A 52,076-nucleotide genomic window follows, 5' to 3' on the forward strand; every position below is an offset into this window, starting at 1 on the left:
AACATCTACTATCAATCCTGTGATAGATGTTTTGTTTTGCATGGCTACACGTCAAACTCAGACTTCTGAGTTCGCAATTTAAACAGTCACAATACACTGATCTGCTGACAATCCTAACAAATGGGATAAACAGGCCTCGCCATCTTGGATACCAGGGATTATATACATTAAATATACTGTACAAAGTGAAGATCCTCCAGATCCGCTCCATGAGCCACCAGCAGGTTCTGTCCCATGAGCCTGCGGTGCTAGCACCTTTATTTGAAGTAGTTGAGCCCCGCCACCAAGAAGAACTTCTCCAGGAAAAGCTCAGAGTCCAAGACGGCGATGTGGGCGGCGCGGCCAATCAGGGTGTTGGCGGTGTTGGGCAGAGCGTGGAACACATTCTGGCGGATCAGCCGGCACTCTTTAGCCTCAACAAGTGGCTGCAGGAGGTTGTTGATCATCTCAGTGTACACGGGCCCTTCGGTGCAAAAAAGAGGAAAGTTCTTGTGAGTCCTAGTATGCACACGATACATCTTTTACAGTTGTGCAGTTTTGTTGTACCAGTTAACAAAACAAGTTATTATGTCCCAATTAGAGAGCTTTGAGGTGATAGCACAAGCATAATACTACTTTAGGGAAATTATGAACTCATTGTCACATACAGTTTATTTAGAAGATCCTCTACTGGTCACAAGCTCTGACCTGGAGATTGAGCAATTTAGAAACATTGAAAAACACTGCTCACACTCCAAAATGGAAAAACTAGATGCATGAACACATGTGCTATATGGATGACTTGCTCTGTGTTCTCTTGACTCAACAGATGAGTTGATCAAGAGGACAGACTGAACCACAAATACCCACTCCAGTCAAAGCAACAAAATGTTTTGGCTGTCAGTGCCGGGGTTTAGTGTCATACCATGTCGTGTTTTTTGGAAAACACTGACTCATTTAAAACAGTCAAGAAAACAGTCAAAAAGCTAATGAGATTTGTTATTAGTGATGCACTGATATGACCAGTGATTAGTATCTGAGCAGAATTCTCATGTAGCGGACTAGGTATTGGCCAATCTAGATTAAATACAGTTGCTTTGTCACTGTTGTTACAAAAACACATTTCTATACCTGGGAACTGTGTTAGACCATTATTTTACCTCACAGATCATGTGGAATACAAATTCAAAAAAGGAAAGACTCCTGCTGCTGCGTGGATTAAGGAATTTTGAGGTCAGCCCATGACGTGCAGCATATACTATTACTTGAAAGTATTCTCATTTTTCACTTTGTGTCCTGGTTGGAGCACCTGACAAGTCAAAGCTTTCCAGAGAGGTTAAACTGGGCGGTACAATTACAAACCCAACTGTCGCGCCATCGCTGCAAAGCAGTCCAACGCTTTAGTGGCAATGTCTTAGAGGACCGCAGCCATCCTGTGAATCACTCAACACTTTCAGCTGCTGTCCTCGGGACAAAGGTACAGAGTTCCCTGTGCTGAAAAGGACGTCTATAGAAAAACATTTGTCCCTGTTGCTGTAAAATATCTTCATCGTAAGGACAGACACTTTCTGAAGAGAGCCTGCTTCCTCAGCTTATATCTCTTTTTCTGACTCAGTCCTTATAATAAAATACCTGGTGCTCTTTTAAATGTAGCTCCTATTGTGTTTCTATGTCAATGTGTTTTCATGTGTCCTGTTGCGGCTGTCGTACGTTGTGTTTTTCATATATGTTTTAACTTCTGCATGCTAAATGTAGACAACAAAGTGTTTTCTAATCTATTTCTATTACTATAAGCCTTGAAAAATTACATACTTCAATGTTTTCAGAATGTCTGAGTATCCACTCGTGCTGTAGTGCTGTCAGAAGTGGCACGTAGGTGTAAGGAGCCTCCTGTTATGTTACACTTAAAGTGAACCTACGTAACTTCTATTGAACAGCGGCCACTATGGCAACATGTGGCAATAACAGGATGATGGTACATGTTAAAACTAGCCGACCTGTGTTTACAGCACTGTGTCAGCTCTGGAGAAAGGTCTGGCTGCACCAATTCTCATTCTGCTATAGGGGGGAAACCAATCTGGCTTGTTTGTATTTCTTTAAACCAATCACAATCATCATGGGCAGCGCTTAACCTAGGGTGCAGCCACGGTGCCCCTGCAAAATAGTGTTGGGGGAACTTGTTTTGCATGTGGGGAGGTGATCCCTGGCATTAAAATGGCTAAATCTCCACAAAAGAAAAGTAATTTTTTAAAAAAAAATTTGATTTAATAATTAAATAGAGCAAAGGGCCAATTTAACTACTTGATTTAACTTTTAATTTGTAGAAGGAGGGATGTTTAATTTCTTTGTTTAAAAATGACATAGTGTCCCTTTATATAACCCCGCACAGTGATGTTTACAGATCCACTGCTATGGGATTGGCATAACTATATGGAGAGTGGGATTGTAGCTTTTATTAAAAGAGCCAGAAAAGAGGAGAAAAGAAAATCCAGTGTAGCATTAACACATGCAACACCGACCTGTGGTCCTGTCTTTAAGAGCAGTTTTGCACATCTCTATTCTGGCAGAGTGGAAAGGAACGTAACGGTCCTGTGGAGACGCCACCAATACCACGTTCTTGAAGAACTGGAGCCCTAAAAGGACACAAAACAAACGAGTAAATGGTGCTGCAGAGTGTGTGTGTGTGTGTGTGTGTGAGAGAGAGAGAGAGAAGTGGAGAGAGAGAAAAGTGGAGAGAGAGGGAGACAGAGGAAAGGACTGAATTGGTTGTAAACGCAAAGTACAATCACAAAGTACAATGACAGGCTTGATACGATAAAACTGCATTTTTTCTCAAGTCTCCTGTCAGTGTGCTTTTAAGAGAGTGCACTGGTGGGTTTCCAATGACAGGGTTTGGATCATTTTGTCAGCCTGCCACAGCGCTGGAGGGGTAAAAAAGTGTTTTCAGGCTTATCTTCTTCAAGCCTGTGTGACAAACGACTGCTTTGTTCCACTCACACAGTGGGGAGGCCTCTCACAGGCCTTTTCTCAGCTCGCTGGCAGGGGTTTGAGTGTTAGCGAGCTGACACACACAGAAATTTGACAAAAAAGACAAGTTGACAACATTTCCATGAATATTTGAATAGACTACCTTTCAAGTAATAGGCTTTAAAGCGAGTCAGTCAATATACTGACTGTGTTTCAAATTTTCCCACTTTCAGCCCGTACCTGGTTTCTGACTCAGGAGATAGAGGAATGTTTTCCTTGGATCAACGTGATCTCTGAAGGTGAGCTGCAGCAAGGATCCCGATTTCTTCAGCTTCTGCATTAACCACAGACCTGAGAAACACACATACGGATGATATTCTTAGATGAAAGGTGCTGCTGAGGAGCGCAAAAACATCGGAATGCAGCGCCGTACGACATAGTAAACACAGCACATCTGCAGTGTGCGTTTTTTTCCCAACTGCTGAGCGGTGGCCTCACCTGTGCTGACCAGCGTGCTGTTGTTGTACAGCGTTCCCAGGTGTGGGCCTGACAGCGAGAGGAAAGTGTGCAGTTTGGGCAGATAGCAGCGGAAGCGAGGCCTCGTCAGCACCGAGCGGATGATGATGTTCCCCAGAGAGTGGCCGATGAAGCTGTTGGCCGAAGACAAGCAAGTTTCAGAGAGATAAACTTGCAACTTGAGTGGGTGGCTGGAAAAACAGTGCCTCCAACGCTGCTGACCTACAGTACGACACTGTGCAGTATCTTAATATAGCCTCTTCTGTAAGTAGAAAGAAGCTCCAGTGGAGAGTATTTGGATAATTTAGCTGCAGCTTAACAGAAAATCCATTAACTTGTTAAATGGTTAAACATTCTCAAAGGCAATGACAACTTAATGATACCAACATAGAGGACATACCATTCAAATTAATAGCATCTTCCCAGCAGTGGGAAATATTAGATCCATGAAGCAATGTCTGTCACTTAGTTTAATTACCGCACTGTTCCAACTCTACCCCAAAATCCCATATCGCCATGTCTGCTCCTTCTCATCTGTCTCCTACCAAACTAAATATAGAAGAAATGTGGGATGAACCAGATGCTATTGTGGCAGTCCATTGCGTTTGCCTTTGATACATTCTCTCTAGAGAATACGCAACAATAAAGAAAGTTAACAAAGTTGGGCGGAAACTCTTACAAAAAAATAAATTGGCACATTGAGGGCAATTAGGCAGGAAGATGAATAGCTTAATTTGACCGGAACTAGGCAACACACTGCTGCATAAAGGAGAACAGTCTATCAAGTGAAAGTCAGAAACTTATTGGCACTGAATGATAAGAGCTTTCCATCCATTATATGCCGATTACCCATTCTGAGTTTGTGCAGTCGATATATTACCATCAAACAGTGACTCTCATAAGTTCAAGCACTCATGCTGAGTCCTAGTCAATGCACAGTCTCTGCTGCCATCTACTGACCAAAGTCAATGCTGCTTAAGTTGATGATGGCCTCTGTTCTGACTTTGCCTCCAATAATCAATCAAAATCACTCAAAAGCAGAGTCGTCAGTAATGTGCATGTTGCTCGGTATTAAAGCTGATCGTCTGACCTTATCCTGCCGATGGTGAGATTGTACAGCTGGATATGCTGAATGATCTCATCCAGCAACCTGTCTGTCATGGTGTCGAAATCTGCAAACGTGTCGATCTGCGGGGGGGAAACGGCAGAGAAAAGCACAGGAGTCAGCGCTCTCCAAATTGCCTTAAGGCACTTTCAGCAAATGTGACTGTACGCGTTATCAATTTGTTCCAAATCGCCGTCATCTACAGATGTACCTGGTTCCTTTCAGACATGAGGAAGTCCAGCCTGGATCCTGGCAGTCCTAACTCAATAAACGTCTTCACCAGCCGAAGGTCTGCGCTGTTTCCTGGAAGAAAAGAGGAAATTATACACATGGTTTCTGGCTCCGCTCTTATGAAGAGCGTCTATTAATCATTTAAAAGACACCTTGAATATGTTTTCAGGAATTAGTATTTTCAGACCACACAGTGCGAAGTGATATTTTAATTTTCTAGACATACTCTCAGAGATTTTATAACATTTACAATGCTAATAAGACACTGAAATAAAAAAAAAATGTAATAGGTATTACATTTCATTCTTGCAGCGGTCTGCAGTGAACCAGAACATCAAGCTGTACAGTACTATATGTGTACTCACCATCCAGCCCGTGGACACACACCACAAGGTGTATGCCGTCATCGAACTCCTCGTCGTCCTCCTCAGGGGGGAAGTAGGGCAGATCTGATGCCAGGAGAGGAAGGTCGCTGTACAAGCTGGCCTGAAAGTTCAACTCCTTGAACAGCTCCTCTTTGGCTTTGTAGAAACTGGAGAAAAGGGAAATAAGATTATTATATTCCTTATGTTAGCAGTTGAAAAATAACTTTCCCGTAATTTGAAAAGACAAGCAAATAGTGCACAGTCTATGTTACAGATACATACATAAAATGCTGATCCATTATTTTGTTGTTCAAACACTAAAAGTGCATCTCTTAGAGGTGAATCACTCCTACAGTTTTCTCCCTCTAGACCAAAATATAATAGAAAACCTGCCTTGCATTTTTGTATTTGATTAATTTCAGTTTGCACTTCCCACTTCTAAACAAACTAAGGCTTATACACAAGAGTACGGCAGACTTGCAAGTAGCTTCCCTAACTTTTATTACCCTGTCATTCTGCCAGGTCACAGACTTTAGCAGTGGAGAAGTCAAAACAAATCCGATTTTGGTTTCTGTGCTTTCAGCTAATCGTGATGGATTTGCCTGCACTCTTTGATGTGATTTAATACACTCAGGAGGCATTTCACCTCGTGTCGACTTCCTCACTCCCAATTTGCCCTCACTTCATTTTGTTATGCTAGGCTTTCCAGGCATGAGTAAGTGCCAGCTCCTGCAGCAGGTGTCAACAGCCGTCTCCACATACCCATAAAACCCTGTGTTTTGGCCTTGTTTCCTGTAGTTGGTGTGGATTATAATCTCACTCCTACAGTTTTACTTGAAAGAGGACCTGCATTTTCTGTAACATTATGTACTGACTTCCAAGTCAGTAAGCTGTTATTCTGTCCTTCCTGAAACCAAATAACTAACATATTTGAACATGCTTGAACGTGGGTATAACGTCCAGCTGAAATTACGAGGGCCAGTCATAAGTAATTTTCAAATTTTGTGTTGTATTATTTTTTTTTAGTGCTCAACAGAATAAAAGTCTCAGGAATGCTCCTTTAGAATCTTTAAGTGGGCTGGTGTACATGTTTGATTGAAAGCTGAGCAGATAATGGCACTGAGACACAATGTAAATAAATGTGCACTAGTAACTGTAGCTTTATAGCTTTTTTTGTAGCTGGTAACTAAATTGGACTAAACTGTCCAATGTTGGTATTTGCAGGTAAGGTTAATAAAGCACTAGCGCTAACAGGCTATTTTGCTGTCTTGTCGGCTAACATCAGCACTTTCCCACCAGCAGATATTGAGTAGTAGCTTGTTTATCAAGCTAAGGTGCAACACAAGACTGAGACTACCCATGCTTCTAGATAAGAAGGAGATATTAGCTTGGAAGCTAATACATGTTGCAGTCCATGGCTTTATGAGTTGGGCAGCTCTATGGCTGTTACTCAGTAAATGTACAGTAGACAGAGATACAACAGCATTCTGCCTGCTAGAAAGCTATATTAGCAGTTAAAAAGTCAGTGGCTCCTTTTGTGTTGTGAGGCAGGCAGCTGTCTGTTAGTCAGTGTCATTGTCTTTCAGTTTAGATGGAGAGACAATGGCACTCTGCCTGCTAGAAAGCTAATGCTAGCTAGAAAGCTAAGTTAAGTCTGTGGCTCTTTTTGTGTTGTGAAGCAGGCAGCTGTCTGACTGTTAGTCAGGGTCATTGTCTGTCAGTTTAGAAGGAGATACAATGGCACTCTGCTTGCTAGAAAGGTAATGCTAGCTTGAAAGCCAAATTGCAATTAAAAGTCTGTGGCTTTGTTGTGTTTTGAAACAAAATGCTGTCTGGCTTTTCGTCAGTGTCATTGTCTGTCAGTTTAGATAGAGATACAATGGCATTCTGCCTGTACATGCACAGGCAACAGGGACACACAGTATATATTACTTAATATAAAGGAAGTTATATGTACGAGGCAGACCTGTGGTGAATCAGAAAATAGCATGCTATGTAATTTAAAGGTCCAAAGTGGCATCTACTGTTGTGGTTGCAGATTGCAACCAACTGTACACACCTCATCTCACCCTCCCCTATGGTGGCCACTAAAAAGGTGAAAAACACGAAAGGCCCTTTCTACATCCAGTGTTTGGTTTGTCTATTCTAGGCTTCTGTAGAAACATGGTGGACTCGGTGAAGAGGACCTGCTCCATTTACAGACTTAAAAGGCTTCGTTCAAGGTAACAAAAACATAATGATTCTAAGTTTCAGGTGATTATACACTAATGAAAACATAATCCCCCTAAATCCTACACACTATACCTTTAAATTGTGGTTAAAAACACATTCACAGCACAATTTGTTCTTTGATAACACTCAGGTTAGCCAACACATAAACTCACTTTAGCATCCGCTCATTGGTCTCATCATCCATGTTCAGGGGATTGAGCGAAGACGAGGAGATGATACCAAAGGAGCCCAGGGGCTGATGGGTGATAGGTGAGGTAGCCTGGCGAGCGGACATTCCACTCATGGATGGAGAGTCTCTCAGAACAGAAGAAAATGGCAGGCAGGTCGGGGCACAGGACACTGACATGTTCACCACTTCCACCATCTTCTTATTCACAAAGGCCAGCCCTGAGTTGGGGATCTTGGAGGGCTTAGTCTGGCAGTCTAAAGGTTCTTTCTCACTTACTGATATCCCATTGACATCAACAGATGATGTGATATCGTTGACTATCAACCCTGTAAGGTCACTCGGCCTCTGTGTGCTGGTGGTGCTGTTGGGCAGGTCATTGGAGTGTTGAAGCCCTGAAGGCTTTAGAGGTGTGTGGGAGGGATCCAGACACTCCTGGTCCTCAACAGAAAGCAGTTGGGTCTGATGGAAACTTTGGCACTCATCTCCAGTTTTAATTCTCTCCTGATCTGCTGTGCTTTTATGCACACATGGTTTGTTTCCACAGCTGCAGGGTGCTCCTTCCGTTTCAGTGAGAAGCACATCCTCCACTGAGGCGCTTACTTCACTGATGTGTGTCTGATGGTTCATATTCTCCCCATGGCTGCCAATAACACTACTTTCCTTCACATGAGGGCTTTCTACAGACTCTTGTAAAAGCAAGACATCAGACACACCACTTAACACTGACTTGGGTTTGTATGCCTCTGACAGGTACTGGGGAGGGTTGGACTTTTCAGAATGAATATTCTCCTTGAGAATATGGCCCAGACTTGTTGTTAAACTTGGGTCTAACAGAGATGATTCAGATTGCTCTGAATCCAAGTCGCTGTTCAATGAAGAGCATTTGATCTTAAATGAATCCTGCTGTTGTACTAAGTTCTTGGTGTCTGTTTCCTGGTTGAGCAGCACATGGTCCTCCTCAGTTTCTTCAGGGCTACTTATCTGTGGTGCAGAAACTGACTTAGTCAGTTTGCTGAGTTGCCTCTGCTGCTGGTCTTCCTCGTAGGGCAGGGAGCTAATAGAGGTGAGTGACGCCTGTATGCCTGCACTTGGAAGGCTGCCATTGCTCTCCATCTGCAGGCCTTCCAGCGAGCTGCGGTGGACAGGGTGACGACACACAATTTGCTGCGGAATCTCCCGTTCGCTGGAAAAGTCAAGAGGAGGTCGACTTCGCAGTGCAGCCTCCAGGGGCCAGGCCACCGAGCTGGGCTCGCTCTCAATACCTGAGTCGGAAATAACTGAAGACGAGCGCTTCATGATCTTGGAGCCGACCAGACCTCCACGATGAGTCATCTCTTTTCTGAGATCAGGGGGAAAGGAAGGCATGACTGGATGCCCATAGGCAGTGGGTAGGCTGATGAGAGGAATATCCTCACTCTCGTCATCCATGGAGTGATTTAATGGCATGGCAATATCAGACTCCTCTTCGTTGGTTTCACTCTCTCTTGCAGTGCTGTCGTTTGTGGAATCACAAAGTTGGACAGTGGCTTCTGTTACATGATGAGTAGGAGACTCATCACTGCTGTTACTGGAGACAATGGGATTTCGGTGAACCAGGACTGCTTCTCCTATGTATGGATCCACATCACAAGGCTTGACTGCGATGTGCCTCAGGCCTGGATTCGAGTTCTCCTCAACTTGGGCTTGGTTTCCCTCTGGTTTCTTCAAGTTTACTGCCTCTGCTGAAGAGGATCCAGGACTGTCCACAGAAGAAATTAGGTTCTGGGTACTTCTGATGTTGGTACTGGTCTTACTCTGCTTTGCTATGAGTGAGACATATGTGGGCAGGTCCATGCAGTCATCGTTGTCCACGGGATCTTGAGTTATTGCTGGTGATCTGGCTTCCTGGCCACTTTCAAAAATCCCATTGACAAGAGTGATGGCAGGATCTGAGTTGTTCTGCCCATCGGTAGTTGGCACGTGTGATAGCCACTCTGGGAAGACAAGGACATTGCAGTTCTAGAGTAAACATTTCGTCTTGAAAAGCAAAAATCAGCGATTAGGTGTAAAAAAAAAAAAAAAAGGCATTTTTTTATGCCACCTTTTGTGTTACCTGTTTGAGGAGACTCCACATATCTGTCCTCAAAGATGATAGGCAGGCTGTTCCAGTCTCCATCAATGTCTAGGCACTCAACAGGTAAAGGAGGCATCTTGGTCAGGTAGTCTGAGCTCCGCACTTCTGCAGCTATCTGGCCATGTCTGTTGATTCTGGATTAGCAGAATAATATAATAAATATTACTGTTGTCTACTTTGATAGAATTAATTCCTCTTTGATACGGCTGTCACTTACAGTTCCTCTTGAAAAGTCAGAGATATCTCTTTGGGGTGTTCGGTGAAGAAGTATGCCTCTGAGAACCTCCTGACCTGGTATTTCCAGAAACAGACAAAGCAATTTTCACCTTGGTGGAGCCTCAGTCTCATCTTTATTTACAACATTACAACAAATCAGTCAGTTGCATAAGAAGTCAAACATCGAAAGACTGCACACAAAGAGAGATCACATCACTTCTTCCAGTCTGCGACACAAGCTTGATCCAAAAAGCTCTCTCCTTCTCCAACTCCAATTAGAAATGCATCCTCCTTGAAAAACAGCCGCTGTGACAGGCAAATCTCGAAGAACACTATTTCTGGTGTATTTTCACCCCACAATAATTACCGAATAAGTGTTAATTGAAATCCTAACTCCACTGGTGGGTGGAGGCATGACAGTATCCCCTCAGGGTAATCAAATACCAAAGCAAACATGTTCATTATTTTCAGACAACTGAGACGAAACAGTGCCTCATATGAGAGCCTTGAGAGCTACTCTACTGTGAAGCACATATTCACATTAAACAGCCCAGTGATTAGATAGAAAATATACTGGAAATTATATTATCTTGCTCAGCTGGGGTTTAGCTACTGAGGTCTAGAATGGCATCTCATCTTCTTGCTTATTCCCTTTGTGGCACTCAGTTCAGTTTAAAGGATGAGTTCACTCAAAAATGAAAGATTTGTTTCATTTCTTCATAGTCTGGAGCTTCATAGCCAAAACAGTCTTGCAGCATTCTCCTTAACACCTCAAGCAGCTGGGGATGTGTTTGTTTTAAATCAATCCAAGTTTTATGAAGCCCTCAGATGCCAAATTGATTTTGAAAAGACAATATTTAGACCCTTGAGCTCAGATGAGACAAGGTGTTTGGAGCCATTTTCTTGTGTTTTTTGGTTTTTTTTTTTTTACGTTTTAAAACAAGTTCCCATCTATTTCAGTTGTTGAGGCGAATGCTGTAACACTGTTTTTGCTTTGAAGCACCAGAAATGTTTTGTGAACTATGAAACTCCACCTGACTTTTCATCAGCATTGGGGTGAGAAGATAATAACTGAAACTTAATTTTTGGGTGAACTTATCTTCTAAGTCATAATTTTAACCTTTAACTCACAATTTATATAACATGTTCTCCCTGTTTCAACATGGAGTTGTCTTCCTCACCACAACTGGGTTGAATGTTATTTTTACTTGGATGCCCAGAGAGATTATTTCTGCTTGGTCTGTGTGGTGCGAGGGATTTTTTATTCAATAGCGTGTCGAACCTTTAAGAAAATTGGCCACAAGATGCCTTAAGGAGCTGCTTACCGAGCTAAAATGTCACTGGTTATGAAACCGTTTTGATTGTTCTGTAATATTTTTGTATTTTTGTGTGGGATGAAAACGGCTACGTTTAAAAATATCTGCACACATCGTCTTCATTGCTCTCTAATACGGAGACTATCTGGACTCAGAGAACAAACGGCATGTTGACGTCTGATCATTGTGTAACTACGCCTTTGATGGAGTGTGGCTCTCTCTCTCACCCTGAGCGTGTGGTGCTCCTGGGCCAGGTAGGAGAGGATGTGGGGGTTGAGCACAGCGGCCTCCAGGAAACAGCTCCACAGAGCAGCCAGCTGGGAGCAGAGCTGGCTCACGTCCCTGCTGATCTGCTCCGCTACCTTCTCATGGCCTTCCTGCAGCTGATGGGGACAGAGAGCGGTCAGATAAAAGATAAGTCTTTATGACAAGCTGAATGCATTAGCCTTCCTTCTGAAATATATTTTGCATAATTCTATTTCCTGCTAACATATTTATACCTACCAACAGTTAGTCGGTGAAGTTAAGTTGGGCCAGTAATAAAAACTGGGCCATCATACCAGCTCGCTTGAAAGATTTTTAGTCACCAACGAAAATCATAATCATATCCATCGCCTTGAACTAATGGCTCATTAGCATTATCTAAGATCAATCTACTATCCTGCAGTATAGAGAAAAATAAAGAGTTTCTTCTTAAGCATTAAAATAATTTAAATTCCTCTAGTTTTATTTCGCCTTTCAATAAAAAATATCATTTTCCAGCTACGGACATTTAGATTAAGCCATTGCAATTGTTATTAACTGTGCATTGTGTTTGGAGCCATGCACCAGTTCAGACATGATACAGCAGGGAGTCCAAAAATGAGTGGATGAATGAACATACCTGTAACTCTATTGTGAGCTGATTTAGAGTTTCTTCTACAGGCAGCACCTCTGTGGAAAGAGAAGTTATTTTTACAAACACTAAGGATTTGATTACAGTGAATACCAAGTGATGAGACACAGTAAATACAAATTGAAGAGAGTTGTTTATATGATTTAGAAGAAATATTTTTGATACTAATTAGGACTGAACCTAAGACCAATTTAAAATACTGAATAAAAAACACAAATTCGTCAAATAAACCAATAATCTTTTTAATTTAATTCAATTTAAATTACAAAAGGGTGATTAAGTTTTAAATTTAACTAATTGTTATAGGCCAAGAAATCATAATGTTTACTATTAATCCAGTGGATCAGTACCTTTTCTGCCGGGCCTCCGTTTTATAGGTAGCAGTTTAGTAAAGTGACTCTGCTGTGAACAACAGCTGAGCAGCTTTTTTCCTGAAGACATGAACAGGCTTCTCTTTGTGTTCTGGATGTGACATCTTAACTTGTTCAGCTTAATACCGTCTAATAAGCTAATATTTAGAGACACAACACACATTGGTCTCTCTTCATTACCCACCACTGTACTGGTGAAGCTGATGCTGAGATATGTCTTGTCATATTTTCTTGTCTTTGTTTTGGCTGTCTGGTGTTTGCTGTGCAAGCCCTTAAGTTATAGTGACTATAAGGGGTAATGAGGATATGACACCATTGACAGGCGTCAAAATAAAACACAGTTACTTTGAACCAAATTATGGATTTCTCTTGGTTTGAACATTGAAAGTGCACATCTCAACAAAATATCTAACAAAGATCCAGTCATTTTTTAAACATTTTAATGCAGAAATGTTATATATTAGCAGAATTCCCGTTTTCAGGTTTTTACAGGGGAGGTTTGTTCATATACCCCTCGTAGCCTGATCTAAACATGGTGAAAATGACTGTTGACAGTATTTATGGAGTAAAACATAACAACAATTCCCACAATTCCCTCTGTCAAAACCTTTGACTCTAATATGTCAACAAAATGAAACAAGGATTTGAAACCTGGCTTCATCCAATGTTCAGATTTCTGTTCTAGAGATGCATGCAAATAAGTGAAAAATCACCCAAATTGGTACTTTTACTTGAGTAAACAAAACATACATTACTTATATTGTGTCTACACTCTTATTTAGTTTGAATACACGCTTTGCATATGCTCACCTAAGTCTAGTGGAGTCTGCTGGAGCTGTGGGATTTCCTTCATCAGTGCAGTGTAGTAGGTGTGCAGGCCTCTGTAAGCCACCAACAGGAGGCGACAGAGCCTTCGGTGCCACGTGTGAGCTCTCTGCAGGCAGTTTTCACTGGGCACATAAAAGCTTCCCTGCAGAGAAGGAGACACAGAGGAAATGTCAGCTGCTATGTAGGTCAGTAGTCACCTCTCAGCAAACGGCCTTCCTTAATGACGAACATGTACACATACTTGAACTTTATAGGTGCCACTGCAACAGTTGTGCGGGCTTGTCGCTGACCTCTTGTTAAAAGGAGGAAAGATAATTCCTTGGAAGATCAAATGCGAGTTTAGACACAAATGGCCTCTAAACACAGCCTGCTGTGAGCTGTAAAACCAGATCAATATGTGAATGCTGCATCAGGAGGATGTAGCGCATCCCTGTTAAGCCTGTTAAAGCTCACAAGTGTGAGAAGTTGACCCAGAATCCAAGGCGTCTACGTTTGTCTGGGGCATGGTGAGTGGGGAAAACAAGAAATATGGGGTTTGCATGAACACTGAAAGTCATTTATGTTGAGCTAAAATCACACAATAAAACATCCAACAATGCCAACAGAGCTCAAAGTAGGAAGTCACTTGATGATAAAGTAACATTTCAGGAAAAAGACAATAAAATCATTCCTGTAGCTGAAGTATAATCTCTGTGTTGGCTTAATAAATTGTAATATGGACCGTGTTTCCAGTAGATGGCTCTCTAACGATGCAGTAGAAATATTAACTGTGTTACAGCAGTGCAATTTAAGTTCCTGTCCAAACAGCTACAAATCACCAGAGCCTTGATGCCATAATCATGTCTCTCATTTATCTTCCTGAAGAGCTAATGGCCCTCTACCCAAACAACTATCATTGTACACGTCAGCCATCACGACACGGAGCCAGGGAGCCTTGAATGTGACCGACTGCCCTCGTCCGCCGGTCCCTGACCTGAGACAGACCGCTACCGAGCGAGTTCTTCCCATGGCTGGGATGTTTTGGTAGCGCCGGTGGGGCTCTGAGCTTCCAAAGGCATGTGATGCCTGTGTATCTGGGGATGTACTGTAATTTGCCCCGAGCAAGCCAAGTCTCCGGCCCTATCATCATACCTGCGTGCGCTCTGTAATTGCAACGGTGCAGTATACCCAAACCAGGAAGGAACATCTGTATGTTTACTTTCATAATTCTTTTTACCTTTATAGAGGCCTGCCTGGATCAGTCTGAGAGCGAAGGGCAGAGAAAAATAGCTATTTTTCAGTATGAACTAGTCATTATCCTAAAACCATAGATTCTCTCTGAGCTGACAATGCCTGGGAAGTGCCCGAGTTCAAGTCACCTGACATGAGAGTTTCTGCCTTTGTTTGCTGCTGTTGATGTGACTCTTACAGTCCACCGTCACAGTGTGTGGTGGTATAAGCGTCCGATCGCTGCTGGTGTTAAAGACGTTTTGTGCTGGTGGAGAAGAGCTTCTCAAAGGACAATATGTTTGACAGGATTTTTGAGTTTTATCTGTTTCGAACCATGTTTTTATTTCCCCCCAAAAACACCAAAGATTCTCAGGTGTCTCACTTCTAACAGCATCACTTTCCTCTCAAAATATCCTTTTATGACACGGAGGGAACTTTTGTACTTCCTTTTGAGATGGAACAGCTGATATCAATGGAAATGTACGAAGTGAGTTGTTTTGTTCTGAAATAGCAACATCACACTTAACACGAATGCCGCGGTGTTAAGGGGGGAAAGTGATGAAAACACAGCGTAGCCGCAGGTGAAAAGCTCTAAATAAATAAAAGTGAAGGAGGAGGCGGCATCCTGTGCAGATTTCACCTGCAGCTATGTGGTACGTGGCGCTTGTGAGCAGAACTCATTACCGTGATCAAACGAAACCCCCCCGCTTGGCTAAACGCAGAGCTTATTAAAGTGCCCAGCCAGGGGTGGGAGTAAAATCCAGGAGGAGGAGGGTGGGGGGGCGACCAGGACGCTCATTAAGATTTACAGTGTAGACTGTGACGTCCGCGGAGATGGATGTTATAAAAGGAAGGAAAAAATGGTTTTACAGCTGAACACGAGTCGGAATAATTGGCATACACGAGAAAGCCGGAGATAAGAGATCATTTTGATGGCGACATCAAAAATCACAGTTCAGAAAACTGAAGAAAAGACGTTTTTTCACACGGACTTGAGCTGACTGCCAAGGCCACAGTACTTATACCTTCAGAGCAGGTTGACTCACATTGTTCATCAATGGCATCAGATAAACACAATCTGCTTGATTTTGTGCCCAAATCCAAGCTAGTTATTCTAAACAGTAGCTACTACATGCTAATCATCACAGCATGCTGTTTGAGCAGCTAGTATACAAAACAAATACATAACAAAACATACAACATCATTTTATGTGAGACAGAAATTGTTTAGTTGAATATTAAAGGGTAATAAAGCAGTTCCTTTATTTCATTTGTGCATTGCATTGTGGGAAAATATCGACCATGCTTCCATTGGATCATTTTCTGTTCATATAAAATGGCAAATATCTTAAAGCTGTGGTAACCACAGACCTTGTTCCGGGCATTTAAGCGAAAACCCCATTGACTCTGAGACGAGGGAAACACAAGTGCAAACATGCAAACTGATTTTGGGGTTTGAGGACTCATTACTACAACACTGTGACTTCCTAGAGTATTACCGTATTTCCCAAAAATATTAACCTGTACCTTTAACTCAAGATCTATTTCAAATACAGTTTACTGTAGTTGTAGTACTGAATTGAGATACAGCTCATCTCTGTAGAACAGAATGTTTTGTCCAAACATGAAAGACAAAACCTGATCATAAAAATATTATTCACCACAAGAAACTTTGGTTTCAAACCAAAGACGATCAGACTATGTGCCAAGTTTGTCTTAACAGCCTTTTTTAAAATGAATTAAAAAAGAAAATGTACGTAACATAGAGATTTTCCAGCTGCTGCTACTTGAGAAACTGAAAGAAATGGAACTGTATGTTTAAGTGATTAAAGGGTAATAAAATCATTTAATTCCTGTTAAGTAAAACATATATAATCATGATGAATAATTATGATAACAGTAATTGGGATCATCTTTTCTGTCATCATGCAATTGTGCAGCATGACTGTAGTAAATGAGCACAGAGACATGAAAGGGGGGGGGACAAGACTAAACCATCATTTCCAGGGAGAGCTGCTATCACTTCCAGATGCTAAGCCTGGAGCCTACATGCCTGGGCAGGTGGGTTAATCAGATATTATGAAAAGCCACAGTGCAGCACAGTAATAATCTCTGTGCTGGCCTCTGGTCTTTAAGCCTTAAGACTCCACGGAGCCCCAACAAATGGCCGATTCTGAGGGACAGAGAGGTCCAGGATCAGTAATCCAGATCAGAATGACTCTGTGCCCGGCTCTTGGGCTGAATCCCGCTGCTTCTGGATGGCGCGCCAAAACAAATCACAACTAAATCCATCGGCCTCTGTCCCTAAACCGAGATCACATTTACATCATCACTTGGCATTTAACTGCTTGCTTACAAAAAGGGAACGACCAGCTGTACGGGGACAACGCCCGGCTCATTTTGAGCTGTTTTCAGCTTTGTGAGACAAAAATGGGCTTTCGCCGTCCGTGGCTTTTCTATTTGAACGTGGCTGAACTGCTAAAGGTTAACATACCTCAGAGATGACAGGCTTGCAGTAGCCAGCTCCGAACACAAGGTTCTCTACAGACATGGCAGATGGGTCGCTCGTGCTCTCTGGCGAGCCCTTCCCCAGCCAGGAGCCCTTCCCTGTACGTGCAAAGCTGCAGAGAGAACAGGGAGGACACATGCGGGGACAACCATTAGTGTGTACGTGTGTGAGGGGAAGACGGGACAAGCTGAGGGACGGGAGCTGCTACTGTTCCAATCAATCAAGTGCTGCGGTAATCTATGTAATGCATGGCTAAGCGCTTAGTCTATGATATTGACGGCTGAATTCATCAGATAAGTGTTTGGAAAACTATGCATTCAAGCAGATAACAGACACACTTGTAATTGTGACTGCGGAAAACAAAGAAGCCGTCCCTGAAGTACATTCTCTCGAGCACCGCTGTTCCTGATATTCTGGATGAGGTTGCAATTATAGTTTTACGCTCAAAAACTCTAACTCTCTCCAGTGTAAACAGTCCTATAATTCAGTAATCTACAAGGAAGCCTCGTTCCTTATTCACTAAATCCAGTCCCTGAACAACACTTGTCCAATCATAGCTCAGCAAACAGCGAGGCACGGCAGGCCTCAAAATGCCAAATTAGTGTTTATGGCTCTACAGTAAGAGCGATAGGACTATTCAGCTTCTAAAGAGAGGTATCTGTTTTAGTCTATACCCAACCCAAAACACAACAGTCTGTAAGGAATGGATTAAACAGCCCGTTTATCTGCTCTAGCATTAGCTGCCTAGCATGTTTGGCTAAATATACTGTAGTAACTGAGCATTTAAAAAAATTACATTCAAGACTTTGAGGCCCCAGTGTTGTATTTCTTCTACTGTTAGAAAGCTGGTCACGGATGCTATTATTAGCGGCTTGTCCTCTCTTTACTGGACATTTGGGGAAATTTACAGTCCAGCAACTGAGCTAGCGTGAGCTGCCATGTTCAGCTAAATACACAGTAGTAACTGAGCGTTAGTTCCAAGACCACGGAGCAAATTGTTTACAAGCTAGGTCCATTAGTAAAGTTACCGGTTACATTTTTAAAAAATTGTGTTCAGAACTATACGTGGTCATGGATGCTATCAGAAATATTAGCTCACGTTAGCAGTTTGTCCTCTTTTTACTCTCTTTACTGGATTTGGGGGAATTTACACTCCAACAACCTAGCTGATGTGAGTAGCATAGCATGTTGAGCGAAATATACAGTGGTAGACTAACTGAGCAGGTATCTTTTTTACTCTATACCAAACCAAAACACAACAGTTCTGTAAGGAATGAATTAAACAGCCTGTTTATCTGCTCTAACTGGATGCTATGTCAGTTTTTAGCTGAGCGGCCTGTCCTCTTTACTGTATTTGGGGAAAATTACATTCCAGCAACCCAACCAGCTGCCTAGCATGTTTGGCTAAATAAACAGTGCTAGCAGAGCATTACTTCAACGACCAAAGACACATTATTGACTAACTAGGTTTGAGCCGTTAGTGAGGTTACAGGTAACATTAAAACAGACTATCCAACCACTGTGTAGTACGTAGTTCCTTACTGTGAGAGAACTTGTCATGGATGCTATCTGAGTTTTCAGGTAACATACAAGGTGCTTGTTCTCTCTCTCCTTGATTCGGGGGAAGCAACCCAGCTAGCGAGAGCTGCCTATCATGTTCAGCTAAATATACAGTAACTGAGCATTACTTCCAAGACTGAGGAGCACATTATTGACCAACTACACCCATTAGTAAGGTTGCTGGTTACATTTTTAAAAAAAATGAGTTTAAGACTATACATCCACTGTGTAGGCTAGTATTCCCCAACTGTTAAAGCTAGCCATAGATGCTATGAGCCTTTAGCTAATAGCGGCCTGCTTGTCCAACCCCAGCCAACGCTACATAGGGTTACATTTGTGATACATATGAGTTAGTCCTGAACTTAAACTGCTTGGAAATGTGAACAATTATCTAAGCTAGCGGGGCAAACCTGGTTATATTATGAAGAAACAGTCTGATATGGCATTTTCCTTCCCATGCTTATAGAACTAAGTAGCTACATGACAGTACAAGAACAATGCTGTTTCTTCATGTTTTAGCTTAAGCCCTCATCTTTATATCATGGATCAGGTTTAGGACTATTTTACATGATTCTCACTTAACACAATTCAGCTGGAAACAAAAAAAATGCCCCCAAAAAAGGCAAAGCCCCTCTACCTGATTAGCGGCTGATGTAAGGCAACCAGTGAAGCATGTATGGAGACAGAGATGACGGACAGGTGGAAGTAGTCGAACATGACAGGGACGTGGTGGTGGAGGCCTCTCCGCGGGTGGAAGTGGAGGCTGAGGGTCCGACTGCTGATCAGCGGGACCGTCACTATCTCTGCCAGCCTGAGGGATGGAAGAAGAGCGACAGATGTCACACCAAAACACAAGCGCCAAAATGTCCTTGCTGTGATCTGAAGAGCTCTGGTTTGTGGTATTTTCCCCATTTTCACTCAGCTGAACAGTAAAACAGACACTTGTGACAATGGAAAGAGTAATATCAAGCAACACATATTAAATAAACAAGCAACACAGCCAACACAAATTGAACAAAATAAGAAAATAGACAGTTAATAATAAAATATCAGTTAAACTGGGGCTGTACTCCAGTGCTGCAGTGGTGACTACAGAGGGTAAAGGTTCCTTAAGTGCATATTAAGTGATTTTATGGCACATAATTAAAAGTAATGTTGGAATGTATCTATTACATCTAACCCTGGAGAGTCTCTACCTTGGTTTAAAACGGCTGCTCTTTATGGAGGTGGATGGAGAGAAATGTCTAAGTCTAATGTCTGAGATGCTCACCAGTAATCTCACATCATTATTAAGTACATTGTTCCCGCAGCTATTAAAGAAAGAGTTCTTGACTGGAATGGAAATGGAGACCTGGAGATAATCTGCAGTCAACCAGAGTCCATGCTACGAGAAGGGGCTCCGTGATTCAGTCCCGTGTAGCACTGACAAGTACTATAATCACACAGGTATGACAAAAACATGAAACAACAGTTTAAACACACAAACACAACACTGCTCTTGACTAATGTGCAGCTGCTGGACGATAACAAGAGCGGCGCCCCAACAAAAATGGCACCTTTTACCGTGTATGCTAATGCAAAGTACCCATTTCTTCTTCTATTAGTCCCAAACAAACAGACAAACCACAGCATTCATGTATCGCTCGCACAAACGTTGTGATCAGGTGCTTAAAGAGATGGCTATGAGCCAAAGGACATAATAGCCCTTATTCATGCCTAGTTTGCATTCTCACTCTTGCATAAAAGCTGCACAAGGGGAAAGTCAAGCATTCTCTCCCTCTCTCAAACACACACACACACACACACACACCGAGCTGTTAAAAAACCTACTGCTGCTCATTGTCGGTGAAATGAAGATCCAGCTTCAACTGAAAGTCCACCTCACTCAAGGCTTCCTCCACCTGCAAAACATGGGTAGATTTGTTAATGGACATTATTCTCCCCTCAGTTTTCTTTTTACATAGAAAGTCAAGCAGCTTTTGCAGTTTAGTTGTCATTTGCACGACAGCACATCCAACGTGTCAAGCCGACATTTACCTCAACATGAAATACTGTATCAATGTAAGGGAACGGCAACCAACAGTGACCAAGAGGGACATGAGGGACATTTGCAGTATCAGCCCGTTCTCACATCCAGTGTGTCGAACGGTCTGTGGCCCAATCAAGCCCATAAGATGCCAGGGTTTGAAGCCAGCTTTGGTAGTGGCCAAACTGTGCAATAATTCAATCAATCATTGCTCTCCTCTGTCACCACGGTGGAGAGCAGGTCGTGTGGCTCGGCCTGCTCAGTCGACTCCTGGATCCACACACTTTACACATATCATAATTTTTATCAGATATTCTGTCAATGCAACTTGTAAACTGTGAGTTTGTTGTTCTGTTCTGTACATGCGACATCTACTGCATGTCTGTCCGTCCTGATAGAGGGATCCCTCCTCCGTGGCTCCTCCTGAGGTTCCTTCCATCTTCTTTTTCATTGTTAAAAGGTTTTTTTTCTCAACATGGCAAGTTTTTCATCACTCGAATCGAGAGTCTAAGGACAGATTGTAAAGCCCACTGAGGCGCTGTGATTGTGATTTTGGGTTATATGAATAAAATTGATTTGATTTGAATAACAATGTCACGTGATGGAAAAAAAGACTTCTTCTGATAAGCTTATATTGCGAAAGAAGCGGCTGTAACGGTGAATACATTCTTTGGAGCTTCATACCTGCTAAATGACTCGTTTCACTAGTGTGTCCGCTCTATGGACCCCACAACGAGGAGAGTCCAGGCTTTTTTATACCCTGAAAGCTGAGCCGTTTTGGTTTTATGTGTCACTGAGCAGCTTTCATAGGAATGAACGGTGCTCTGCCTTCGAAGTTGTATCAGAATTGTAAATGTTTTGGAGTAGTCCCTCTAGCGTAGTGGTATAAAGATGGAGAAAGTCTATATCTCGAGGAGGTTGGGGTGGATGGGTGGGTCAAACACAGGGCTCTCACCGAGGAGTCCCTTTTAAGTTCTGTTCATAACCAAGGTCAAAGGTGACTTATTTTAACTGAAGTTGCGTAACGTAAGTTATGGCACTGAACTTACATACTTATTTTAACCCAAACCGCAATGTTTTCCTGAACCTAACCACGTCGTTTAGCTGCCTAAATCTAACCAAACTGCAACCGTTTCTCAACGTTAAAGGTAAAGAAACTACTCAGTCCTTATACTCAGCCCCATGCTGATGGAAAGTCTGGGTGAAGTTTTGTCATCCCCAAAACATTTCTGGAGCTTCAAAGCAAGACAGCATTGCAGTTTTTCTCTTGAATAATTGAAGTGGATGGGGACCGTGTTGTTTACAACATTTTTAGAGCCGAAATCTGCGCGTTAAGGAAGTAAACAACATCTTTTCAAATCAATTTGGGATCTCTGGGCTTCTTACTGTAAGACTTCAATTACACCAGACAAGCTGTAGGGAGACATTTTATGTTTTTTTCTGTTATCTTTGTATGTCTCATCTACTCACTAACCTCAGTTGTTTAGGAGAATGCTGCAATGCCGTTTCATTGTTTTGTGGAAACTTCACCCGACTTTCCATCGGCATCAGGGTGAGTAGATAATGACTGAATAGTCATTTCTGAGTGAACCTCTCCTTTAACAGTCCAGAGCTCATAGGCTAATATGTTTATGTTTGGGAGCTGGGAGTGAGAACATGTTGACAGTATACAGTAGGTCTATGAATCCTGTTATTTGCCGTGGAACCTCACGTGACCCATGTTGTTTGCAATGCTGATTTAGTCACTTCAAAGTTCTTGGTAATGAAGTGTTTATTCTCTCTGTGAGGCAGACAAACTGTGTCCCTGCGTATCTTTTAATCTGATGTGGGCTGAACAGAATTGAATTACTCGGCGTTCAAAGTGCCACAGACTGTCGTGGCTTACGGAAATAAAGAGCTCCTATTTAAATTTGAAAATCAAAAGGTAAGAGCAAGCTACAAAGGCGGTGCGGCGAGTGGAGTCTTTGAAGATTGAGGTGCAGTGTTGCTAATTATAATAAGGAGTAGACGCAGCTCTTCCCCTCTTTCTCCTTACATTTGTCTAAAACGCACACACACTGTACAGCTAGTCTACAAATCTTTGCAGTTCTGTCCGGGTATTGAAGTTGTGATTGATTAAGCATACATATGGGTGTACACAGGGGAAACGAGGGGCTATTTTTGCCCGTGCTATCTGTAGCTGTGAGCGGCAGATAACCTCCTGAAGGTTAATGAGTGGGGAGCCTGCGGGAGAGCTTACAGCTAAAATCTGACATGCCTTAAAGCTCCTCTGTCTCCACACCTCCATATGAATGTCTAAATTTAATGAAAACTTCTATATTTAGGACTTGTGCAGAGTCATGAGAGATTTAATATTCACATCTTCGACTGAAGCAGGGATCCTTCCAGAGTATTCCAGGCATCTATACCGCAGACATACGTCAGAGAGCAGCTCACAGGGTAAAGTCATGTGCGAGCCGTGGCTATCACATGGACGATTAGCTTCGAGCGGGGACATCTTCAGCCCCCTCGTACCCCGGCCTCGGGCCTGTCTCAACGCTGTCACCACTGATCAATTTTGAGCTCCCAACAACAAAAAACAGCAGAAAACGTAGGTGAAGGACAGTACCAATAACTGTCCGGCAGGTTTACACACCTGCTCATTTCAGCTGAACACAGACAATTTACATTTGTCTCTGAATTGAAGCGCATTAGCTCCAAGAGGCAAGCTGTAGCACTCAATAATCCTCAGGCTGGTTTTATAATGGTTCACAGAGTTATTTTTCAAAAGGGGGATTAACTTCGCCACCCCGTTTGCTGAAAATGAGTTTAACTTATTTTTGGTCTTCAGGGCCAGCCTGAGTCCTTTTGGAGCCCCAGGCACTGTTTTGAAAAAGAAAAAGAAAATCACTAAAACTTGGTAACCATAGCGACTTTGCAACCACAGCGACAATTTCTAAGATTTCTTTCCTTTGAGAGGCGCTTTCAAGGAAAAGTTCACCTAAAAATAAAAATGCAGTTGTCTACTCACCAGATGGAAAGTCGTCTAAAGTTACGTAGTCCACAAAACATTTCTGGAGCTTCACAGCAAAACTCCTAAATAACCGAAGCAGCTGGGAAAAACAACCGAAAAAAACAAAAGAATGGCTCCATACAGCTCATCCAGCATGACCCAAGTCTCTGGAGGTCCTGATAGATTCCAAATTTACACCTTCGATGTGTGGTCGAGCTCATGCATCCACACTCGTGCATCCACTCCAGACGGGGTGCATGCTAACGCCTTTAGCTTAGCAGCTACAGTGAAGATTTCAGGCTTTAGAAAGGGTAAACATAACGTCATTTCAAATCAATTTTGGATCTCTGGGCTTCTGGAGACTTGGATCACACCAGATGAGCTGTATGGAGCTTTTTTTCAGTTGTTTTTCATGTTTTAAAACAAGTCCCCATCTACTTCGATTGAAGACCCAGAAGCTTTTTGTGGACTATGGAACTTAATGACTACATTTTTGGGTGAACTTATCCTTTAAGGCCAGCGGTTTCGCTTTCGTGAAGAGCTCAACTCATCAATTTTCTCATGAATATATTTGCTACAGTTTCTGCACTGTGCAGATGGAGGGGCTGCGCTGTGTTTGTGAGGCACAACAATCGATAGTTCTCAGTCTGCAGGTCAGACTCTGAACCCTCTCCACAAGCTTCAAAGATAAATCTGAGAGGGAACAAGATGATTAACAGGATGGAAAAAAAGGGACACAAACACATTCCGGCTACACATTTATCATCTTGTCTGTTTTAGGCTGGTAAACCTGGATTTTCCAGACTAAATTGAACTCTGTCACGGAAATCACTTTAAGGTTAGGTTTAGTGCTGCGCTCACAGCTCGATACACAGTCACTGTAGTAAAATGCTTAAACAGCAGGAAATAGATGAGAATAAAAAAGTGATATATACAGTATGTCTGTAAAGGTGACCCGGAGTGCAATTACAAAGCTGTATTGTTTAAAATAGAAGCTTATCAGAAAACCTCTGTTTAAGATTACATAATCACATGACACACATTAGCATCAGATGTGTTTTTTTGTTTAATGGGATTTCTGATTTGTATCACCGTGTCTGCTTTGTCCCGTTGTCTTCATATTTTCTCCGTACAACTTGTGTCGATTCCATCCATTTTGTGTCACATACGACCCGCCATCATTCCCTGCGCGACCATACACTACTAAGTTTGACTCTGAGGTTTAACCCGCTAGCATCACTTCTTGAAGAGCAAGTGTTAGTTAAGTTAATTACATAACGTAGGCTAACCAACAGTTTCTCAATGTTAATAACTGTCCACAAGTCATGTCATTATGTGTGAAAAGTTTGTCAGCAAGCTTTATTTTGAAATTCTAACCATATATTGCATATGTATTATTGCTAACTTCACCACAGCATCATATTTTGACACTTAAGGCCACTGACCACGTTGAGTCTGGAGTGAGAAGATGTTGGTTGAAGAAGAGATAGATAACAGTAGCTCCCAATACTTTGCGAGTCGCAATCACATCAAAATTGCTCCTTCAGGCCACTCATTTATTTCAATTATTTTTTATATTCATGCTAGCTCTGGGAAACAAAGTCACCAACACCAACAAATGTAATGTGCTGAATGTACGGCAACAGACTCACAACAGTACAAGTCTATTCAACAAGAACCATCAGCTCACTGACATTTCAAGCCTTTGTTAGCAGATGACAGAGCTGTATTACTATTCCATTATCCAGCATGATGATACGACTTCTTCATTACATAGTTATGTTTGGTTTCTGCTTTAATTAACTGGATTAAAGCTCTGTTATGAAAGGGATGTATTATTTGTGTGTGATGGTAGGCGAGGGGACCACAAACTTGTGTAGGAGGGAACAGTGGGCGATTAAATGCATTAATTAATGGCCATTTAATGTAACTATTATACAGTTGCTTCCACTGCAATTATCTGTCATGCATTTTATTGCCAAGCTACTGATAAAAATGATTTTCTTTCTTTCTGCTTCGACAGGATGTGTGTGTGTGTGTGTGTGTGTGTGTGTGTGCGCGTGTGTGTATGTGTGTACAGAAAATGTCACCAGCGTGACTCACCCTTTCTCCGTCCAATAGCAGGTGGACTTTGAAGATCATGCAGTCATTCACCGTAATCTCCTCATTTCTGTAGAGGATCTGAAATATCCGGCTGAACACGGTGCCATCGTAGACACCCGCAGAGCTGAAGCTGCATTCTCCTGATGAGAGACACAACAACAACAACATGCACAGTAACTATCAGCTTGTTGCAGCAGTATCACTGATTCATTGAAACTGCAACAGTCTGCTTTGTCACAACATGCAGAGATTTTACAATGCAAAACTGAACTAAACATAAATGTTTAATTGTCCCAGGAATACACTGTTTTTCATAACCAGAGATAGAATTAGGCTTTTGATTTGGGAAATGTGTTGCCTGATATTTGCAGTATGTGCTCAGATTTGTGAACATGTACACGGATATGAAAATGATCATGAGTGACCTGACATTTGCAAATGTTTACAGAGACTGGTGAGAGATCTGAGTGTGTATACCTGTAAACATGTGCTCAGACCTGTGAACATGTGTCCAGATTTGAGAGTGTATTCATATTAAAGTTAATAATAATGTCTCTTCTAACTCATGTTCAATGTCCCTACATTTCAATATGTATGATAATGAAATCAGGCTAATTTGCTGTACAGATACATACATTTAGTGAGCCATTTAAACATTATAGCACAATGCATCGAACAAGTTATAAATGTTTGCATGAGAACTTTATGTGCAACAAGCATAGTCATCCATTTAGGTAATGAACAATGATAAATCTTGCCTATTCTACATCAGTCTGCTTGTGCACACACAAGTGAATGTACATACAGCGATGCCTCCAAAATATAATGTATATTCAACTATGTCACTTGTGTTAGTAGCTTCTAAAAAACAGTTTCACATTATGGCGAATAGATGTATTCTCTGTCTCTGAGTTAGATGAGAAGATTCCACTTTCACATTTGTCAGATGAAGCTACAGCCAGCAGCTGATTAGCTTAGTTTTGGATAATGACTGTAAGCAGAGGGAAACTGGGGCTCTGTCCAAAGATTGCAAAATCTGCCTACCAGCACTTCTAAGGTCACTAATTAAAATGTGCATAATGTGTGTATAATCAATACAAAACCCAAAGAGTTAAAATGAAAAGTTACAGTTTTATGAAGAGTAATGTAGTGCACCTTGCCACAAAACAGTGTGGTGCATTAATCCCTGTAAAACTGCAACTCTGTCATTTTTATATTAAACAAACTCAATATAACGATATACTTCACAATTAGTGAGATTTAGTGGTGGTAGCTGTTCCCTCTGTTTCCAGTGTTTATACAAAACTAAGCTGGTGGGTGCTGTTGCACCTCCAGTCATGAGTGTCCCCCCTTTTCCTAGTTTGTGGCATATGCATAATATGCTTCTCAGTAATGAGTACTGTATGCATAATATGTTTCTATCTGATATTTAACATTAGTTACTCTTTATTTACAGTAAATACATAATGAAAATAAGATCAAAATAAGAAATACATAGCCAGCTAGTCAATTTTGACAACTTTAACTCCACCTTTTAGTGGAGTAAAAAATCTCTGGAGGGGCCCATGGCTGGCTGCAGCTTTTTATTTAGCTTACACAATTTTCATTTATTCCAGTGGAGTCGAAGGAATTTGTGGATTCAGCAGCAATACACACAAAAAGAGTTTAGATGGAGCTCAACTTTAGTGAACTCTGACCTGCTAATTGGTGACACTGAAAAATAGCTAGCCGTCTTGACAGTGCTGAGCTTTGAGGGGACAGAGAGCTGGAGAATTAAAAATGGAGGAAGCTATTGTAGCGTATTACGTCACCTCCTCTGTCAAGTATGAAACGCTCCACAACAAAGACATACTGTAGTTCACAGACAGGAGTTGATAGTACACATGTCTTTTGTACTGACCATAACATTCTCCCTCAAGAATTTTTTTTTCTATTGAACTAAATTGTGTCCAGTGGTGAACAAAATCCCAGGGTGAGTAAGAAGAACAGTACAGAGGAAATAAAGAGAACCTGCAGGAGATATTGTAATTGATTAGTGCTAAACCAGCCAGCCAGTGAGGTTTGGTTGTACAGTAGCTCGCAAGATCACAGTAGCAGATCACAACCTTACCTGCAAGTATCGTCCATAACGACTTTCCTGGTGCGACCACGCCTTAACTTGGTATGAAAGCATACAAGTGTATTTCCAAAAAATGTTGAAATACTTTTGTAATATAGAGTTACTTGTTGCAGATGTACAATATTGCATTAAATGTTTTAATACCCTGTAGTATCCCAGGCTTTTTCAATTATTGCAGTATTTTTGTATACTACTTTCAGAATAACTATAATATAGTTAAATCAATTAAATATAGCAAAATATTAATAATACTGCAGACTGATTACAGCAACTACACTTACAGATCTGACTGTCTCATTCTCTGTATCAAGTGCTCTGTGATGTAGTGCTACAGAAGCAAGAAAAAACCTAGTTTCTTGGTACGCAGAGCCACGAGTACATCTAAATGTAAACACGTCTTCATGCTCAGGAAGGGACTGACTACTTGGATTTTATGCACAGGAATGAGCACACACGTTTATGCATAAAACTGTGTCTACCCATGATGATAAATGGGACCAAAAGCTCCAGCGCTTTTGTCTGCGACATGATGGCTGTTGACTCTCTGCTACTGGCACGCTCTCCCTGGCAGGGCTGCAGTCGCCGAGGCAGAGCTGCCGTCCAGCTGCGAGCCGTGAGAGGTCTTTGAAGTCCCCTGCTGAGGTTGTGCTCTTTCCTGCCTCATTCTTACTCTCCCTCTCTCCGCAGGCTTCCTCCTGATAACGCTGTCACTACTTGCAGCATCAAGCAGCCCCAGCCAGGATGACAGATGTGTTTGAGCACGACTGTTGTCAAAGACTTGGTGGATGTGTGCCGGAGACGGCGTAATCCCTCCGGGTATGTACTGTATGTGAAGAAGTTGTATCTCTGTGTCAGCACTGTCGCCTCGCAGTCAGACGAATGCGACTTTGATGTTTTTGTTTTAAACATGTCTCTCTGCTTGGGTTTACTCCCACCGTCTAAAGACATACAAGCGAGGTGGATTAGAGGCTCTAAACTGGGCGCAGAAATTAGCATAAATGATTGTCTGTGTGTGTTTGACCCATGAAGGACTCGTGATCTCCCAGAGGTGCTTCCATGCCGTCTCTCCTGTGCTCGGGGGCCTTTTTCTTGTGGCCGAAATCACTAAATCAATAAGTTGCTGCAGTCGCCCTTCGCTGCTTTCACACACATACTGTACTGTCATTGAATGGCAGTTTGTTTAACAGGATTGATTAAGTGTTACATTTTGAACCAAGGGAGTAGAGGTGATAAGACCTTGATAAGAAAGCTGCTTTGTTGAGATCTCTGCTTTGACAGTGATAGCGATGCAGTTTGCATACATGGGGAAGGCAGAAAACAGAGAGCAGCACCTGGACAATGTAAAACAACTCAATACTGTGAGTTCTACTTCTGTAAATCACATACTGATAGCTTTAAGTTGAGACAGAAAGGATTTTTTTTGCTGGCAAACTTAATATTTTGTTATCACAGCATTTCCCCATCAAACTGCAGTATGTTTTTTTATGTTCTATGTCCGCAAGATACATTTACAGAATACATAATAAATGGTACACAAGCACAAGTACAGAAGATCATGTCGGTCACACGGCAATCTTCATCCCAAGTTTGCTAACATTAGCCAACAGACTGTAAGTGACTGATCATACTGGACCAAGTACAGCTGTAGTTACAAAACCCCTTAAGAGTTCCGTTTTTTTGCTTATGGATCCAACTTATTTGTAACATAGGAAATACTGTATGTTATTTAGTAACGTATAGATATGTTTGTCAACAGTGAGATATTTTAACTTAGTAACGCAGCTAAGTTATGTCATGTACATGACATAACTGAGGTTATGTACATGATGTAGTTATTTTAAGCCAAACCATAATGTTTTCCTAAACCTAACCAAGTAGTTTAAGTGCCTAAACTTCACGAAACTGCAAGCTAAAACGAAGGTCTGGTATATCTGATGGTACGCTGCGGCAGTCATGTTGTTTTGGGAACAGTGATATATGTCTTTTTGGGAGTCGGTGGCAATCAGCCTATTCAGTTGTTCAGGTATGAGGGTGTGTTGATGGAACAGACACCTGCTGCCTTCAGATGGCTGTAACAAGAGTCAGCAGAGTAAAGGAAAGGCCTTCAGTATAGGCTACTAACTATCTTAGATGACAGAGCTGTCACCTGGTAACAATCACTCATCAACTTTTATTTTGTACGGCTTTATCATCAGCATTTATATCATATTTGGAGGAAACTTTTTTGTCTGTTTGATCACATATCACATGTCAGCTGGTTGAAAAACACAATCACAAATTTGTGTGATTTTAATGAAATTGATATGGATTTGCAGTTACCAAATGCTTGTTCTGAGCTGTCAAGTTGTTTTATACAAGCAAGAGAGCACCTAAGAACCTTGCTTAAGAGAACATTCAAGAATGTAAAACAAGTTGCCCTTGACTTTGCACTTCTAGTCAGACTTATGAGACGAATTAAAAGATGGCTTATTCAAAATATACTAATTCAAAATTTTGATTTACTAAGTCAAAAGTGTCAAGATATTTGCAATGTTTCATATTATTTCCACACTTTTCTTGCTCTTGTTGGATATAAATGTGTCTGGGATACATTTTAATGCTCTTATTCATGTTTCAGTGAATTATTTCTCACTCACGTTATAGCAGAAATACATCAAACCCACTCTGTTCGACATTTTGGTGGACTGCAGTTCTCACAGGTGTTGGGGAGTTATCACATCCTGCACATTAAAAACCTGCTGAAATGCCCTTAAGCTTTTGCCACAGTGAGTCTGTGCTGGAAATAATCTGCTTACAGCCTCTGGTGCTCTACATCTGCTGTGTGTGTGTGTGTGTGTGTGTGTGTGTGTGTGTGTGTGTGTGTGTGTGTGTGTGTGTGTGTGTTGAGTGTGTGTGTGTGTGTGTGTGTGTGTGCTCGTCTTAGTTACTCCCTATCACTAAAACACACAAAAACTCAACGCGGAATTGCTCTTCATGACACTAATATGAGAGAGTTGGTGCAGTAGGAGACACCTTAAACAGCAATCCAATTCTCTCTGTTGAAATCCTGACATGAGAATCACCATGTTTTTGTGCGTGAATCACAGTCATTAAATACTTCAGCTGAGTGTGTGGCACGATCCTTCACACAGAATTCATTTGTCTGAAGGGCACAGACAATTGAAATGTCAAGCATACCCTTAAACAGGGAACACAGTAAGGGATTATCTCCTGTGTCTTTGTATGATGAATGTATTTGGTGCATTTATGCTCAGGATTCAGCCGGCGAGGTGCACAGGCTTAATACATGACCTTGTGGAAGGAGCTGCAAGGGTAGGGGGGACTGCAGCCTTCCAATTACAATATGGATATGATCTTCACTGTAATGTACACTGCTGCAGTGGTCGTTGCTTGACACCCATGCTACTGCCTGGTAAAATATGGGATTGTCCATGGATTAGATATAGGCTGCAGTGCTTTTGAGATTGTCATTTTTACTTTTTTTTTGTATGGCTTAAACAAACGATAAACTACATCTTAATTAATGGCTGGAAGATGATTTCCACCTTGCACAAAGCCAGACTAGCTGTTCCCCCCCCCCCCCCTTGCTTCCAGGATGTCTGCTTCACAATGCTAAGCACGTCCTGATTTCAGCTCAAACCTAAACCTGCATTTAGCGATTTTTTGGCAGCTTAGGGCTAGCAGAGACCATTGACAACACTGAAATATTATCACCTTTAAGGCTGATATGGTGAACTTTTTAATAAACTGTTCCTACGGTGCAACATTATCATTCACTGGGAGTAATGTTCCTGTCCAACAGATGAATACAAGACCAATAATTTATCTTCTATTAGCCCTGTTATGTAAGCCACCTACTCATGAAGAGAAAATATATGGCTCTTTAGCAGCTGAATGCTCCACTGTGTTCACTCGTTAATTGCTAACTTTGTCTGTCTACTGTTTGATGCTGAGCAAATAGTGTATAGTTTTTTTATCAGAGCTTTTATTCTGGAAGAAGCTGCTATTTCTGCTTATTGGTTATTCTGTTAATTCGCTCACAAATATTGGCAGTCATGGGTGGCAGTCCTTTGGGCTTGTTTTCTTCGAATTTGCTTATTTGGGCTTGCTCCCTGTTCGTATGCTCTCTCTCTCTCTATACCATCTAATAAGTTATTTGAACACATGAAAGTTTGTCCTGTTGCAGGATCCATCCACAACTCCGTCAGTCTCTCCTGACCAATCTGCTGCTGCTCTTCGCCGCCAGAGTGTCTCTGGGCTAAGGAGAGCAGACAGGCTGGGTGTCTGAAGTTCGGGCTGCCCCTCCACGAGCAGAACCTGCCTTGCTGAATGCCAAGTAACATTTCATGCATCCAATGTCAGTACATGTGGATGGGCAGTCTGCCATGCGTACACCCGGCCTGTCCGTTCTGCCCTAGCCCAGAGACGCAGCTGTGAGCTCGCTCGGCAAGCCGAAGAGGATGGTGTGTTATCTGGGGAAAGTACAGCTGGCAATCCGCTGTATCACGACCACCGTTGGCTTTTTGTAATACAAACCAGTCGCCACAAAAACACAGACACAGCCAGGGAATATTTGATGAGTGCAAGTGCAGTCAGATACAGTTGAAATCTGCCATGCTGAAATCTCTGACTCTTTCAATGCTGCTGTGATTAGTTGTTTCACTGTGAGGTAACAACCAATTGCAGCAGAGCGCACAGTAGAGTGATGGAGGTTCTTTAGCTACTCTGCTAACAATGTCAGGGACTAAGCAGCCAAAATGTGGAAAAGATAAATTAAAAAGTGGGAGAAAGAGAAGAATAACCTCAACTGGGGCACGAGTCAAAGGTGTAAGTGTGAAATACGTGCACACCATTCAGATCATGTTTAACATGCCAGCAAGTAAAAGTAAAATGATTGGCCAACTGGTTTTGTTTAACCTTGTAAGATAGTTGATTTTTGAGTCTCATTTCCATTTTGTAAAATACTGATGCTATCTGATGGCGACGACGTATAATCCTAAAGTGTCAGTATTTGACGAGAAGGGAAACCCAAAGCGTCAGTGTTGTTTCTCTCACGAGACAACACTATGCCTGTTGCTTTTGAAAACAAAAATAATGACACCAGTGAGAGTGAAGTGACACAAGTAGTTTCAAGTCAAAAAAATCAAAACAATGACCCTAAATTGGGCAATAATGCTGAGGCGAACCACCAAGTTTGTCACTACGAGTGACCTCCTTCATATACAAGTACTCATGTGGCCATTGGTATTATAATAGTATTTATCTTAGGCAGAAAGCAAATACAGGTAATTGTATTTCAAAAAATATGTATTACCTAAGTGGTATTTAGCTGAAGAGAATAAAGTGTAATACAATGTAATACTGGATGTTTTCTTTTCCTGGTGACTCACTCAAGGTCATTTTTCTTGACATTACAGGCTGCATAATGAAAAATGTGCAATTACAAATATGTATATATATATATATATATATATATATATATATATATATATATATATATATACATAATGACTACATTATATTAACTGTAAAGGATATTATTATGCTGTGTCTCTATATTGCAGTCACAAAAACTGTTTTAATGCAGCCTCCACCAGCTGGACTGTGCTCTATCTTCTTTTCCACACCTGACATCATGTAAAACTGCACCTCCTGGGTTTAGCACCCTAAAAATAGACTATTGAGAGCAGGACTACTGAACTGCTATTTTTATCATTTCCTTTGAAATCTATTATACTTTTGCCTATTTAGGATTTCTCTCCACCCATGAACCAATGAGGTATAGGAAATACTCTTCTCTGCTAGTATTCCCAATGACATGCATCACTGTCACATGTTAGACTCAGACACATCGCCTTCACAATTAGCCACCTCCTTGCCACCACAAACAAACATATACGTACACATACATTAGTTCTGCTAGAAATGCAAGAAGATTGATACATTATCTCCCTGGTGGCTTTTACCTTAACCACTGGAGCTACACTCATGGTCTGAATATGACAGGACCTACATGTCCTCATAATCCAAAATGTCCTCATAAGAGCAGTGGGCTGCCCTGTCAGGAGTCCTCACAAATACAGCCAGATCCACACACACACACACACACACACACACACACATACAGCTCTCCAGTCATGAAAAGCTAAAAATAGCCATTATTACTGCGAATCAGTATTGCCAGTGAAACTGCTTCCTGCCTTGCCAGAGATTCAGATTTTAACGCTTGGGTTGACTCAGTAACACTGTGTCACAACCTATGAATACAAAAGAGGACAAGACATGTGAGGAATCTTTTATGATAGGAACCATCTGCAAGTAATTGTATTTAGCAATTAGAGAATGCAAAACACATATGGGATGACCGTGTGCTGTTTATTTTATTAGTTATCTGCATTATCTCGATAAAAGAAAACTACATTTTGATGAAAAAGACTAGCAAATATTAGTGCTAGTTAGTTAGTTAGTCACATATTCATAAAGTTTTCTTTGAAGTAATGTATTTTAAGATTAGCTGCTCCTTTGTGCTCTATGCTGCATTGCTTTAAACCTATTCTGTCAAATTATGTCTTAAAACCCTTTTTTGTAAGACATCAAGAAAAAATGCTTCTCCTGGAGCAGGTTTAAGTCCAAATATCTTGAGACACAACAGAGAAAAAGGAAGACCGATATTTATCAAGAAAATGAAATTGGGTTTAAGAAAGCTGAGACTGAAACTGATTAACTTCTAAACAAGTTAAATCATCTTATTACTTTTGGGTTTTGGAAGAGGACATTGAAGAGGACAGATTTTCCGCAGTGTGAGTCAGTCTTTAACCCAAAGACAGCCAAATGTCCTAAATCACTGAGACAAGGTAGAGCCATTAAATTCCCAGACACCACTATCATTCTCCAATGCCGCACTCTGTAGCTGAGACAATGGCAGGAAAATGGCAATAGAATCACTTAGAGTGCAGTTAGTTGTTTAAAAAAAATCCATATGGTTATTTCAATTCTGTCTTTTATCAATTAAAATGAAAGATTCTGGTGCAGTCTGCGGTAAATCCACTACACTTCAATAAGCAATTGCCGAAAAATATGGTTGTTTTCCTGGAAGCTGCAGATTGCTTTATTTTAAGAAAAGCCTTAGTCATGTCTCTAATTGAAGCTCTTTTGATTCCACAGATGTCAGAAACACAGCCAAGACATGAAGGAATGAATCTGTGAGACGACTACAATCCAGAGAAGGCGGCAGAGAATGTTCATATTTCACATCCACATGATGAATAAGAGCCGTCCCTGCACTACCATGTGCTTTAACACAAAACACTGAGAGATTACTGTTTTCACACAGACTTCAAAGACAAGTACGAACAACACAATGTGTGTAATTCAGACTCCTGTGTCAAGTGAGATTTTCCCACACTCATTCCCCTTTGGGTATGGACCACTGTGGGTGAAATGTAATCTGTTCAAACATGATGAGAGTCAGGCTAATGACATAATTTGACAGTTTTTTAAGCCACTGATTATGACATTTGATTAAGAGTCAACTATTGGCCAGACAAAAGTACAGATACTGCATTATAGAAAGTATTTATTAGATTTTTGTAATTGAGGGTGTCTTTAACCTGAACTGCTGTTTTATACACACTTATAAAATATTTATTATTACATTCAATAGTATATAGGATTGTAATTTTCTTGTTTCCAATAAGAAAGTTTTGTTTTATTCAATATTTCCACCTTTGGAACATATTTGGGAAACACACTACCTGCACTTTTTATCTGCTCAATATGTAGTTAAACTGCTGCAGTTCATGTAGCCCACAGTCTATAATCTCTGACATATTAGTCTTATTGTTTTGGTCCAAACAGCAGTTTAATTTTTTACATATACATGACTGAATACATGGATAGATGACTGAACAGGCCTACCAGGCCCAAGCCCAGGGGCCCAAGTGGTCAGGGGGTCCCTGGGGCAGGGTTTGATGTGACTGTTAACGTTTCTTGCCTGAAAGTCAATCAAACAACTACAAAGCAATGCAGAACAACTACAAGGAGACATGAATGACCACAAAAAGTCGCAAAATGACAGCAAATAGTCACATATCAACAAAGAGATGCAAAATGACAAATAAAAAGGTGCAAAATGACATTAAAGAGTTTCAAAATGACAACAAAGAGTCGCAAAATGGAAAGAAAGCGATATGAAATGACTACAAAAAAGAATTTTAGTCTGGGTTTCTGCTCTTGTTGAGGGGTGGAGGGCCTAGGGCTCCATTGCATCATAATCCATCCATGACTGAATTTAAGTTCTTGCCAGTGAGACCTTAAATCCTCAATCTTCACACACGCTGGTTTTTATTCAACAAAAGTGCAGAAATGGATCAAACTTACTGAGAGCCAATATAAAGATTTGGGAGCTTATCTGCCGACGAGGATGAGGACAGTGTTGTGAGATGGCGTCTGTGTGATGTATATAAAGTGTGTGAGGATGTAAACATCACTTCTTCTTACCTGTATTGTCCTGTGTTGTCACTATCAACCTGTGGGGCACTCGAGGTGAGACCTTCAACCCTGCTCGTACCTGGTAGAACCTGAGAGACGGGATACAAACATAATGTGAGTCACACTTGAAATTGCACTAAATAAATGTACATACTGTTCAATCAGAAATCAAAAGGCAAAGGCAAAAGAAAGGGATGGCAAAGGGTTGCCTGAATCAAGTTTTGTATAATCAGTGTTTGAGCTCACCGCTGTTTCACAAATATTTCACTTTCACTGATGTGACTGATGGCACGGATCTATGGTGTTCAAGTAAATGATTGATTGATGAAGATCAGAACACTGACTTGAAAAATGTTTTCAGTAAAATTAAAACTAGTTTTTATTGTAGATTTTACAGTTATTACAGCAATTAGCAATTACAGGACAGGCAGCATGGATTTAGAACAGAGGCTAACAGGCTAGTTTTGTTAACAAATGTAAACTTGTATAATGTAAATCTATATCCTAGTGGATTCACTACCACTGTTCTTGTTAAAGATATGCTTTTCCCTTTTAAACACTTGAAGTGGTGCATCCTGTTTCAAGACAGCAAAAATCTGCTGACTGGGAGAAATGAACACAAATGTATTCCAGATTCTTGGACCGAGCAAGAAAACTGACATTTCTGTGGCAGCTGTTGGCCTGTTAACCGTTGTAAAATAAAACTATAACAAAACAATCTGATGTTACCATCATGTCATCGCTGCTTAACCCAAAATAACCTTAAGATACCTTCATCCCTAAATGACATGAGGTGAATTTAAGTCTAATACTGAATCATTTTGGGTACTTGCATTGTTGACCTAGATCACATTTGTGCCTGGGGTGATTCTTTAATTGCACAAACCTATGACCACTGTGCTAATATGCCAAGCTGGAACACAGGATGCTCTGTGTTAGCACTGACAAGACAGGTTTTGTGTAAAAATCTTGACAAGTGCAGCTTTCAAGTTTCAGAAGTGCTTTTCATGACATAGCTGCTAAGTTAACAACTTCATGTTAAACAAAATCAGCCATGAATTGTACAAATGTAGCTAAATTATTAAAGGATAATGGGCAAATGGTTATTAATAATGAAGAGGACATGCACCTCTATTCGAGGGCTGTAAAGTATACGCTGCATGGTGTCAGATGAGCGCTGGTGCTGGAATTCTACAGTACCGGCAAAAATTTAAGGTAAGAAGAAAATGTATTGATCACAGTTGGGAAATTAGGTTATTACAGCTTGATGATTTGGATTTAAAGAAATCAGAATATCAGCACATAGCTGTAAACAATGGAAAACAGAATAGAAAAGTCTTCCCGACTTAAACAAGGATTATTCACATGACATTCCAGACTATAGGCAGCGATGGAGAACACGTCTTTGAAAAGGTCACTTTGACAGTTCAAGTGAACGCAGCTTTGTGTAAAAGCACATCTCAGCTCTCGGGGGACACATTGGCAATCTGAGAGACCGAAGCACGGCTGTGAACACTGTCATCACATCAGTGTGTTAGCAGCAGCGCTCCGAAAAGATGGAGGCTTGACAGAGAAGAGTCAGAACAGGTTTTGAAGGTCAATAAATAAATAAGGGATGTTTATGGATGAAGAAGGTAAACTCAGATAAACTCAGTTACCTGTCAGAAACTGATGTAATAGCTATTTCGGCAGCGACTGGATATTTTCTATATAGACTTGAGTGCTGAATGTTTAATTTCCAATAAAGTACATTATTATTTACTGTAACTATAAGTTGTAATTAGCTAGAAAACACACATCTAAAGTATTTATTCTAGTAAAGATGCTGAGGAAAATGATTCAGTAGTTTGCTGGAGGATAATGGAACGATTCAGTGGTTTATACAGTTTTTTTTTTTTTTTGCACAATTAAACTAGAATAAATGACATTAAGAAAATGCAGCTGGGTCCTAAATTGTGGCAATTTAAGACTGTAACTTGGCCTCTGTCAGTGTAAACCCAAAGTGTTGTGCTTGTTGCCGTCTTTACAGATGAAATGCAGATTTAATCAGTATTTTTAATGCAATCAGTTTACAACTGGGCCCTTCAAAGTGTGCAGCTGTGTAGTCCCTCAGTCTGGTATCTGTATTGATTCCAGCAATAACATGGTGCGTGGTGAGACGCAGAGGTCCCGGTGACTTAACTCCTCCTATTCCACGGTGCTTCATCTTTACTGTTTATTCATCGGGACCAGATTTTCTTTATTTTTCACATAAGATCTCTGTCGCTATCTGCAACGTGGCAACCAGTAAAAACAAACATATTAGTGCACTCAGCTGAAGGGATTACCACGATAAAGCTTTAGCCCAGCCCGTTTAGAGAGGGAAAATCATTTTGATAAAGCTGGTGTTCCAGCGAGCCACTGGCCGACCAGATGAGGGGGTTTAATCTTCCTGCAGACGCATCATTGGATAAACATGGCCCTTTTTCATGTTGTAGAATATAATGAATAACTCAACTGGAAAAGTACACATTTTAATTCTAATTGCTATTTTATATACCCCTTGTTGTTACACTCCTTCCTCTTCTTCTTTTCTTCTACTTTATTTTTGGTGCAGGCCATTACATTTAAATTTTCCTGTTTCTGTGTTGTACTGTAATGTATAGGTTTGGGTCTATAGTTACCCTCCTCAGGTCAGTACTGCCCTACAAAAGCAGAATTTAAGCTTCCAATGGCCCCATTTTGGGGGGATTCTGGATTATTTTACCACAAAAAAAACCATTAAAGCATTAATGATACTGTTAGTAATATTCACACGATCAAAGTTAAAAACACTGGTTCCAGTAAAGTGACAGGACGCACCAGAAGCTGAGCCGGTCATTTTCACAAAATTCATTTGGTGGCTAGGAATAAGGTGGATGGTTTTTTTTTTATTAGTATATAGTTTTATATTTTTATTGGAAAAAAATAGAATATATACATTTAACTACAACTTAATATATGGAATGTCTTATTTAAGAGTTTAGGCAACTTTTTAGCTTTAGCTGCAGCTTTTACATTTACTTTAGTGGAAGAACAAACTGATTTACCGAGATCTGAGTTAATACAAATATTCACATTGATATTTTTTCAAAAATCAGTCAGAACATTTAGCTTTAGCTCAGGTTAGCCATGTCTACCTTAAATCTCACAGCTAGCCCTAGCTTGATGAAGCTCTCTGGCTTTTGTTGTGCTGTGATAATGGCTCCCAGAGCCCACAGAGGGTCATCTCAGGTCTGTAGTTACTGCAGATTTTAGCCAACACTTTGACGTCTTAACTGAATTTTGACCGAATATGTAGCTACTATGTTTTGCCTTTTATGGCAGCGTAATCTGTTGTTCTGATGGCAGGTGCTTTCACCCCACGCTGAACTGTAAACCGCCATTTCATTGGACCACATGATGTCCTGGCATACATATTCAGGGGGATTATGGGTACTTGCTCGAACACGCCTGACAACATCCAGCTCAGATGAAAGTTGTTCAACATATTCCATTTTGGGATGGAGTGAGTCAGTTTCACGGCTTAATCTTTGTCCAGCAGATGGGGAAGAGGTGGAGGGTACATCACTTTAATTTACCTGATAAAATTAAATTACACCTTCGGAATTCCAGGATGAGTCATATCTTCATTAGTATTCACTCGTCTTTTTCTAGATTTTTTTATCGCAGTGCACATTCAGGTACCGTGTTAACACTGTTTTAATTAGTTGGAGGGATGAACGCATTTGTCTTTAACTTGCATAACTCGATCAGCTGGCAAAGATTATCTGAAATGCTGGGATATCCTGCTGTGCTCATATTGAACTGCTGAATACAGGAAAGGCATCCAGTCATATTGTAGCTGAGGAACAAAAGTCAATGTGAGCACTCATTTTAATTTTGAAACCATTCTACTGAACTACTTCTGTGTTTTACAGATTTCAGTTTTGAATTCAGCTCAAATCCAATTAAAGGTGTAATATGTAAGATTAAAACATATATAAATTAGTATATAAACAAATTAACAAACATGGCCTACAGACTGTGAAGAAATAACAGTTTAAACACTATATTAGAGGTATATTTTTCAAAATACCTCTCCGAGCTCCCAGTTTAACCACTAGCTGCATGGCTAACTGAGCTAACAAGCTCACAGCAGCTACATTTAGCAGCAGTTAGCGGTTACTCTGGTGATATTCTGCTTGGAGTATGAATGAGTATGAAGCTGTGGGGATTCTTTCTCATTAATCAGTGTAAATATGTTCTGTGAGTTTGCTGAGTTGCCAGTTGTGAAGCAAGTTAATAGAAACAGACATTGTGGCTCCAGAAATGGGATTTCTACAGAGAAGAATTGCTTACCCCCTTTGAAAGAGATCCACATTGTGAAACTTGTGCAGCTCTACAGAAAACTCCAGTGTTCCCTGTACTTCAGACATGATATAATCCCACTCATCACCTGCCAACAGAGAAGACACAGAGTTAATATGACACATATCAGTTAATAGGAAAAACAAGACAGAATCCAGAGTGATGGATGAGACAATGATGACATTTCCAAAAGCAGCTCACATTGTTACGCCTTGTGTTTTCTGAGATGATATGACTCATACAGTCCTGTGTGGAGAACGGACTTGACTGAAGACCAAGATGGACATGTGGGTCTGAAAATAGTTTTCACCATCAATGTTGAGGGAAATGTTGGGAAACTGAAAAATGACTGAATTAGACAGAAACTGATGTGTGCAACTGGAAACTGCTTTGTTGTATTCGTCTTAGTAAGGGATGCCGCAAAACAAATTACTGTAAATGTCAGCCTTTTGGTGCATTGTTATTATCCCTGTATAATTACTAGAATTAGATCTACTATCTACTGCATGGTACTGCTAATTTAATATATTGCCCTTTAATTAAAAATCAAATACCTGCCAAACTGGTAATTACAATACATGTTGCATTCTTTGCCCCATTCAAACTATAATTTTATCACTAATTGTGTTTTTATGTAAAGGTCGAATGGATCCAAGTGCTTTCTCAGGCCTGTTTCATAGGCATGTTCAGGTTTCACCTACATCTTAACATATGACAGATTAAATAGCTAAAAAATGTATACATTTAGTTCATAGTAGCCCTCTAGATCAGGGGTTCAGCTCAGTGTTTTCTTGTATTCATCAATGACTAAAATGACTGTTATCTTAAAGGTGCACTATTTAGTTTTGGTGAAGAAATTATAATCAGAAGAGAAATTATCTTCATTGACAGATGTTTATTTAGTTTTTATGCCAGAACAAACTAAATACACAAACTCTCTTTGTTTTCATGACTGAAAAAAAAAATGAATAAACAAACTGACCTTAAAGGACAACACAATTTCATACTGTTTTACTTTGTTTATATGTGGCAGACCCTGCCACCTTTCTAGCTTCATAAAGTGTTCTGGGGACCTTATTTTCATCTGAGAACAGCTTGTTTATTCGGTTTTGGCAAACAATATGAATTATTTCCTCATTAATATTGCAATCATTAAAATTCTGAGTTTGAATTTTCTCCTCCAAAACTACATAATACCCCTTTAAGAACCTAAGAGTTTGGAATATAGGCCCATTCAGCTCATTGAGGTAAATGCAAGCGAATCCACCATCAAGCCATCAGATCATGGAAAATGGATGCCTCTAAATGAACCTGTGATCAACATGTCCCAGGCTCGCTCAAGCTCAATTCACACCGTATGAGGAGTGTTTTCCATTAGCAAATAAAGCAATTAAAGCTCAGTGTTTCCGTAGTACCAAACATGAACCATCTAATTTTACTCTACAACGTCTGAAGCCATTAGGGGAAAGCATAGACATGGACTTAATACAGGGTTCAGAGAGAGCGCCGTGGAAGCTGAAACGCAAAAGGAGATGAAACACTGACAGAGTTCACACTGAAGTGTATCAAATCACCTCTCACTGAATGCTTTGAAAATGTAATCCTTGCAGATGTGCAGCATTTGGTTAGTGTCTCTGTAAATGTCGTAAAATCTGTCACCTGTCATCTGTCATGCATTCATTGTCAGACACCTTCAGAAGTGCAACTTCACTTACGTGCATTACGACTAGTCAGCAGCTTAGCTGGCTTAAAAGCATAATACTGTTTTAACCACTTTCTTTAAGCAGTGAAGATTTATCTAGACAGACTGGTTTTATTACACCAGGGCTTAGACTCTGGGGTACTGTGAGAAGGTAATTCGCTGCTACTAAAATGCAAAAGTTCCTGCTAATTACAGCTAACGCCAGCTTGCAGATATCCTGTGAAGTCTTCAATCTTCCCACCATGGCCTACAAAAAGTGACAGCCTTCAACTTTTAGCTAATTTATTGACTGTTAGCTAAGCCTGGCACCTTTTGTTACTTTTGCCATGCCTGTCAAGCTATTCGTTTTAGCACGGCACCAGAAAGATGGTAGAATTATCATTTAAAGGTTAAGTATGTTAGAACTGGCATCTTGTGAAATTCCTACTCATACCAAGTATGGGGCAGCATATCACCAGAATAACCCGCTAACTGCTGCTAGCTGGTTAGCTCTGTTAGCCGTGCAACAAGCGGTCCAGACTGAGAGCTCGGAGAATCCTGTGCTAGGAGCTTTGGACCGAGGGCCGTGGCTAGCTGGTGAGCATGCTAACTTCTGACGGACGTCATGATGTCAAAACTGTTATTTCTTCACATTCTGTTGATAGTTTCAGTTATGTTTAGTCAGTTCATGGTTTCAGCTGACTTGATTTCAAAGGAGAATCCTGTGTTTGATGGCTACATATGATATTATGAGGCTAAAGCTACATGTTCTCTGCAAACGTCAGCATCCTCCCCAGCTCTGCTTCCACTAACAGAAGTGGAAACAGCATTGTTCTTGTATTGCAATTTAAAGTTAATGTAGTTATGAAGGGGAAAACATATATGTTTTCTTCTGATATAACTGCTTAGCTTTCCATTTCTTTAACTTTAAAAAAGTCTTTAAGGATAAGGACTATATGTCTGGTAAATGTTTTCAGTTTTGTTACAATTGTTAAAATGAACCAAACCAAAGTTCTTTTTGTGGTCACATTGTCAGTTTATTGAAAGAGGACTCTAGCTTTCAAGTGGAACAAGATGGCTGAGAATGGTCCACTGTTTCTCATTTTACCATGTGTTGAACTTCAACTGTTGACTTTTTTTTTGTTTTCTTTTACCTTGATGTGAAACTACAGAAATAATTGGAGGCAAACCTTAGCATTTCTCTTCAGTATAGAGTTTCATGTGTTCATGGCTCCATATCTGGAGAAGTGCAGTAGTTTCATCCTCGTCCATCAGCCTTGCTAGCATTAGCAGCCATCATTCAGTGTTGCTCCTAAATGGCTAAAACACAATGGCAAAGCCTTTTACTTGAGGCGAACTGAACTCAGACTTGCAGTGTTCACATAACTGCCGAGAGGGCTGACTAATTGCTATATATATATTCTAATAGCTATCTTGAAAAACGTTGCTGAAATTACTGGAGTGTAATTCTCCTCAAAATGAAGAACAGGAGAAAGACGCTGTAGAAAAGATCCAGAAATGGCTTCCAGGGAAATAATAAACAGTGGGTGTACGACAGTGAACAGCCCTTTTGAAACGGGTAATGGACAATTTTTTGCTTCTATTTATCATTGTAAAGTACATACTGATTGCACACAGTGTAATGGCTGTAGAAAAATGACACCATCCACATATAGGTTGGTTCCCTACAAGCCTTGCTTTCACTATGATATTTGGTCTGCCACCCGACTGTATTTTTCCCGCAAAAAGGAAGGTCGTATTATGGCACAAAGGAAACAAAACAGGAAGTTTTCCCTGGTCACTATGCCCAGGTAACAGTGGAACAAGTAGAATAAGTGAGAATTCTTGACTGCGAGGAAAAAAGAACCCTGTTCATGGAGGAGGCAAAGAAGGTGAAGAGGGAGAATGATCGAAACCAAAGTAAAACAAGTGAATGGACGGGCTTTTCATATGTGTTTCCCCTGACCAGCGGGACTCAAGGCGTTCAAAATTGGCATTCTCTCTACTAGATCCATCAGCAACAAAACCTTTGCACTTATTCATACAATCAGGTGTTCTACCCTGCCTTTTCAGAGCGCTGAGATCTGGGTTTCTACTGTAGGTCAAATTGAGTGTTTTTATGCTTTAGACAGTAGCTGGACTGCTAGCGGTAGCCATGTTGCTAACGCTGTGTTTGCGACAGCGACGCCAACAGTATTTCCAGAGATAAGAGCAAGGGAGGGGGAAGATTGAAAAGTTGTCTGTTTCGACTTTAAAATAACCTGTAACCTTACAATCTAGAGTAGTTAGCTAACGATTGAGCCCCATGACATGGAAGAAATGTTTAGTATCTCCTGTAAGTTGTAAGCTAGCTACCCAACATACCCTATGTTAGAGTTGGGTTTTTGTTTTTGGAAAGGCTAAGAACACCACCCTCCAAACTCTTTAAATGATAAATATTGGTACTGTTATTCATGGAAAGGTCAGCCGTCTATGTCTAAAATGCAAAATTTCATAACTTTCAGAATTTGCTTCCTTGATTAAGCCAAGAGTCGGTTTTTATTTGTCACTTCCTGTCAGCAAAGAAATGTATTCCATCGTCCTTCCCCAACAACAGAGTTTCATTAGTGCAAACAGGGTGAGTCTAATGTGTCTTTTAAGTTGGCAGAGAAACTCTCCTCCACCTCACTTATGCTGATAAGAGGTCATCATACGAATCTTGCCAAGTGCAGAGAAAGAAGGGCCAGTAAATCTTCAATACAGCTCAACCTCTAGAAGGGAATAAAAAGGTGACTGTGTCCCTGTTGAAGCATACGAACACAAAGGCAGGCAGTGCAGCAAACAGTCCTGAGGAACCTTCTCTGATGTAGAACATCAGTCTGCTGCTGCGAACAGCCCAAAAAATACATGCCGACTCTGCATGTCATGTCACATCGACACACTCGCCACATGAGAGTGAGGCCCTGTGTGTGTCAGAGTGACCACAGACGATGGCAGGCATCATAACACCATGAGCCAATTATAGGTAGCTTGATGTGACCATGAGACGCTGAGTAATGTACAGTTTGTGATTTCTTCGGCATTGATGAAGCCGGCTGAGTCTGCTCCATCGCCTCCCTAATTCAAGCCTCCGTCCCGGTTATCTGTCTCTAGCTGCCTCAGAGATTCAAACACGGAGCTGCCTGCTTCTCCAGCAATGTGTTAGGTAGGCAGTCAGGAGGAGAGTGAACACAGTGTACCTGATTAAATGGATGCTAACAGTCCAGGGACTTGGGGCGTAATATGCTTTTCTTTTGCACCAAAACAATCAGTACATGGCGAGTGCACACAAGACACCACACACACACTGATGATCTGCCGCTGCTGAAAATTCATCAATAAGTTAATCAAATCAGCGAGGCAACGACCAAAACACCCACGCCGACAGCTTCAAAGGCGTACAGCTGTCATTTATCTAAGTAGGATACACTGTGTCTCCTTTGATGACGATGATGATGATGATGATGATGATGAGACAGCTTATCAACTGCAGCATAAGACGATGCCGTCAAAGGGCGACATGGGGTTATACTATTATTCTTATATTGTCAACAAATCCCATGAAACGACCAAACCAACAGTGCATCGTCTCTGTATTTGCTTTCCAAGGCCTGTCTGTGGCATTTAGCTGCCGGCTAAGTCTTCTGAAGATGTACAGTAGCCTAATATTTTTATTTTAAAAACAAATCCCAAATGTCTCGGTTCGTCTAAAAGGCCTCAGGCTGCTCCGACAATACTTGTTAGAGAGATGAATTCAATGTTTGTTTTGGTCTTTTCATTAGAATTGTTGACAGAAAAAGAAAAATGAGGAATATTAGCAGGCTCATCCTCGTCCAGCATCTCACAGATACATTTTTTTTTTAGACCGATTCCAGTAGATCTATTATTAGACTATTTCAACCAGGATCCAGAACTTCCCCAGCAGGATTTCACAGGGCTTTGAAGCAGAATTCAGACCTTCATGTTGGGAAATAAAGTGACAGGGACAGTCCTGGAAAGAATGGAAAATAGAGGCAAAGCACTGAGTCAGCACTTAGTTAGTTGAGCATTTTTTTACAGGACTCCTTGAAATCACTGCTCCGAAACACACTGGAAAATTTATTTTTTCATTTCCTTCTTTTCAAAGTTATAATCTTTAAGAATTTTATCAAATGAAAACCCATTTTTGATACTACCTGCAAAAGCAGGTCATTGTATTTAGTTTCTGTAAGTAAAGTGGATTTCATTGTTAGTGGCGGGGTCCGCCATTCTTGCCCTGGATTCAAATCACCCACCTATGCTTGCCTACAACATAACTTTGTTTGGCTGCACTCTAGACAGATATGTATTAAACCGTATTTGAAGATACCAAGTCAACTGGGACTTTAAAGCCCCTCTCCAGTGTACTTTGATATTTTTTCTGATATTTCATAATTTTTCTGAGTCCTTTCCTGGCAATCTTGATTGTGTTTGCCAAATATGTTTTGACAAAAAATTTAATTTTGAGCTCAAAGTCACTAAATTTAAGCCGTTGCTAATATGGAAAAAGCAGCGTGGCTCCTTTAAGAAACAGGACAGTGCGTCGTAGCGAGTGGTCAAGCAAGAGAGGGAGAGATAGCAGACCAGTGTTAGCGACCTGAGCAGAGGGGAAAGTTTAGCAGAGAAGTTGTCTAGTGGCAGTTAATGTACAATACAGGTGACAGTTTGACCGTGTTAAACTCTGCAGCTCCTCGAACTTCTGAAGAACTTCTGTTTGAGAGACAGCCAGCACTATCCCTGCTAATATCGATGCTCTTGCTAATCCATGCTAATGTTGTTGATCTTGCTAAAACGGTAGTCTGGCTGTGATGGTAATAACTACGTATGACTTTAAACCACGCACCCGAGCAAGAATGTCGACCGTTAGACGTTAGACCGTTATCTGTTTCTGGAAGCTTTCATTTCTAGAGCTGAAGTTAGCATTAAAGAAGTTAAAAACCTACATTTAAAGGTGCACTATGTAAAAACTGTCCATCTCTTGAATTCCATTTCCTACAAATAAGGGGCAGCATATCACGCGAGTAACTGCCAACTGCTGCTTACTGTAGCTGCGGTTAGCTTGTTAGCTAAGTTAGCCGTGCAGCTAGTGGCCAGACAGCACAGGATGGGCTTGGAGCTAGCTGATAATAAAGCAAGTTAATTTTTGAGTGTTGTTTTGTTCTTCCACATCGCAGCTTTAAACAAAGTCAGAAGATATGCCAAACATGTGGCTGTTGTTAGCACACTGACCTGTTCAAGGGTTCAACCAAAATCATATTTAAGAGTTTCCTATTGCACCAATCACTCTTATGTAACCAGGGATCTCTTGAGCCCTGTTCACCTTTCTATTGTTATACAAATCCCTGTTCACTGCACGCTGTCCTCTGATAGCTGCACAAAGCTGCCGTCCTGCAACCTGTGGACACGCTAATGCTCATCATTTGCTGCTTGTGCACTTTCACAAACTATCTCTTCCTGATTTTCTACTTGCTGCAAATCATTAAACACTAATCAGTACAAAACAGCCATCTGCTGTCTTATTACTATTTAATGCAAGCCACACACACACACACACACACACACACACACACACACACACACACAGGCTGGCTTTCTTGGAGATCTAGAGTTTGCAGCTCCACTTTAAGGAAAAAATCTCAAACTCCTGGCTGCCCTTTAAGCTGCCCTCCTCCCCTTCCGGCTGCTCCTGTTGGTGTCAGCTCAGTTGGGAATGCTGACTGACATGTCGAATCTCAATTTGGGGATGGATGAAGGGGCGACATGTTCACGGTGACTGAATGTGGGATGAGCAGATTTTTGCAGGCTACGTAGGTGTCATTGTGACACACAGAGTCGTTGCGTGCCACGACTGGGAGCTGCTGTATGTGTGCACAGCTCAAAGAGCCGGAAATTAATCTCAGGCTTTATTCCATTCATTAACATCCAACTCCCTCTGCGGATCACAATAACAGAAAAAAGGGATGTTATCAAATATAGGGATCTGTTACAAAGGACCTATGAATTATGGCACCTCCTTCAAGCAAGGAAATGAAAGGACATCTGAAGTATTTTAAGGATATTTTAAGATGTGTTACTTTGAGAGCATTCCTTTTTCCACCATGCCTGATTTTAAGGCCAAAGGAATCTGCACACTGGATATGTGAGTGTCCTTTGAGCCAGCGTCATGTGATGCCATAATCTCTCGCATTTGCTAAAACCTTCCACCATGCTGTATTAGGCTCTTTGTTGACAAAATTACTACGCCAAATCTCTGCAAAGGCAAGCAAAAAAAAAAAAGAGTGAGATCGAGCGGCCTGAGTTATCGAGTTAAATGAGTCGGAGTGCGACTTTGAGAGGATGTGACCGGCATCTTTGCTATCTCCAAATGAGATCCTCTCAGGATCAAAGAGCTTTTCTGCATAAAAAAAAAAGAAAAGGAAAAAGGAAAAGGGGGGGGGGGGCAATAAATTCATCAGCTGGAAAATCCTGTTCACCACATCAGAAGTCTTTTGTGGTGTTTGGAGAGCTGTGAGAGCATGGAATCTGCCCTCAAGATCATAAATGGATTAGATTTGTATTTGCAGCGCTGATTCCCGATTAATTTGTTTTTATGAGAACCACAGTGTGTGTGTGTGTGTGTCTGTGCATGTGTGTGTGAACCACAAACGTCTCTTCAAAAGTATGAAGATAGGACAATAGATTGAATTACTTAAGCACAACTGACTGCTCTGAAACGAAACAGTCTTGTGGTTTTCTGCTCAGATGAAATGTTTACATCAGTCACATGAGGGCCCGAGCTCGTGCTGCAGTACAGTAGGAGCAGCCTTATTAACTGTAATCTGTTTAACCTTGCGTCATTGTTTACTTCTGTCCTTATCTGTGTGCAGCGCGGCTGTGACAACTCTGCATTGTTTCATTTTGAAGTGGGAGTTCTGCTCTGTCCATTTCAGACAGGACTATTTCAGACCACAGCATCCGTGGAAAACTGATAATAAGCAGCACGCAGTGTGCCGTGGAGCAGCTTCCACAAACATCCATACAGAGGCAGAGCTGCACGGCTTAGTTTGTCAGCCTGGATTTAATCACGCTGTGTGTTCATTTACATTATCCTTATGATCAGAGTGTTTGGATGTATTTCATCAATGCCTTTATTTTGAAATTTGATTGAAATGCTCCCTTTTTTTGCTTTATTAACTTATCAGTGTGGAGTGTCCTTAAGTGTAGGACACATACCCGTGACCACACATACAATAGGTCAGACAAAGACCCCCATAGCTGCCACACAGAAGCAGCACATCTGATGTGTAAATGGATCTATATTCATCATTAGACTGTATGTTTCCTGTTAAACCCGCCTCATTCAGCCTGACACCGCTCTGTATAACCTGCAGCCCACAGCAGCAGCAGCAGCTTCCTCTGCTGTGATGTATAACAACGGGCTTCGTGTTGCACACACATGCAGAGACAACAGGCAGAAGCAGCGAGCCACATGCAGAATAAAACAGCCTCACCTTAGCAGTGATGAAGAGTAATATCCGCAGAGGGTTCGGTTCCAGCCTTCGCGGAGTGGATCGCAAATGTTTATACCAGCGCTTCTCCTGCTGCTGCTGCTGTTGCCATGGTTATTCATCCAGACCCTGTATGTTCTGCAGTCCCCCCCTCTCTCCCTCTCTCCCTCCCTCTCTCTCTCTCTCTCTCAGTGCCCTCCCTATGTCTCTCTCTCCCTCTCTCTCTTCAATTTGGGAAAGTGCGGCAGCGTCTGTCGCGGAATCTGGCTTTGTGTTTATCCTCCCCCCGATGTGCAGACAGTACATACAGTATGGGGCTGTGGGCAGTTTCATAAGGGGAATATTAATAGCCAGCAGGCAGCAGTGTGTGTGTGTGTGCGTGTGTGTGCGTGTGTGTGTGTGTGTGTGTGTGTGTCCTGCTGCTGCTGCTGCTGCTGCACTACAGCGTGTGCGTCCAGCGGCCGAGCTGACGTCACAGCCTGCCCCCCGAAAAAGCTGAAGTGAACCGAGCCGTGCCGAGACACAAAGGATGAGTTAATGATATTGGAAAAAAATACGGGTGTCACGTGACAAGGACGACCACGGATGATTGGTGGAAGACAAACAAACTTTTGTGAGCGTGCCATCTTTGTGCAGTCTGGTGTCAGAATTAAGAGCAGAACTCAATTACAATCGATAAACCACTGAATGACAACTAACAAGTGTTTTTGATTTTTTTTTATTTACAGGTGACCAATAACAAGCCGAGGCCACGCCCCTTTCCGGTTTGCCCCATGGGAACTTTGTGCGGTAGTGATGGAGAAAGATGAATCATTTTTCAATCCCGTTTGAATTGTGCCATGAATCACACACACGATGTTTGTCAATTTAAACGATAATTTTCCAAGTCACAGTTTGTCATTAAACTAATGAAATATGAGACTGAAAGTACGTCATTATGAAGACTACACAGCCCACAGCCGCGTTAGCGACGCCGTCTCATTGAACCCTCACAAAACCCCAACTTAAACCTTGTAGAGCTGCTCCTGTATATTAGCAGCTCTCCTTTTACATAACTGCAGTTGTCAATATGAGCAGATTTATTGTGATTTTCATCTTTTTTTAGTTTACTTTATTGACTTGAAAAATGATCTTAAATTGACAAACATCATATGTGTAGTTCATGGCACAATTCAAGCCGGATAGAAAAATCCTTTGTCTCTCTCCATTCACTAACATACAGAGTTTTTCAGAAATAAGGTCCCGTGGGGTCCACCATAAGGGGCGTGACTTCAGCCCTCTATAGATAATAAGTTGAGTTCGGATCCGTTGAGTTCCCAACCTCAAGTTGTAATTGTAGTTTACATAGAAATGTTGAGGCAACACTGTAACTATATTTTTCAGTGGGAACCACCTTAAAAGCCCACATGGCCTAAAGTCACATGATGCAGGGTCAAGGCTGGATTACCAGCCTGGCAAAGCAGCACTGTCCCGGTGCTCCAGAGCTCCGACTTGTGCAGGCCAGAATAAGTGTTGGCAGTGTAGGTTTCTGCAAACCAGAAATATGTTTAAACCCTTATTGATGTTGCACTTTTTTAATTTCTTAAAGTACAGTTATTAATGTTATATTGTGACAATGCTGTGTGTGGTTACGTTTAGGCACAAGGGTTAGGAAAAGATCGTGGTTTTGTTTACCTATGGCAGGACGTGTTGTTAGAATAACCTGGTTTTAGGCTGTAAATTGTAGCAATGGCCGGTCAAAAATATCAAGCATGGCTGGAAACTGACGGAAATATCGATGTTTTGGCCACTTGGGTGGAAATGTGGAAATACAACAGACATTATAACGTGTATTTTGGAGAGGGTGTTGGCAAGCCTTTTGTATTCATTCATTCAGCAGATACAGAGCAACTCAAAATAGCGTTTATTTGGAGTCGTGTTTGGGACCAGCTGTCAAATTATCTCTCTATTTCATACCTGCCAACATTAGGCTGTGAAAAAAAAGGAGATTTTCTGGGGTACTAGCCTGCCCTCACTGGCCCCTTCCCCATTAAACCCTAGAACACATATTAATAGAATCAATAAAAAGGATGTTAAATTCATAGCTAACAGGGAAATAAATAAGTAAAACATACAAAATGTACAAAAAGTGATCAGAAGTCAGCATCTAAAATCACAAAAGATATGTTCAGGTGCAAACACTGAGAGAGAGAG

At 41.2% G+C, this 52,076-nt stretch overlaps 1 protein-coding gene across 1 annotated transcript; it reads right to left on the reverse strand.

The window, feature by feature from the left end:
* Positions 1 to 257: 257 nt before the first annotated feature.
* Positions 258 to 40,747, reverse strand: fam135b (family with sequence similarity 135 member B). The gene is made up of 19 exons (XM_073463403.1): positions 40,671 to 40,747; positions 36,321 to 36,400; positions 25,703 to 25,842; positions 20,412 to 20,482; positions 19,219 to 19,392; positions 17,007 to 17,133; positions 13,286 to 13,445; positions 12,093 to 12,142; positions 11,437 to 11,592; positions 9,895 to 9,968; positions 9,657 to 9,811; positions 7,548 to 9,537; positions 5,164 to 5,330; positions 4,779 to 4,870; positions 4,553 to 4,650; positions 3,445 to 3,596; positions 3,187 to 3,297; positions 2,499 to 2,612; positions 258 to 463 (listed from the first exon to the last, which is right to left on the reverse strand). Exons 1-19 carry the CDS (start codon positions 40,745 to 40,747, stop codon positions 258 to 260), a joined length of 4,194 nt encoding a protein of 1,397 aa, XP_073319504.1.
* Between the last annotated feature and the right edge of the window lie 11,329 nt (positions 40,748 to 52,076).

This window comes from Pagrus major, chromosome 3, assembly GCF_040436345.1.
Source record: "Pagrus major chromosome 3, Pma_NU_1.0".
NCBI lineage: Eukaryota > Metazoa > Chordata > Actinopteri > Spariformes > Sparidae > Pagrus > Pagrus major.

Coding starts and splice junctions, on each gene's coding strand:
- fam135b (XM_073463403.1), bottom strand. CDS start 40,747: ATGTCTGAAGTACAGGGAACACTGGAGTTTTCTGTAGAGCTGCACAAG. Junction 9,969..11,436: donor AGGAGCACCACACGCTCAGG/GTGAGAGAGAGA, acceptor TGGAAATACCAG/GTCAGGAGGTTCTCAGAGGC. Junction 3,298..3,444: donor CAGCACGCTGGTCAGCACAG/GTGAGGCCACCG, acceptor TGTGTTTCTCAG/GTCTGTGGTTAATGCAGAAG.